Source organism: Notolepis coatsorum (assembly GCF_963971535.1).
Source record: "Notolepis coatsorum genome assembly, chromosome: 9".
Classification (NCBI taxonomy): Eukaryota; Metazoa; Chordata; class Actinopteri; order Aulopiformes; family Paralepididae; genus Notolepis; species Notolepis coatsorum.
The window spans coordinates 14997343-15069431 of NC_140173.1; positions in this window are offsets into that span (position 1 = coordinate 14997343).

Consider the following 72089-nt stretch of genomic DNA (forward strand, 5'->3'; position numbering starts at 1 on the left):
AGTGAAGATCTTGATCTTCGCTCTGCCCAAGACAGAGACTTGACTTCGGTTCATCATCTTTTTCTCCCCACCCGAGGTGAGGCTTTGCCTTCGGAATAAAGTTCATCAAAAGTCCTCAGACTCGTGAAGAAGGACGACGCCGAAGTAATCAACGCCGACTCTTGTAAAGGGGGGGGTCGTCTGGCAGGACCCTGCAGGTAGGTAGGTCTGCCATGAGTTGTTGTCCAGTTGTTCCATGTAGCCGTTTGCAGGTGACACACTTATGCAAAAATCGTCTGATGGCTCCATTTGCTCCAGGTATCCAGAACCTTTGACGCAGCTGAGCCAACATGTGATTTCTTCCTGCGTGAGCTGTGTTGTCGTGAATATGTCTCGGCACAAGCCTTGTGATGTGCGAGTCTTTGGGCAAGATTACTTGTTGCTTGGCTTCGTCAGGCATTGCCGCTCGGCTCAGTCTTCCTCCTACTTTCATGATTCCATCCTCCAGTATTGGACTCAACTTGAAGAGTGAGCTACTTTTCTTCACCCTTCCTTGTTCCACTAGCATTGCCAAATCTTCTTTGAAGGTTCGTTTCTGGGTGTGCTTGACAATTTCTTTTTCTGCCACGGCTAGATCTTTGCAGGTGAGGCCTGTTCCTTGGAAAGCCTTTTTGAACCGGCTCACTTTGCTTTTTCCATCTGGTGCCTTTCTCTCTTCTTTCAGCTCTTTAAGCAGGACCTTCAGCTTCAGAAACCAGGCAACAGCGCGTTTAAGCCTTGTCCAGGATGAGAAATGGTTCATCAACTGTCCCGTTGCGTCTTTCGGCTCTTCCGCCTGAATGACATGCACTTGAGCTACTCCTTTGATCTCCAGATCATCGACGTCCAGCATTCCAGGATCTGGGTTCTTGGGCCACTAGTCTTGTGAACAGTGCAGGAAACTTGGTCCCGACAGCCAGCTTTGTTCCTTCAGGAATGCGTCGACAGTCTGTCCTCTTGAGACGAGATCTGCGGGGTTCACAGTGGTATTGACATACCTCCACTGTGAGGTCTGAGAATGCTCCAGGATAGCTATGACTCTATTAGCCACAAATGTCTTGAATCTTGTGCTTTCGCTGTTCAAGTACTTCAGCACAGCTGTGCTGTCGGTCCAAAAGATAGAATCTTGCAGCTCGAGTTCGAGCTCTTTCTTGAGAAACTTGTCCATCTTGACGGCAGCTACGGCCGCGGTCAACTCCATCCTTGGCAGTTTGAACTATGCCAGTCGCGTTGCGCAGTAGCAGGTAGCTTGTTGTTCCATAAGCCTCTAGACTTGCGTCGGCGAAGTGGTGGAGCTGTGCGGAGACTGGAGCTCCAAACTGCTTCGTCTTGACGCATCTGTCCACTCCGAAGTTCTCAAGCCTTTGCAGTCCTGAGATCCATTTTTCCCATGTCTGGATGACGTTATCTGGTAGCTCCTCGTCCCAGCCATACTTCTGCCTGCAGATATCCTGTAGGAGTATCTTGGCGGGCAGCACCACTGGAGCGAGAAACCCCAAAGGGTCAAAGATAGAGCTGACGAGGGAAAGCAGGCCTCTCCTAGTGTGCGGGCGATCTTTGAGGTTAATCTTGAACCTGAACTGGTCTGATTCGGCGCACCACTGGATCCCCAATGCTCTCTCCACCGGCAGGTTGTCTTCGTCCAGGTCTTGAAACCCTTGGGCTCTTTCTTCTTCGGGGATCGAGTTGAGCAACATTCGGCTATTGCTCGACCATTTCATCAAGCGAAATCCACCTTTTGCCAACATCTTTCGTAAGCCAGCACGAAGAGTGATGGCTGTCTCTTCGTCGGCGGTCGACTTAAGACAGTCGTCGACGTAAAAGTTCTTCTTGACTGTTTTGGCTGCTTCAGGGCCAAACTCTTCCTCGTGATCCGTTGCACATTTCTGCAGTGCAAACGTTGCAACACTTGGCGATGATGTTGCACCAAAGATGTGGACAAACATCTTGTGTTCGACGAGTTTCTTTTCGTAGTTCCCTTCAGGCCACCAGAGGAATCTGAAGAGGTCAGTGTCTTCGTCGCTGACTCTGACCTGGTGGTACATAGCCTCCACGTCGGCCATGACCGCCACGGTCTCTTGTCTGAACCTTGTCAGGACCCCTATTAGGGAGCTTGTCAGGTCCGGTCCTTGCAGAAGCTGCTGGTTCAGTGATGTTCCTTGAAAGCTTGCTCCGCAGTCGAAGACGACACGTAGATTATTTTTAACTGGATGTCTGACTCCGTGGTGAGGCAGATACCACTTTCTTCCTTTTGCTGACTCCTGATCAGCGTTGTCGAGTCTCACGGCGTAGCCCTTCTTGAGGATATTATCCATGTACGCCACGTACTCTGTGCAAAACTTGTCGTCTTTCGAGAATCTTTTTCGTAGGTTCAGCGCACGTTGTTCGGCAACTGATCTGCTGTTGGGCAAGCACAGTGTTTTGTTCTTGACTGGCAGGCAAACACTGTAATGTCCATCCACAAGTTTTGAGGATTGTGACACCATATTCATGAACTGGTGATCGTCCTTTGACATCTCGATGTCTTCATCTTGTCCGGCGTCCGGAAAGTCTACTTTGAACTGCTGCTGCCAAAGCTCGTCTAGCCTGGCGACTGAGATCCGATTTGCGGTCACTGCTGTCCGCTTGCTCTTCTGGCTTGCGTCACTTCCGCCTTTGAGCGGTCCATTAACTGTCCAGCCTAGGATCGTTCTGACGGCATATGGTCCTTTGTGCACGCTGCTCACCACTTGGAGCGGCTCCATTGCCTTCGGGACGTTTGCTCCTATGAGCAATCCAACCTGAGCTTGGATAGTGGGAAGCTTCACCTCCTTTAGGTGAGGCCATCGGCTGACCTCCTCTTGCCGGGGAATGTTCTCCTTGGAGACGGGAATGGTTTTCCGAGAAAACACCTCTGGAAGCTCGATGAATTGTTTTCCATCCAGGCTGCTTATTTCCAGTCCATTCACAATATTTGTGTCCACAACAGATTCTGATCCCATTGTTCGCAGCAAGATGCTTGCTTTGCGTCCATCCATGTTCAGTTGTGAGATCAGCGACTCTGAGGCAAAAGTAGCTGAGCTACCCGGGTCCAGAAACGTGTACGTCGTTACTTCCTTGGTTCCCTTCTGTGCCTTGACGCGCACTGGAATAATCGAGAGAGCGCAATCCTCCTTTCCGGCCCCAGTGACACCGAAGGCCTCCATCATTTGTACAAGAGCACTTGTCACTTCTTGTTCCGTTGACTTCGCTTCCTCTTGAGAGTCTTTAGAGCGATCTTTAAAGTTGTAGTGAAGCAGTGTGGGGTGTTGTCGAGAGCATTCTTGACACTGCACTTTGTCTGTGCAGCTGTTACTCATGTGACCATGTTTCAAACACGCAAAACATAGACCTTTGCCTTTTAGAAAGTCTATCTTCTCTTTGTGTGGTTTGCTCTTGAGTTTTTTACAAACTGTAAGGGTATGCTGCTCTCCGTTGCAATAGCCACAGGGCTTGCTGTTTGCGTCCACTGCAGCGGTTGGAGTCTTTGGTGTTGCACGTTCGTCGCTCTCCTTCATGCCTCTAGTCATTTCAGCCTTGGGGGAGTCAACTGCTGTAGCGTACACCTTTTGTGACTTGTGTGTCCTTGTCTTGTATTCTTTTGTTCTCTGTTGACTTGGTTCTTTTGTGGCTGTAGCGTTGTCCTTTATGTTTCCGTAGAGCGGGTGTAGAGCGTATCTAACTTGCTTGTTGACGAAGTCTACGAAATCCTTGAACCTTGCCCTTTTGTTGGTTCTTTCTTGTAAGTCGCAGGCGTGTCTTCTCCAAGATTCTCTGAGTCTGTACGGTAGCTTATTAGCCAGCGCTCTTATGTTGGATGCGTTTTCCAAGTCCTCCATGTAGCTTATATCCGTCATTGTGTTGGAGCAGCCTGTGAGGTACAATGCAAATGACTGCAATGCTGCACCGTCTTCAGTCTTGATTGTCTGCCACTCCAGAGCCTCTTTGATGTAGGCTTCCGCTATCTTGAAGTCGTCGCCGAAGAACTGTTTCAGCATTTGTTTTGCTTTGGTATAGCCTGCAGTAGGCTCCATGTGAATGCAGCTTTTGACCAGCTCATGTGGTTGTCCACTTGTGTACTGCAACAGAAACTGTAGACGGTCACGATTGTCACTGGTGCGGTCTTCAACTCCATGTTCCATAGATCTGATGAATGTCTTGTATTCTAGAGGGTCACCAGTGAATGTTGGAATGGTGAGCTCAGGAAGTAATGAAGCTTTGTGATTCTTCACGAGGTATTCTGTGACATTCGCCTGTTGGGAGATAGCCTTGCTTAGGCTATGAAGCTCCCATCCTTCATTGAATTTCCTTTTTGTTGCTTTTAATATGCTGGTCGTTAATGGTGCTGCTGGAAGCTGCACGTCCTCTGGTGTACTGGGGGGAGGTGGTGAGGCACGCTGATATAGCGGTTGGAAGTTCCTCTCTTCTCTTTCATCTGTCTTTTCAATGTTTAAGACAGTCCTGTCATTTGATGTAGTACATTCATAATTTTCCAGAACTCCCATTTTTGCATCTGACTCAGCGAGAGCCGTCTTCATTGCATGTATTTCTAGCTTTCTTTTTTGTTCTGCTTCAAACCTCACTTCCTCAGCTTGTAGTTGAGCCTCCTTGCATCGTTTTTGTGCTAACCAGTCTGCTTCTTCCTGCTCAAGAGCTAACCTTTCATTTAAAGCGGTGGCCTTTACTTGTAGAGCCGCTCGCTCCATCTGTGCAGTCAGTCTGATTGTATTTGTTGAGCGAGAGCCTGATGAGCATCTACTTATTACTGTTCCAGACTTAGATTTGGTATCCATAGGTTTTTCCTGATTGTTACCATCTTCAGCCGGTTCAGAACGTTTTGTGACCTCTTTCATCCATTCCTCACATTTCCAGAAGAATAAATTCAGTGATTCAATTCTAGGCTCAAAATTCTTCTGATCAGCTTCATATTCTTCCTCTGACATAAAACGACCCAGTTCAGTGTTGACTTGCATTAGCTCTTGTTGCAAATTACTGAAATCAACACGCATTTTGTTATTGACAATGCTGACGTTTGCATCATCTTCCTTTAATGTCACTATTTCTTTCATCATGTTATTTAGCGTTGATAATTTGTGTTTGCGTGCCTTTTCACGTTTAGCAGCTTGCTCCTGCATGGCTTTCTCCGTCAATTTTACTATCTTTTTGCCACCGACTTCAATTCCTTCCATATTGATACAGTTATTGAATCACCGGTCGGCAGTCGCTTTCCACAATTAGTAAAATGTCAGTCACCTGGGGAGAGCGTGCAAGCCAGACGCGTGTTTAATTACTTTTACTTTCAATCCAGACCGCAAGCTGTTAGTGTTATGCTTTTTTCCATTGACCATATTCTGTAACGTTAGTTATAGCTCCAATGGGATACGCCACTTTCGGGCAAATTATACAAGATACAGCATAGTACAGCTTACTGTTTGACGTCTTCTTTCAGGCAAATCATACAAGATACATCTTACTTGTTGACGACTTCTTTTTTCTTTCGTTCCGCGAAAAGTTCCTTTTTCCAGTCAGGCCTGTCCAAATCCAAGTTCCGTTTTTAATGAGCAAGTTTTTAGACAAAATGTAGTATCCGAAACTTGTTGATGCCGTAAGCTTCAGACGCTCTCAGTCTTTGAATCCTCCCGTTCCATATCCACGCACAAGAAAAGCACCGACCACGAAGTAGTATCAACTATTTAATGTCCAACTCGGGTTTACACGTTCTTGTTTCCTAATTATATATAGAGCAGCGAGATTAACAAAGTTTATCCAGAGAGAGGTCTAAAAACTGTCTGGCTCCACTCTCTCATCACTTGGCCTGAACACCGGTAAAATCTGCGTTGTTTTCTTTCTAAACCAAAAGCTGTCACCTTGCCGCAGCTGACAGTAATCAATGACATCACCGTTATCCTGTCAAACTAAAAGTCCCTCGGCCTATCAGCCAAATATCCTGTAAGAAACAAACTAACAACAAAGAAAACATTTTAACTTCTATAATAATAATATCCATCTATTTATCCTATGAAATACAAGGCCAAAATGCTTTTCTATTAACCGCTATTAACTGAAATTACTCTTAATTACCAGACTAGGCATTTAGGCACCTACACTCGATATACTCGATCATGTCCTTTAGTGGCATGTTCTGGTTCTTCTGACCGAGCAGGTCGAGCTGTATTTCCGAATCTGCAATGCCACGGGCAATCACGTCTCGTAGGATCTCTTCCGTGAAGTCGTTGACTTGGTCGCACCCTGTCCTAGTGCATTTCATCTGGTACTTGCACGTGTCCGCCTGCCCCTTGATGCGGGCGTGGAACGACCGGATGGGCTCTTCATAACCCTGCCGCATGTTAGACAGGGCTGCCCGAGCTACCATGGTGTTCTCTGCGCGAACGGCGAGTGCCTTCATGGCAGCGAGGACGTCCTCCTCGTCGTTGCCCGCTAGGCTCCTGCCTGCCGCGCGTGTGAGGTCCTTCCTCAGATCCTCCTCGCAGCACTCCAGTAGCTGTGAAACTATGTCGGGCCCGACCAGCTTGGTGCCTGTTTTATACTCACCCCAGCGGGTTACGAAGTATGACCAGGCCTCGCCCGTTCCGGCCAGTGCTATGGAGGGACGCTTTAGCTTCTCCATTTTAGCATTTGCGCCCGGCGCCCAGGGGGCTGCGCCTGCGACATGTATAGTGGCGTGTACACTTAACATGGCCGCCACCACGGCCGCCGCTACATGCTCAGCTACATAGTCACAATCCTCAATAGGGCACTCTGCATTTATAAGCACCATTGTCAGTTATTTGGATGAATAATTAATAGCTTGCTTAATTACTTCAGACTACAGCTGTAGCTCCAAAAAAATAATCCCTTTTGGCATCTTCCGTTGGAACTAATAATAAAAGTCCACTATAATCCAATGAAAGCAAAAAAAAAAATCCATACCAATTGTCGACGTTAACAGTGTCCTGGTCCTTTAAGTCGACAAGGTGCCGTGTTGTTTGCCGACGGCTCCGTCGACTATCCGACTTTCTCTGGTCTGTTTGCGCACCTCGTCGTCCTCCTCTGATCCACAGTCCACTGATCATATCCGTTGGACTACATCCAGTTATTTGTATATAAATAAGAACGATATTCCATTTGTTCCATCCAGTTTAATAAAGAAGAAAACAATATACAAATAAGTCTCGGACGACTGCAGGTGTATTTACAAGTAGCGTCTCAACTTCCTGTTCCGGTCGCTGCGCTACTGTGCAGGACCGTCTGTTATAGAGGCGCTGTCTAGATATTCTCTATATATCTATGGGGGCACCACCCTCCATGGCTTCACCTCGTTGTCTGTGGCTATAACGAGCTAATGCTGCTAATCTCTAACGTTAACTCTCTGAACAGATCTAGATGCAGTGATCGTGTAAAGAACGGACTAACTGCAGCTGCTGGAGACACATTTGAACTAAGGAGGAGTCGAGACTGGCCGTAAACTTCAGAGTGTTGTGAACGTGAGATGAAGAAACACAAAGCAGGTTTGTTTAATCAGAAGATCCTTTGGACATTATTCTTTGATCAATAGGTATATGTTCCCGTTTGTGATTACGCTATTTCACAATTGCCTAACCTTAAATAATGTACCCAACAGTTAGACCAGCGGTGCTGCCATATATAAAACATTAGATGCGATATTATTATGATGAATTGAAAATGGGGGACCCTGATGTAAACAAGACTAAAGTCTTTCTCTGGTCTGCATCCCCTTAACAATTGTATGTATTGAGCTGTACTGTACTGTACCCATTCTGCAATCTGTTAATAAAGTGTTATCAATCAATCACATTACGCCATAAATCATGGGATAACCCTCCGCTCGGAACTCGGCAAAATCTGCATATGGCTCGCTGATAACAAACTATCATTACACATGGGCAAAACAGAGTCCATTCTCTTCGGTTCAAATAACAAACTCAGCAAGACCGACGGCTTCTCAGTTACAGTGGGTGACAATATTGTCTCAAGGAAAGATGAAATTACCTACCTGGGTTCCATCCTAGAGGCTAATCTTTCCTGTGACAAAATGGCATCCAATGTAATAAAAAGTCAACCAACGAACTAGATTCTTATACCGGATCTCCTCTCTGGTAAACAAGAATACCCTGAAGACTCTGGCAGGAGCACTCATTCAAGGGTACTACGACTATGCTTGCACCTCATGGTACCAAAGCACCTCAAAGGCGCTAAAAACAAAATTACAAACATCTCAAAACAAACTGGTCAGACTACTGCTTGACCTGACTCCTAGAACCCACCTCACCCCTGCCCACTTTGACAACCTAGGATGGCTTAGAGTAGACGACAGAGTACAGCAACTTGCAATGGGCCTGGTCTACAAGATACACTACACCACACAGGTACCCATGTACATGTCAAAATACTTCCCAAAGGTCAGTGAATACCACGATCACAACACCAGAGGGAGCTCCACAAATCATGTTAAACCCAGATTCGGCTCAAACAAGGGACTAAACACGTTTCGCAATTATGCCACGTCAATGTGGAACGCCCTACCCAAAGCTGTAAAGGAATGTGGATCACTACCCACTTTCAAAAACACTTTCAAAACCACTCTCAAAAAACATCTACGGGAGACTGCAATTAGAAACTGGCCCATGTAAATGTCCTAACCCAACCCCCTCCAATGTACAGTAAATGACCAAGTATGGTTGTCAATATTCCAATGTACAGTTTTGCTTTACCCACCCCACCCACCCAACCACCTCCAATGTACAGCCCCCACCCAACCCCACCTACCCAACCTCCCCAAATGTACAGTTTTTACGTCAAATGTATATACTCTCTTTTTGTATCACAAACCGTACTGTATTTGCAAATCTGGTATGTCATAAATGTATAGATGTACCAGTACTGTATCTGTATGTCATGTATCATGTCATATATATTATGTACTGATGAATTGAAAATGGGGGACCCTGATGTAAACAAGACGAAAGTCTTTCTCTGGTCTGCATCCCCTTAACAATTGTGTGTATTGAGCTGTACTGTATTGTACCCATTCTGCAATTTGTTAAGTTTTCAATCAATCACCGTCCGCCATCTTACCTGGATATTGTTTAGGCAGCAACTATGTTTGTCTTAGTAACACTAGTTACTGTACTAACATGATCAAAGAGACTAAGGAGGCTGGCATCACTTTATACACATGAGTATGGAGTACAGTAGATTAGATCACACAAGGGTCAACTACTCTCTTTCTAACACACACAACATGCACAAACACACTATTCTCGAAGACACTCTGACGTCACGAGACCGCCGCCATCTTAGTTTTGGGGACAACCAACCAGCAAAGTGAGCTCCGTTTTTAAAAAGTAGTAACATATAAATATGAAAAAGGCATGTAGGCTACTTGAAACCTCCAGTGCACATGTATACACTGAGAATGGACTATATGGCGAAGTAGCTAGCAGCTAACATTTATCTGCTGTTTACAGCCAATAATTAATTTACGATATAAATATTTGTTCCTTATTCTCACCTGTTATGAAATGGGTAGAGCAGATACACGTATGATTTGACTTGGGGGACCAGTGTCTGCTTTGATCGACTCTCCCGTCTGCATCTACGTGTGCCCTCTTGATAGCCACCAGCCACTTTTCCTCTGTGATGCCTCAGCTGGTAAATTATATAAAACTTGCGATTTTGATTTAGTTATTAGTACAAAACGTAACACAACAGCTCTTTGGCATTGTGATGCACTGAAGAAAATTACCCTTGATTGTGTTTACTTTGCCGCTTTTCCGATCCGTTTTCTGCACTAAATGAAGCGTTCACAATGTACTCGTGGTGCATGTTTCCCCCCAAGCCATAGTTGCCTAGCAACAACAGACAGGACGTTGACTTCGAGAATATCTCCCGGTCTCTCTTACTATCCCACATGCACACACTCTCTCCCGGTCTCTCTTACTATCCCACATGCACACACTCTCTCCTGGTCTCTCTTACTATCCCACATGCACACACTCTCTCCCGGTCTCTCTTACTATCCCACATGCACACACTCTCTCCCGGTCTCTCTTACTATCCCACATGCACACACTCTCTCCCGGTCTCTCTTACTATCCCACATGCACACACTCTCTCCCGGTCTCTCTTACTATCCCACATGCACAAACACACACACATGCATAATTGCATGCATGTACACATAGCCTTCAATCCCAGACATATCTCTCTACACACACTACCCCACCCCCCTTGCAACTTGTACACATATGCACAAAATACAGCATTCTCATGTCTATGATCTCCCTTTCTGACACACACACACCAATCATATCTAGCTACGTCATTATCTCTGTACATTATCTATAATTCATATTATGCATGTAAATGTTCCACAAGTTTAGTCTACTCTCCTGTATACGGTAAATACTTTGTTAGCTCGCCATTCTACAGATATCTGGGCTATAGGTCCATTGCTGTAAGCTAGGTCTCTGTGTTGCAACATGTCATTCTGTCAGTAAACTATCCTTAATCAAAGACTGTTGTCTGCCTCTGTGAATAATCTCGTCAAATTATTCCACAAGCTCTCAACAGCATTGATCTGTTGGCTAAACAGAGGCTTAAAGGGGAGATGAAGCATAGCGATATAAACATAGTCATAGCATCAAATTCGTATTTAGATAAACCACAGAAAAAATCAAGTTATAAAAATAAGGCGTTTCTAAGAGAATTTATGTAGCATAAATCAACATGTGCGCCGCCATTTTGTTGCTGACGTCACGGAGATGGTTTCGCCCGGAGGCGGAGCCTCCCACCTCTGTAGCAATAGTAATATTATTAGGCTCCTCAAATATCGTTATTCATAAAAAACACATGTAATATTTTACAGCATTGAGCAACCCCAACAGGGGGATGCTGCATATGTATGCTCTTGTCATCTTTGAGATGGCGAGACCTGCAGTTGGCACCTGAGATGGCGAGACCTGCAGTTGGCACCGTGAGGCCACGACTTTTTTATTTTTATTTTTTCTTTAGCATTTTTACAGCTTTCTTGGTCACGCAGGACCGACCGAAGAGAGGGCGAACGGGAGGAGAGGTGGGGAGGACATGCGACAAATAACGACGGGAGCTGGGATCGAACCCGGGTCGGCCGCGTAGGTGCGCGAGGCACTATGGTATGCGCCACGAGGACGCCCCCGAGGCCACGACTTTTGAGCCAATTAATAATACTGCATGTTCTGAAGGTCCAGATTAATAATTGGAATGAGTTCAACAGAAAGGTATAGATTAGGCTATCACCTAAAGTCTGTTGGTTGCTATGAGTTCAGCCTCAACCGAACTCAGTCTAAAAGGTCTATTCTGTCTCCGTTATCCCCTGCCCGTCGCCGTCGGCAGATCGATGCCTCACTGTAGCAATATTATTAGGCTCCTCAAATATCGTTATTTATAAAAACACATTTATGTAATAATTTACAGCATTGAGCAACCCCAACAGGGGGATGCTGCAATGTGCTCTGTCATCTTTGAGATTTCTCCGTTCAATATGTGTTGAGTGGCTCGGCTGTATACAAAACTAACGGTATAACTTTGTCTCCGTTCCAATGCGCGCTGTAAGCAGCGGCGATACAAGGAGCATATACGGGCGAACAATAAAACACTATCAGGTCAACCGTAAATATATATCTTACAAATAAAACAATATATATATATATAGAAAATACCTGTCAAACAGTAACGCCTGTGTCCTAAGGCGGGCTCGGGGAGGACAGACACCTCCCGTAGAGCAGAAGGGCAAGTAACAGGTGAACGTGATTTAAAAAAAAAACGCTGTATTAAATGAGCCTATTATGGGATCCACGCAAGCTTTCTACCGTGGGTACATCTGGGCGTTCCGCAACTTTTACTCAATCACCCGAAAATGCTTAGAAAAGGAAAGCCGACGGCGTGTAAAAAAAACTCGCCGAAGCGGTAAAGTGTGCCACGGGCGCGGTGTGATTCCGATTCACGTGAAAATATTCACGGGCATAGATGAGAGCGTGGGGCACCTTTTTGCAGTCGATTATGTGTCTCGATTTTGCTCCCACGCGCTTCAGCTGGCTGTCACGATGGAGTGCTGTCACAGCGCAGCATAAAAAACATTGCAGCCTATATTTGTATAATTGTTAGGCTATTTGAATCTACCATTTAGGGCTGGTGTATTCAAATAGCCTAACAAATAAAATGTAATATGTCTCGGAACATTGGCCCGCAGATGCACCACTGCAAACCAAAGAAATGTGAACTCAAGAAGCCAAAATGAAGTTTAGCCTGTTTTTTTTTAGAAGGCTATAGCCATACCGCTTAGCCTATATTTTACGCACAGTGTTTAGCCTATTAAATAGACTAATTGTTTTTTATTCGTTTTAACTTTCAGCCTGTTAATAAATGTGTCGTTAATTCAGTATTTAACTTCTTGAATTCATATTTATTTAGGCTATGCTAATTAAAAACACAAATGTTATGGACATCTAATTTAATTATCTGCTTATTTATTAATGCTTCAATTCATTCAGAAACGTTGCAGCAAACAATCCATATGTGCATTTGTTTACATAATGATAACGTACATAAATAACATAATATTATTGTATTATTGAGGGAGGAAAAAAAGGAAACTGATACTGATACCTGCAGATACAACTACAAGTATAATTATATAATATATATTTTTTCTGTAGGTAACGTTACATTTGGTTGACAATTTACTGACTGACTTTCACGACACTCCATATTTACGTAGCTATCTAACCAGCACTGTAAACCGGGACCCAGCCCAAACCATCACCATGACGTCACCATCCAGCTAAATCTAAAATGGCGGCGCCCATGGCAAAAACGGGGAAATTACATTTGAGTTTTCAGACAAATAAGCAGGATTTCACATTTGATTATAGGACCATGTCTTACCCAAGGTACACTTAACAAACAAACTAGGCTCATATTGTTTAACGCTTCATCTCCCCTTTAATAACCTGCAAATGTTTTAATGTTAGCTAAGCTAACTTTGCTCTCAAAGGAAACATTTAGTAACGTTTAGCCGAACTGCTAGACAGCAGCTGATTCCCGCCGGTGTGTAATGTCATCCAGTCAGGAATAGATCCACAGATTGAAGATGCTGCACAATTTAGATGTGATTTTTAGGTCTCCTGGTGTGATCTGTTTAAGTCTCCTGATGTGATCTGTTTAAGTCTCCTGGTGTGATCTGTTTAACTCTCCTGATGTGATCTGTTTAAGTCTCCTGGTGTGATCTGTTTAGGTCTCCTGATGTGATCTGTTTAGGTCTCCTGGTGTGATCTGTTTAAGTCTCCTGATGTGATCTGTTTATGTAGAGCCATATGGAATCCGCGATCACGGAATCGCGGACGGAATCGCGGAATTGAGCAATAAAAATGGAATCAACTATAATTTTCTTTTTTTTATCCTTTTTTTTTTTTTACCTTTTTCTTTTTTATGTTGTGGGACTTGTACAGCACTTTGTTCAACTTTGTCAGTGATGTAAAGTTTAAACCTTTTTAAATCTTAGACAAACAAAACACTTTGCTTTCATGAAATATTGTAAGCCGTCATTTGAGGCTTTATAAAAGCAGCACAATGAACACAAATCTGTCGGTGCCGAGTCCGACCTCATCTTAAATAACAAACAGCATTGCTTGTTGTAGTTAACAAAGAGAGGCAGAGTTGATTTTGCTAAAATATATATAATCTTTTATTTATTTTTTTATAATCGAATTTTATTTTCATATTCGATGCCCATCGAACAAAGCTTCGAAGTATTTAAGACAGCCCTATTAAATGGACTGTTATATCTTATTAAATTGTGGACATTTATTCATTCCCACTTATTAGACACTATTTCTGATGGTAAAATGAGTGTACAAAGCAAAATACAGAATTCTGAAATATTAAAACGGAATTTGGAAAAGAATAAAACGGATTTCATATGGCTCTGTTTATGTCTAATGCAATCAACGGACAAGAAATAGAAAAAAATTCCATACAAGACAAAAGTATTTTTCTGGTCTGTATCCCCTTAACAATTGTTTGTATTGAGCCGTACTGTATTGTACCCATTCTGCAATCTGTTAATACGTTTTCAATCAATCAATCAATCCGTTTTTAAAACATATAATATTGTCACGCATTTATTTTATTCCAAACCGGACGCCGTTTTCATCGGACCGGAAGTAATATTGTCGACCGTTTTGTATAGATGGTTTCACTGGATTTATGTTGCTAGGGAACAGTTTGGAACCAAATGTATTTCCTGTCGACTATTGCATTAGCAAATATTGCAACAGTAAATAAATCCCGTTCAGAATGTTACTGTTGAACCGTCTACAGTTCTGGAAGTACTTTATCTATGCTTGTTGCCTCTGGCATACGTTTACTATGCAACATAGAACCCCCGATCGTAAACGGTCCCATATACAATTATTGTGACAACTTATTATTGGTGGTAAGAATGGAAAAAGGGGGGGGGGGGGGTAAATAAATAAAAAGTCTAGTCAGTGCAGTGGTGAGACAGAGGGCCCGAGGTTGCAGAAGTAGGCGTTGTAAATGCGGAGCTAATGATGCTAATGATGGAGCATCGCCGTCTGTTGTGTGATAGTAAAGGGCTAACCTTCTGTATTGTCACAGTGAAAGGGTTAACCGGCTGTCGTGTGGCAGTGAAGGGGTTAATAATAACCTCCTAGTTCGTGCATACCCATGCCGCCTAGTTATAGTTGAAAGTGGGGGTGCAAGATATTTTTTAATATTTATATTTTCTTAATTAATTTTTTTTTTATTCTTTTTTGGACAGGCAATGGCAGATTTTTTTTAATTTAATGAACCTGTACGTGCAATTTCCTGCAATATAGAGCCTTCAATCTTGACCAATAAAGCTGTTCTTTTCACTATAAAACTCAGTTTATATTGCAGTATGATAGCCAATTACTATAATAATAATATATTAATATATACTGTATATACACTAGGGATGGGTACCTTTCACATTTGAACCGGTACTGGTACCTGTGAATCGATACCGGTACCCAACGGTACCTTTTTTCGGTACTTTAGTCTCAAGAAATTTAATTTACCTACCTCAGTCGTAAAAAAAAATCCAAACTTCAAATAACTACAATTTCGACAGTTTTCGGCTTGTCATTGCTCCGACTGCTTTGTTGTTGAATCAAGTCAAATCCTAGGTAAGCATATATTGTGCGTGTGAACGTTGACATGAAAAGAAAAAAGTAAAATAATTTTTTTTTTTTTTTTTTTTTTTTTTTTCTCACTTGATTCGATACTCGGTAGTACCGACGTGTTTCGGTTCGGTGCCTCAAAAGTACCGAATTCGGTACCCGTCCCTAATATACACTGTATATTGATTTTTCGCTCATTTATTTTTATTAAATCAATCTCCTTTCAAATAGGCCAAGTTTTTAATAAGAAAGAGAAAAAAGATATATTTCCATTACCTGTAACTCTTGTGTCTCTTTCTCTCCTTCTCTGCCTCCTCCCTGAGTCTGCAGTGCACAGTCATGACATCGATCTCCAAAAGAAATTGGAGGCCCCTCGTCACTAAAGTCCCACGGGCCGCGGCCGTCGTTAATCCGGCCCTGCTCGTCTGCCATATAGATAGCGTTAACGTTTGCAAATGAAATCGACGTCATCCAGCTGACACCACATATCTAGATAACGTTAGCTAGCGGCTAGCACTAAAGCTAACGCCAACCAGAGGGAAACGTTATTATTATTTATTAGAGGATTTACGGTATGACCAGATCGCATTTCGGGACCGTGAAACACTTTTATTGTATTGCGTGGTAGAACCGTAGAAGTACTACCACTCAATAGTAAAGACATGTCTAACATAATCCTTTTATTTGAACAACTTACTGGAAAACCCTGCCTGTCTGCCACCAATATTATGACACACTCGGTGGGCTTTGATATTTACACTCAGCCTACCTGCAGGCTGCAGCGCTGTGCGCCAATGTCTGCTGGGGATGGGAGGCACTGGATCAAACCATATGGGGCAGGGGGGGGGGGTCGCAATCTTTGGAAACTTAAAAACTTGCTATTAAGTGTCATTGCGTATTATTAATTTGATTGAAATTACGTAGTTATGGTTAGATTTATATATTGGGGGGGGGGGGTATATCATATTTTTCATATGATCAAAAAGTGGGGGTGCAAAAGCAGACGTTTGCCCCCCCAAGCTCAATAGTGGTGGGGCACCTGCTTCGACTGCTCCATTATGTAGGCGTCTAATCAAGGTGGTAGCTATCTAATGCGCCGGCTAACGGTGTGCAGCCATCATGCAGAGACCGCTATTATTACCCACCGGCTAACAGTACTAGCTATCTAACATGACATCATTAGCTGGTGCAAGTGCACACTTCACAGTTGATATGCTGGATGGCAACTTTCTGACATTTACCGTATCGCTAATTTTTACAAGATAACATAAATTACCGCCAGGGGTGGAGGGTCCCAGATGGTTTACTAGGAGGCACTACAGTGTGAAAGAGTATGGAAAGAGACATTCTGATGCAATGTTAACTAGTCTAGGGTTCAGAATCCATAAGTACAATCTAAAGATAATGGCTGAATGATCTTTTTAGGCTAATTGATTATTTATGTTGCCCATTTGTTGAGTTTGTTGGGGTTATATTCCCTGTGTAGCTCAATGAGTAGAGCATGGCACTATCACTGCCAGGGTTAGGGGTTCACTTTCATTCATTATCTATCTCTCTCTCTCATTTTCCCACCACTCTCCACTTAAAAAAAAACTTTGTACAGTAACAAGCAGAAATGCTACAAAAATAATATTAAAAATATATCACCTCTTTGCTTTTCATAGGGTCTGAGGACTTGGGAAGGAGGATATCAGTGGGATGAGCCAAACACCTTCATATCTAAGCCTATTATCCACAAAGTCACCCACCACAGCACAGCCTGATTCTGTCAGTCCCACAGGACTCCTTGTACCCATGACCACCGAGAGGAGAGAACCCTGCTAGTGCAACCCGACCAAGCCAGACACCTGCTGTCCAGGACTGCTCCCCACAGACGGAAAGTCAGTGATCACAGTACAAATTAACCTGACTGGTCCAGACCTCCAGCCTCCACCTTCAGTCAGTTACAACTGGCGATAGCTGCCCACTTCATCAAGCCATGAATGACGTAAAAAATGCTTCACTTGTTCCTCCATTTTTGACTGATGGCAGTGCCATCGATCACCAGCCACTCGCCTCTGCATCTTACGGTCCCGCCAGCCAGAGCACATTCACCATTATGAGTCGGACCGGCAGAAAATTGAACCCACAACCGCTGAGATTGACCCCCTGTTCGGGTCCTCAGACTTACGTGGGCATCACTTCGTTCCACGTGGCCACCGTCCAGATGAAACCAGCCTCCTGTCCTCTGCCTGGTACCGATCACGAGAGTCCAGCTGAAGCATCGTCAGTCACGGCTTACAAAACCCCTGCTCCTGCCCCTCTGATCACCAAGAGTCTGGCGGGAAAAGCATCAGACACTTCTACCAAGAAGTTTTGGGTTTTAACTCCAGTTTTACCTGCTTGGACTGTTTCCTCTCTTGCTATGAAGTTGGTCAGTGAAAGCTTGACCCTTCTTCCTCTAAAGACTATGGTGAAAAAGTGTCGCGCCTCACTGTCCGCCACCACACAGGCGAGGAAGAGTGTTGTCATCAAATTTAGTAAAACTGAGGTGAAACAGCCCTGGCAGCAGGTGGTCACCTCTCTGTTTTCAGCCCCTCCACCGCAGCCAATAACTCCAACACCCAAGCCAGCGGTCTCTCCACCCCAGGATCTAGACCCCAGCAGTGGACTTCCTCCTGACCTTGTGTGCCCTCTCAGCCCTCGGGTGTCAATGGAAGAAGAGGAGAGCCCTCAAAGGCTAAATGAGAAGAGTGAGTACTGGGGTTTGCATACATGTTGTACATCTCAAAATGGGTGGCCCGTATTTTATTCTCATGTAAACTTTATTATAGTGGAAATCTCTGGGCATGTTTGCGCTTTTTCAGCATTGCGCTGTCATACACTCATAAAGTTATGCACACGCTTCTAGGAGCTGATGAAAAATAAGAAATATATTGTGATATGATATTTTGGCCTTATCATCCAGCCCTACCCTTAATTCATTGTATTCAATCGCAGATATCTTGGTCACGAAGTGATTGTAATCAAATAGCAGGTGATTGTCATTAAGTGACAACTGTGGCCAGTGAGTTGTGGCTCTGTGCCATATTGTATAGCAAAAAAACTTCATGAGAATACAGAACACACAGCCTTGGTACATCAGTAATTGAGTATCTCAGACAAAGAACCATACAAATCCCTTTTCAGAGGAACAATGTTTAAAAAATAATATATATATATATATATATATATATATATATATATATATATATATAATTATAGTCTGGTCCATAAATATTTGGACATCAACACAATTTTCATAATTTTGGTTCTGTACACCACCAGAATAGATGTGAAATTAAACAATTAAGATGTGCTTTAAGTGCAGCTTTAATTTGAGGGTATTTAGATCCAAATCAGGGGAACGGTGTAGGAATTACAACAATCCCAGAACCCAAACCCTAAGATCAGGATATGGGCTGGGAGAAGATGATGGATGAGGGGGTGTTAGAGCCTGTCTGGACGGTTGGACCCATCCTCCCTCCTTCTCTTGTTGTGGTACTGGCCCAGAAAGCGGAGTCAGAAGAGCAAGAAGCTCTTAATAAGGAGTCAGATTATGCAAAACGTAATGTGGATGAGGATTTCAAATTGTATAGGAAAATGTGTTCATTTTAGTCTATGTAGGACAAATTAGTCTTTTCGCATTCGTCTTCCACTTTTGGCCATGTTTACACAATCTACAATATTTAGGGCATAACGGCATGGAGAAAATCTTTATTACAATATTAACCTAAATCGATCTCGTCCAATGCACTACATTTTAGTAAAAAGGAAAAATAGAGATGTGATATACGTTTTTTCAGTTGTTTTGCTTTTTCTGTCCTGAAATTTAACCAAGATTTGTTTGAATCTTAAAAATAACAATTGTACTGAATTCCTTGGGTCAAACTTGTTTGGGAAAATGTTTTAATTTGTCTCTATATGTTGTTAACTTCAAAGGTTATGCTGTTTTCTTTCTTCTCTTTCAGGTTTTCGTCCAAGATGGATGAGGAAGAGTGTTGTCATCAAATTTAGTAAAACTGAGGCGAAACAGCCCCGGCAGCAGGTGGTCACCTCTCTGTTTCCAGCCCCTCCACCGCAGCCAATAACTCCAACACCCAAGCCAGCGGTCTCTCCACCCCAGGATCTAGACCCCAGCAGTGGACTTCCTCCTGACCTTGTGTGCCCTCTCAGCCCTCGGGTGTCAATGGAAGAAGAGGAGAGCCCTCAAAGGCTGAATGAGAAGAGTGAGTACTGGGGTTTGCATACATGTTGTACATCTCAAAATGGGTGGCCCGTATTTTATTCTCATGTAAACTTTATTATAGTGGAAATCTCTGGGCATGTTTGCGCTTTTTCAGCATTGCGCTGTCATACACTCATAAAGTTACGCACACGCTTCTAGGAGCTGATGAAAACTAAGAAATATATTGTGATATGATATTTTGGCCTTATCATCCAGCCCTACCCTTAATTCATTGTATTCAATCGCAGATATCTTGGTCACGAAGTGATTGTAATCAAATAGCAGGTGATTGTCATTAAGTGACAACTGTGGCCAGTGAGTTGTGGCTCTGCGCCATATTGTATAGCAAAAAAACGTCATGAGAATACTATGAATACAGTTACACACACCCTTGGTACATCAGTAATTGAGTATCTCAGACAAAGAACCATACAATTCCCTTTTCAGAGGAACAATGTTTAAAAAAAATATATATATATATTATTATAGTCGGGTCCATAAATATTTGGACATCAACACAATTTTCATAATTTTGGTTCTGTACACCACCAGAATAGATGTGAAATTAAACAATTAAGATGTGCTTTAAGTGCAGCTTTAATTTGAGGGTATTTACATCCAAATCAGGTGAACGGTGTAGGAATTACAACAATCCCAGAACTCAAACCCTAAAATCAGGATATGGGCTGGGAGAAGATGATGGATGAGGGGGTGTTAGAGCCTGTCTGGACGGTTGGACCCATCCTCCCTCCTTCTCTTGTTGTGGTACTGGCCCAGAAAGCGGAGTCAGAAGAGCAAGAAGCTCTTAATAAGGAGGCAGATTATGCAAAACGTAATGTGGATGAGGATTTCAAATTGTATAGGAAAATGTGTTCATTTTAGTCTATGTAGGACAAATTAGTCTTTTCGCATTCGTCTTCCACTTTTGGCCATGTTTACACAATCTACAATATTTAGGGCATAACGGCATGGAGAAAATCTTTATTACAATATTAACTTAAATCGATCTCGTCCAATGCACTACATTTTAGTAAAAAGGGAAAATAGAGATGTGATATACGTTTTTTCAGTTGTTTTGCTTTTTCTGTCCTGAAATTTAACCAAGATTTGTTTGAATCTTAAAAATAACAATTATACTGAATTCCTTGGGTCAAAACTTGTTTGGGAAAATGTTTTAATTTGTCTCTATGTTCTTAATTTCAAAGGTTATGCTGTTTTCTTTCTTCTTTTTCGTTCAAGATGGGTGTAATAAAGGGTTAAAAATAAACCCCATGGGACATTATGTCAACCTGTCAGAATCTTAAAATAGACACGTCAAGGATTAAGAAAAAACAGGTGGCGAAAAAGAAATCCACCCTATGCAGGTGGACCTATGTTTCCATCTAGACTATATATCATTGTTCTTTGCGGTTATACTTTCTGTCATTCTGTGCAAATGTTATGCTTGGACCCATCCTCCCTCCTTCTCTTGTTGTGGTACTCGCTCAGAAAGCGGAGTCAGAAGAGCAAGAAGCTCTTAATAAGGAGGCAGATTATGCAAAACGTAATGTGGATGAGGATTTCAAATTGTATAGGAAAATGTGTTCATTTTAGTCTATGTAGGACAAATTAGTCTTTTCGCATTCGTCTTCCACTTTTGGCCATGTTTACACAATCTACAATATTTAGGGCATAACGGCATGGAGAAAATCTTTATTACAATATTAACCTAAATCGATCTCGTCCAATGCACTACATTTTAGTAAAAAGGAAAAATAGAGATGTGATATACGTTTTTTCAGTTGTTTTGCTTTTTCTGTCCTGAAATTTAACCAAGATTTGTTTGAATCTTAAAAATAACAATTATACTGAATTCCTTGGGTCAAACTTGTTTGGGAAAATGTTTTAATTTGTCTCTATATGTTGTTAACTTCAAAGGTTATGCTGTTTTCTTTCTTCTTTTTCGTTCAAGATGGGTGTAATAAAGGGTTAAAAATAAACCCCATGGGACATTATGTCAACCTGTCAGAATCTTAAAATAGACACGTCAAGGATTAAGAAAAAACAGGTGGCGAAAAAAAAATCCACCCTATGCAGGTGGACCTATGTTTCCATCTAGACTATATATCATTGTTCTTTGCGGTTATACTTTCTCTCATTCTGTGCAAATGTTATGCTAAGATTGAATTTAGAGTGATTTGTGGATCTTTAGGAGATCATCAAACGGAACCCCTCTCCCTGGTATTTTCCATGCATCCCAAAAATGTTAAATAATTGACATAAGCCATCTTGCAATAGGGAGGTGTAGTCTGACGTCACTTTGGACCGCCCGCGAGGTCCACCCGTATAGGGATTTATCATTGGGAAAATGGATTATCGGCTATTGTAACAATTCTGCCTCATGAACATTGGCAAGCTTTCAATTTGTTCACAAAATGAGTTCCCTTCTATCACTAACATTATTGTTTAAGCATTTTTGGTTGAAATCAAATTCGACGTAATTATTTTACGATTAATTGTGAATATTTTCATGTTGAGCTATAGATTGTGGATGAATACGCACAGAAAGGTAGACCATGCAAATGTTCATGCTTTATTTGTTTTAAACGAGACAATTTAATGGGCAATACGTTGCAATTTAAAACTAGGTGGACCGGCCGGAAACGTAAGGTTATGTATATAACCAAGTTCTATGAGTTATGGTGACGCTCAGCATCATACTTGCACTGTACTTCACTTCGTTCACGTGCACTGAATAAGAAATTCCACCATGTACCTTTACATCCCAACATTTGTCTGGCCACACCCCCATCCGCTTACCTTCATAAGCAGGTGTGTGGTCACCTACTCGCCTCCTTCCCAAACTTTCACCACAAGGCGAGATCAAGGGCTGCAGCGGCGTCTGATGCTGAGCGTCACCATAACTCATAGAACTTGGTTATATACATAACCTTACGTTCTATTTCGTTATGGATCTCGCTCAGCATCATACTTGCACAAGGGAGGCTGAGCGAGAGCCATAGCCCGACAAATGTACCCCGCTGAGGCCCCCCACAACCATCAGATCGTGGAGGACCGAGCCCCCCCGACCCTCCCTAATGGAGGATACCCTCCCTATTGGAGGCTTACGGGAGGGAGACGGATCCGACCGTGTGAAGAGGAACTCAAGCAACTCAACGCACAGGGTGAGCAGACCGTGGCTTGACCCCACGACTACACACACGCACAACCCGCATGCCACCAGGGAACGAACAGAAGGAACAAACCTTGTTACTGCCCCCAAAATCACGGGGTCAAGAGCAAACCCAACCCCGTGGCAAGGCCGTAGCAGCGGAGCGCGAAGGAAGACCCAGACCTACTGAAGGGACTGGATCCCCTGGAAAAAGGGGGCCCGGAGAGGTCAATGACGCCAGGCATCAAGACCCCACCAGGTGGTCACTCAGTGACACCGCCCCCCACATCGCCAGCGTATTCGGATAAGGCCCCTCCAAGAGCGGGCCCTTTCCCCCCCAATAGCACACCGCCTGGCACACTGACCCTGCAGAACAGGCAGTCAGCATGGCCGTAAGCACACAAAAAGGTTAACCAACGGAAGCAGGCAGCGCACCGGGGAAACCAGGCAGCAGGCTGTAACCTGAGCCTGGAGCACTGCGGCTGAGCCTGGAGCACTGCGGACGAGACAGGCGCCAAAGGAGTCAGCTGAAAACAGCCCCCCCCGGCGGAAGGGGCGTATGCTGGCGTTGTTGATCACCATGACAAAGCCTCCATCAAAAAAAAACCACCCAGAGGGGTCGAGGCAGAGAAGGCTGACATGATTGGCAGACGTCATGAACGTGCAGGGGCACACTCAACCGGGTAACCCGGGAGTTGACTCTGCTCCAACACACCAGGGAATCAACCACCCTCTTGGTACCATATGCGGTGGTTGTTCCTATAACCCCTCAAGAAAAAAAGGGTTATCCCAGGCCTACGGTATCAACAAAACCTAAAATCAGGATATGGGCTGGGAGAAGATGATGGATGAGGGGGTGTTAGAGCCTGTCTGGACGGTTGGACCCATCCTCCCTCCTTCTCTTGTTGTGGTACTGGCCCAGAAAGCGGAGTCAGAAGAGCAAGAAGCTCTTAATAAGGAGGCAGATTATGCAAAACGTAATGTGGATGAGGATTTCAAATTGTATAGGAAAATGTGTTCATTTTAGTCTATGTAGGACAAATTAGTCTTTTCGCATTCGTCTTCCACTTTTGGCCATGTTTACACAATCTACAATATTTAGGGCATAACGGCATGGAGAAAATCTTTATTACAATATTAACTTAAATCGATCTCGTCCAATGCACTACATTTTAGTAAAAAGGGAAAATAGAGATGTGATATACGTTTTTTCAGTTGTTTTGCTTTTTCTGTCCTGAAATTTAACCAAGATTTGTTTGAATCTTAAAAATAACAATTATACTGAATTCCTTGGGTCAAAACTTGTTTGGGAAAATGTTTTAATTTGTCTCTATATGTTCTTAATTTCAAAGGTTATGCTGTTTTCTTTCTTCTTTTTCGTTCAAGATGGGTGTAATAAAGGGTTAAAAATAAACCCCATGGGACATTATGTCAACCTGTCAGAATCTTAAAATAGACACGTCAAGGATTAAGAAAAAACAGGTGGCGAAAAAAAAATCCACCCTATGCAGGTGGACCTATGTTTCCATCTAGACTATATATCATTGTTCTTTGCGGTTATACTTTCTGTCATTCTGTGCAAATGTTATGCTTGGACCCATCCTCCCTCCTTCTCTTGTTGTGGTACTCGCTCAGAAAGCGGAGTCAGAAGAGCAAGAAGCTCTTAATAAGGAGGCAGATTATGCAAAACGTAATGTGGATGAGGATTTCAAATTGTATAGGAAAATGTGTTCATTTTAGTCTATGTAGGACAAATTAGTCTTTTCGCATTCGTTTTCCACTTTTGGCCATGTTTACACAATCTACAATATTTAGGGCATAACGGCATGGAGAAAATCTTTATTACAATATTAACCTAAATCGATCTCGTCCAATGCACTACATTTTAGTAAAAAGGAAAAATAGAGATGTGATATACGTTTTTTCAGTTGTTTTGCTTTTTCTGTCCTGAAATTTAACCAAGATTTGTTTGAATCTTAAAAATAACAATTATACTGAATTCCTTGGGTCAAACTTGTTTGGGAAAATGTTTTAATTTGTCTCTATATGTTGTTAACTTCAAAGGTTATGCTGTTTTCTTTCTTCTTTTTCGTTCAAGATGGGTGTAATAAAGGGTTAAAAATAAACCCCATGGGACATTATGTCAACCTGTCAGAATCTTAAAATAGACACGTCAAGGATTAAGAAAAAACAGGTGGCGAAAAAAAAATCCACCCTATGCAGGTGGACCTATGTTTCCATCTAGACTATATATCATTGTTCTTTGCGGTTATACTTTCTCTCATTCTGTGCAAATGTTATGCTAAGATTGAATTTAGAGTGATTTGTGGATCTTTAGGAGATCATCAAACGGAACCCCTCTCCCTGGTATTTTCCATGCATCCCAAAAATGTTAAATAATTGACATAAGCCATCTTGCAATAGGGAGGTGTAGTCTGACGTCACTTTGGACCGCCCGCGAGGTCCACCCGTATAGGGATTTATCATTGGGAAAATGGATTATCGGCTATTGTAACAATTCTGCCTCATGAACATTGGCAAGCTTTCAATTTGTTCACAAAATGAGTTCCCTTCTATCACTAACATTATTGTTTAAGCATTTTTGGTTGAAATCAAATTCGACGTAATTATTTTACGATTAATTGTGAATATTTTCATGTTGAGCTATAGATTGTGGATGAATACGCACAGAAAGGTAGACCATGCAAATGTTCATGCTTTATTTGTTTTAAACGAGACAATTTAATGGGCAATACGTTGCAATTTAAAACTAGGTGGACCGGCCGGAAACGTAAGGTTATGTATATAACCAAGTTCTATGAGTTATGGTGACGCTCAGCATCATACTTGCACTGTACTTCACTTCGTTCACGTGCACTGAATAAGAAATTCCACCATGTACCTTTACATCCCAACATTTGTCTGGCCACACCCCCATCCGCTTACCTTCATAAGCAGGTGTGTGGTCACCTACTCGCCTCCTTCCCAAACTTTCACCACAAGGCGAGATCAAGGGCTGCAGCGGCGTCTGATGCTGAGCGTCACCATAACTCATAGAACTTGGTTATATACATAACCTTACGTTCTATTTCGTTATGGATCTCGCTCAGCATCATACTTGCACAAGGGAGGCTGAGCGAGAGCCATAGCCCGACAAATGTACCCCGCTGAGGCCCCCCACAACCATCAGATCGTGGAGGGCCGAGCCCCCCCGACCCTCCCTAATGGAGGATACCCTCCCTATTGGAGGCTTACGGGAGGGAGACGGATCCAACCGTGTGAAGAGGAACTCAAGCAACTCAACGCACAGGGTGAGCAGACCGTGGCTTGACCCCACGACTACACACACGCACAACCCGCATGCCACCAGGGAACGAACAGAAGGAACAAACCTTGTTACTGCCCCCAAAATCACGGGGTCAAGAGCAAACCCAACCCCGTGGCAAGGCCGTAGCAGCGGAGCGCGAAGGAAGACCCAGACCTACTGAAGGGACTGGATCCCCTGGAAAAAGGGGGCCCGGAGAGGTCAATGACGCCAGGCATCAAGACCCCACCAGGTGGTCACTCAGTGACACCGCCCCCCACATCGCCAGCGTATTCGGATAAGGCCCCTCCAAGAGCGGGCCCTTTCCCCCCCAATAGCACACCGCCTGGCACACTGACCCTGCAGAACAGGCAGTCAGCATGGCCGTAAGCACACAAAAAGGTTAACCAACGGAAGCAGGCAGCGCACCGGGGAAACCAGGCAGCAGGCTGTAACCTGAGCCTGGAGCACTGCGGCTGAGCCTGGAGCACTGCGGACGAGACAGGCGCCAAAGGAGTCAGCTGAAAACAGCCCCCCCCGGCGGAAGGGGCGTATGCTGGCGTTGTTGATCACCATGACAAAGCCTCCATCAAAAAAAAACCACCCAGAGGGGTCGAGGCAGAGAAGGCTGACATGATTGGCAGACGTCATGAACGTGCAGGGGCACACTCAACCGGGTAACCCGGGAGTTGACTCTGCTCCAACACACCAGGGAATCAACCACCCTCTTGGTACCATATGCGGTGGTTGTTCCTATAACCCCTCAAGAAAAAAAGGGTTATCCCAGGCCTACGGTATCAACAACTTTACTTCGGACCGGGCCCGGCGGCTCGGGAAGCACACAGGGTTACCAGAGGAGGTCCAGAAGACCACCCCAACAGCCCTCTCTTCGCCATGCCCCTTATGATAGTGCCAGGTACAAAAGAGTACCCAACAAGGGTCTCCATAACGCCTAACCTTGTGACACCCCGGGCCGACCCGGCATTTTACCCCCTGAAAAAAGCCCAAGTCCCTCAGGGTACCAGAACAGAAGATCCGTATCCCCGGCGGACAACAGGTTAACTGACCTGGACCAGCGTGACCAGAACCAGTCCCGTGCCCTAACCACGCCGACATGCCTACTCCGGGAGAAGGGGCAGATATGCGTGTCGATCTAAAAACATGAAAAGAGGGCGCCACCCAGACGGGCCGGTGTGAACCGTGCTCGGTGGCCTACCCCAAGGGCGTGAGACCCCTCTACCTATGTTCTGATCTATTCCGTTAACATCCCCCAGATATGAACGAGAATCCGTCGAGAACCAGTAACAGGTTCTCGGAAGAGGACAACCTCCATCCCAGTTGCTTTATAAAAACACTGTTTTAACAACAAGCAACCAAGGCGTACTAGCTACCGCATGATTCTTATCAGAAACACCCCGAGCTAGCACCATGCATGCGTCAGGACACAACCACATCAATGAACAGGCTAATTTAGACCCCTCATTGAATCCTCAAGGCGCCTGGGAGAACGACAAGAAGGGTGTGGTGCTTCATATACTCCACACTCTTTTATTAAAAAGAAAAGAAGCACCGACTGACATGAATCCCATTTGACACAGCTGAGGATAAAAACTGTTCACATTTTTATATCCTGTCACCCCCACCACAGAGGATAGACGGAACTCCCCAGAGAGACTTCCCACGTGAGTCATAGAGTGAAAAAGCCATGGTAATCTTGAGTCATGTGACCAACCGACTCAAGTTACACATATATCGAGCGTAGTGGAACCGTAAGTCCTACGCTCTATCCCGACACTTTGACAACAACAGACCGTACATACGGGTCTAACTCACGGAAGCCATCGTCAATAGCAACGTGCGTAGTGACGTGTGCTATGACGGGGGGAAACCCAACACTCAACGCCTGTTAATAGGAGCAGAGTCAGGGAAACCCTTCCCCCCCCCCTCCCTGCCAAGTCGCTTAACGGCTTGGCCCTGACTGGACTGACAAGAGATGAATAATCCCCCTGACCAATCAGAAGAGGGAAGGAGGGGTTTATTCGGTACCCCCTCACAAGCCCTTCCCTTGCATACAACAACAACTTTAGCCACACGATACCTTTAGTAGCAATGCTAATGAATAGCGCAAGCTAATACAATGCACGCTAACCACAGACAACCGTGAACAGGGTTTACAACAAAACCAAGTTGTGTGTGTGTGTGAATCCTACACCCGCATCCATGTTGAACATAGAAAAACACTGATAGAGAGAGCGAGAACGGCTGAGCCGTGGTACGTGTTCATACGAGCATTACTGCAAAACCAACACAACAGTGTTGTAGCTCAACATTACTTGTGTAAGCAACAGAACATACAAGTAACCTCTACCTTTATGTGGAGACTCAGGCCGAGGTAGAAAAAACCCTTTCTTTCAACAGTGTAGGCTGCAGGCCTTGCTTAAGCTCTTAACATGAACGTAACCCTCCTATCAACCCATACTAGTGAAGATTCACACTTTGCAACCTCATCATATGTTTGGTGAAGAAACACAGTTTGTTAACAAAAAATACAGTCCCCCTTTAGAGGGGACTTTTTATTTCTGAACAAATCATAATATGGTAGGGCCGGGAAGGGAAAACAGAGGGGACCGCAGGGGAAAAGTCACTGGGTCTAGCGGCGCCTGCCGCCTCGAGCCGCTCGGGATTTGCCACCCCGGGGAGCACCGGAGGGACGGTAAGCAATCGGCGGCTGGTCTCGATGGTCCCTACCGTCGCCTCCGGGCGTAGATGGGCCGGCTGTAGCGGAGGCGCCCTCTCTCCTCCTGGCCTTCTTCCTCGAAGGACCAGCAGTGGCGGTGGTGGCAGCAGCAGCCACGGCGGAAGACGCTCGACGACGTGGCAGCCGTCTGACTCCACCGGCAACATCGGGAGGGGGAAAATGAGGTTGGAGCACGGAGCGCTCCTCCTGCATCTCTCTGCACGTCGAGGTCATCAACTGCAGGGCCTTCCCGAATAGTCCAGCATCGGAGAGGGGTGCCGTCAGAAGTGGAAGCCCCTTCTTCTCCGGCACACGCGCCTGCTCCAACCAAAGATGGCGCTGGACCAGAGTTGCCAGGGCGCGCACTTTCCCAGCGGCTATGGCCTGCGGCTGAGTCAGATGCAGGATAGCTCCTGCCGCCTGGGCGAGCTGGTCATGTTGTACATCACTCAGCTCCATGCCGCCCGTCAATATCCCGGACATGAATCTTGCCAGCTGCGCGATGTTAGACGCGGCAGCTAGAGATTGTGTTCCGGAGATAAATGACTGGTCACTCCAGTATGCCAACCGCCTCGCCGATTTCCCTTGAGGAACCGGCTTCTGTAGCGGCTCCCACACCACCTCCGGACAAAGCAGCGCGGCCATCGGCCTATCAAGCCGCGGCACGCCCTCCCTCATACCGTCGACCAAACCCGCCACCCGCGTGACTTGCACGTAGGCGGGGGTGAGGCCTATGATGTGGGAAACCACCTGGCCCTGACGAACATAGGCCGCCATTGAGGGGAAAAATGGGTAGACAACATCCAGCCCTCTCACCGGGCGACGCTGCCATAAATGACCTATGAGATCATCAGGGACAGGAACAGGCCGTTTGCGACTGCCGCCACCGCCATGAGCTCGGGAAATAAAGCCTGCAGTTCCCCCTGCAGACTTTCCTCCACCGAGCCCGCATCCCTCACATAGAGCAGGCTTCCACTGGTCAAGGAGCCACACTCCGATGTGGCTGATAGCAGGGCATCCCGCCGACGAGTCGGAGGTTCTTCTCCAACGTCTTCAAACGAGGCGCCCCAAGGAGACATCTCACCCCCCTCCAGTGTTACCTGGATGGGCGGGATACCTGTCTCCACCGGGCCTTCAAATAAGAACCCGTCCGCCTCTACCATGTACTCCTCTGTTTCCATCGGGCATGTAGAGACCGACGCATCCTCACTGGGCTCCAGCAACTCACCAAACCCGGGCCGTTCGCGTCTGCAAGCCACCATCTTGCGACGGGAGCGAGCAGACGCAAAAAGTTTGCGTCTCAAATCCCCTGGAACCAAGGGAACCGGCCGCCCAACAGCGGACGATTCCTCGGAAACAGAGGAACCAGAGCCAGGACCAGGCCATCGCATAGGCGACGGCACCGGTGCACCAGCTCCTTGGAGAGGCAAACTACCCATTGGGCGCCTACCGGGCGTGGCTGTCAACCACGAGAGAGGCAACAGCCCCGCTCCAGGACGTACGACGGAGGCGGAAATGGAGAACCGCTGGTGAAGAGTGGCGCTGCGAACACGACTCTCCGGAGTAGACATTATGACTTAGGTTTTTCTATCGAATATATGAGAAGAAGAAAATAAGCACAATGTAAACACGTCTCAACTTTCTTCAGCTAACAACCTCGTCAAGTGGGGATCTACCGAAGGCACTTCCTTGTGGTGAAGAAGGAGGCGAGTAGGTGACCACACACCTGCTTATGAAGGTAAGCGGATGGGGGTGTGGCCAGACGAATGTTGGGATGTAAAGGTACATGGTGGAAATTTTTATTCAGTGCACGTGCACGAAGTGAAGTACAGTGCAAGTATGATGCTGAGCGAGATCCATAACGAAATAGAACCGCAATGACGTAACCACTACACCTCCCTATACCGCTTCATAGGGTTTTATGGGGTCGGGGTTCCAGTGGTGACATTGTTTTGGGGATTTGAGGTCAGTCACATATTATTTGATGACTAAATGGATAACAATTATGATTTGTAGCAATTATGATAATTTGTAGCAATTATGATTTGTTCAGTGAAGGTGAGGATCACAGTAGCTAAATGATCAGTGCGCTGCACACTATTCTTTTTGTTTTCTTGTTAAACGATCAATTAAACGATTAACCAATTTTTTTGCTGCACACTATTCTCTTTGTTTTCTTGTTAAACGATCAGTTAAACGATTAACCAATTTTTTTTATAGAATATTTGAATATTAAAACCCATTAAACTTAACACTTTGACTGCCGGGAGCCGTCTTTAGACGTCTTTGCTGGCCATGCTAAAGTTGCCGGGACGCTGTACGTCGTCTTTATATCAATATTTCAAAAATCTGCGATCGGATTCATAATGTCCCTCCGCTGGCCTGAGATACACCAGCAGGACCCACTGAGCTCTCTGGCGGTTCAGGAGCGCCATCTGGTGGCCGATCGCGCAACCGCTTAACAGGAAGCGCAGTAGAGGTTGTGCTAGATGTCCGTATTGCTTCCGGCCACTCGGGATAGGTTCCGGCACTCTAGCTCGTCACACTACATAGCGATCGATTGCCAATAACTCGATAAACAACATGATTTGGACGTATATACCATTATACAAGCTGGAGATGGACCGGGTAATAATATATCCCATAATGATAAAATTTCTACTCGACGATGATCACCCAACGGCGCGCGGAGACTGGGGTGAGTTTCAGCGTGTAACGTTACCGTCTTCGATAATAACTGATATTATCAACATTTGACCCACATTAGATGATTGGTATAACGCTGCCCACGGAATTATAAACGCCCCCTCGCCCATCCGGTCAACATCAGATGACGTGTAGTAACTTCTAGAAGTACGTCTAGTTGGAATTTTTTATATCGCGCTGATTGCCATCAAACTGTATTTCATCATCAATATAATGCATTTGGGGCTATATATCACGTTCTGGAGAAAGCTGCAGAAAGAGATGAAAACATACTTATACATTAGACCATACTTTACTATGAATATGTGAATGAAAAAGTTTAACGTTGCTACACAATGAACAATACATATAGGACTTTGAATGGGCCCTAATAATGGCAATGTAGCAATAGAATTTAAAAAGTTATAGCCCTGCAAAGAAGGGGACTTTCTCCATAGACAAATAGCGCTGGCAATCTATGGTATATCATTAATTTAACCTTAGGCAACCAAAGTGTTAAGGGGAGTATCGACAGACAGGGAGGAGTACGCTCCCCCCGTCTGCAGCGGTCGAGCTCTGGCTATGGGCGTTTCTCAATCTGCGCAGCCTGAGGGCTCTCCACATCCCCGGCAGGGAGAATGTGGGTGCAGATGTGATGTCGCGGGCGGTCCTCACCCTGACGAGTGGGGACTACGTCCAGACATAGTCAGACAGGTCTGGGACCGATTCGGCCCCTTGTGGTTCTCGGTCAGTCGGAAGGACAACCCCTCTCTGGGGGTGGATGCCTTCTCGATGTATCCGTGGCCGCCCGGGATTCTGTACTCTGTTCTGCCTCCTGTTCTGGGCCAGCCTCTAGGCTTGGCTGCTGAAAGGGTGAATCTGATGGGAATGCGTCTTGACTTCTGTGGTTAACGCCATCCACTACCCGTCCACTACCGCGGCTTACGCTGGGAAGTGGCATATGGTCGAGAGTGGGGGGCAGAACATTGTTCAGTCACCCTCTCGTGGGACGTTCTTGCTTGGCGCACGGCATCTCAAGCCTGTGGAACCTTCTCTGTCTCCGAGTCGGGACCTCCAACTGTTCTGGAAAGGCTGTTGGGGGGGGGGCCCCGTTTGGCCTCTTGAACAGGCGCCATTGGATCGTCTGTCTTACGACCGCATTCCTTTTTTGGGCCAGTACCTCCGCTAAATGCGTGGGTGAGCCATGTGCTCTCTCGGTGCCGCCCTTTGTGCGTGTCTGTTCGGGCCGATAGAATATCCGGAGCTCTTTTCGCTCCAGGGATATTGTGCTTCAGGCGTTTCATCCTCCTCCTCACGCTAGTCGGTTGGAGTCGAGCCTTCACCTGTCGTGTCCTGTCCGTATACTGGGGGTTACCTTAGTCGCACGCAGGGTCTCAGGGCTTCCGATCAATTGTCGTTTGTTACGGTGGCCCTCACGCGGGTGAGGCGCTGTCCAAGCGCCTGTCACATTGGTTGTGCGAGGGCATTGCCCTTTGCGACACGTTGACTGGACAGGTTCCCCACGGGGGCGTCAGGGCTGCCCTGTTAGGGGGGGCCTCGGTGGAGGACATTTGTGCTGCGCTTACTGGTCCTCCCAGAGTCCTTTTGTTAGGTTTTACCTCATGGACGTGACTGGGGGTTCTGTGAAACTCCCAGGCAGTCCTGAGGTCCGGGACCTCTCCTGCGTCCCGCCATCAGGTGGGATAGCGGGAGTGTGTGGGTGTGGACCGCGCGGTGCTGTGTCACAAAATTGTTTGATTGCCAGTAACGGCATTCGTCCACGACATAACCCACCACAACATATGGATCGGGGGCATTTGACGCGCTTCAATGCAACCGGGAGAACCGCTCGACATGCCCGACCCAGAAAACTGTGCCCGGTGACATTTGAGTGTAACGCAGGGCAAGATATAAGGTTTCAAAGGGTGCTCGATACCGCCGTCTAGCTGGATGCGGCCGGTATTGCACTTTGGCGATCTCAGACTCATTCCCTATGGTAACACCAAGGTCCCTGGATGAATAATGAATACAAATATCGACGAGTTAACCCGACTTATCTCGGGTTTGGCAATTAGAGTTAACGTGATCTAGATGGAAAGACAATGTAACGTTACTGGTGAAAAGGTGATTTACCTTGGAATACTCCTGTGCCAACTTGCTGTACTTTGCTTGCAGGTCTGCAGCCATTATTGCTGGATTATGAATAGCAATAGTGGCCTGTCCCTTTGTTACTTTCAAAAGCAATGGTTACAACAAATTACATTTAAATTATTGTGTGCCCTTCTTTCTAGACTCCATTGCCTTACAGTTGTGTATCTGTGAAGAGGAGGTTCCCCCTGAGCAGCAGGAGAGGAGCCCCAGTCTGGTCCAGGAGGAGCCAGAGCGCCTACAGATTAAAGAGGAACAGGAGGAACTCTGGATCAGTCAGGAGGGAGAGGAGCTTCCTGTCTCTGTGAAGAGTGAACATGATGAAGAGAAATCTCAGTCCTCACAGCTCAGCCAAACCCAGGACACAGAGCCCCTCCAGATTAAAGAGGAACAGGAGGAACTCTGGATCAGTCAGGAGGGAGAGGAGCTTCCTGTCTCTGTGAAGAGTGAACATGATGAAGAGAAACCTCAGTCCTCACAGCTCAGCCAAACCCAGGACCCAGAGCTCCTACAGATCAAAGAGGAACAGGAGGAACTGTGTCGAGATCTAGAGGAGGCTGATGGCTCCGAGATGACCTTACAACCTATGAAATGTGAAGATGAAGGTGAGAACACTCTGTCCTCACAACTCAGCCAAAACCGGTACCCAGAGCAGATTAAAGATGAACTAGATCAAGGGCTGGAAGAAGCTGATCGCTCCAAGATCACAGTAGACCCAGTGAAATGTGAAGATGGTCAAGAGAACCCTCTGCCCTTCCAGCCTCTTCAAACCCAAAGGGAGAAAAACAGAGAAGCATACTCTTTACCCAGCACCTCAACTGAAAACATGAAAACAGAACCTGAAGGAGAGGACTGTGGAGTAGCGGAACTAGCCAGTAACTTAGATCCAGCTGGTGATTTAGAACCAACTAGAGATAGCCAGCCTCTCTCTTCAGACTGTTCTCTAACTGAGACTGATGACAGTGATGATGACAGTTCTGGAACTGAGACTGATGACTGTGATGAATGGAAGGAGAGTGGAGGTCCAGGTTTGATGGCACTAAAACAAAAGAAGACACAGAAAATACAAACGTTGTCTAACAGGCCTGGATTCAGCAAGAAGAGACATGTGAAGATACACGTAAAAAATCATACCGGAGTGAAACCATTTGGTTGTTCTATTTGTGGGAAAGGGTTCAGTACGAAGACACATCTGAAGACACACATGAGAATTCATACTGGAGAGAAACCATTTAGTTGTTCAGTCTGTGGGAAAGGGTTCAGTAGGAAGGAACATCTGAAGACACACATGATAACTCATACTGGAGAGAAACCATTTAGTTGTTCCGTTTGTGGGAAAGGGTGCAGTAGGAAGGGAAATCTGAAGAGACACATGATAATTCATACTGGAGAGAAACCATTTAGTTGTTCCGTTTGTGGGAAAGGGTTCAATGTCCAAACAAGTCTGAAGAGACACATGATAATTCACACAGGAGAGAAGCCATTTAGCTGTTCCGTTTGTGGGAAAGGGTTCAGTATGAAGGGAGTTCTGAAGAGACACATGATAACTCATAATGCAGAGAAACCATTTAGCTGTTCAGTTTGTGGGAGAGGGTTCAATTATAAAGAACATATGAAGAGACACATGAGAACTCATAATGCAGAGAAACCATTTAGCTGTTCAGTTTGTGGGAAAGGGTTCAATCGGCAAACGAGCCTGAAGACACACATGATCATTCATACTGGAGAGAAACCATTTAGTAGTTCAGTTTCTGGGAAAGGGTTCAATCAGCAAACAAGTCTGAAGACACACATGATAATTCACACAGGAGAGAAGCCATTTAGCTGTTCAGTTTGTGGGAAAGGGTTCAGTGATAAACGACATATGAAGTACCACACTAGAACTCATACTGGAGAGAAACCATTTAGCTGTTCCGTTTGTGGGAAAGGGTTCATTACGAAGGGAGTTCTGAAGACACACATGATAACTCATAATGCAGAGAAACCATTTAGCTGTTCAGTTTGTGGGAGAGGGTTCAATTATAAAGGACATATGAAGACACACATGAGAATTCACACAGGAGAGAAGCCATTTAGTTGTTCCGTTTAAGCTGAGAGTAGACTTGAAAAGAATAAAGAGAGCAGGTCCCCAAACAGTTTGCAGTATATTAAATAGAAACCCCATGTACTTCTTTAGAAGAAGAACACACACATGAGAGATGGGCGACACAGGAACACACACACACGCATGCACTGATGAAATGTCTCTCTGCACTTTTCCCATCTCGTCATCCTTCCCCCCCCCCCCAAGGGCAGCCGGGAGCAGACATGGGCCGCGCCCGGGGACCAATCCAAGTGCTCCTGTCCCTCTTTGTCAGGGACGCGACAGCGTTAGCGATCTGTTCTACATGTTTTTCCTTTGGGTTTATTTCATCTTGAGGGGGATCCCTTGCGAGCACGGGGAGAACATGCAAACTCCACACAGAAAGGCCCGGGAGATACCCCACCTGGCAACGCGGCAACCTGGTCCCCAAGCGGAAAAAATCGAACACAGGACCTTCTAGCTATGAGGCGACAGTGTTAACCCCTACATCACTGTGCCGCCCAAAAATTCTGTTCCCATACTAAGCAGTATACACAATAGGAACCCCATGTACTTATACTCAGCAGTCAGGCAGCCATGTCCCGCCTCAAAATGGTCCAGCACTCTGCAGCTAGGTTCCTTACCGGCACCAAAAAGAGAGAGCACATCACACCAGTCCTAGCCTCCCTACACTGGCTCCCAGTCCCACTTAGAATAGATTTCACTCTGCCGAGTGGTTCAACGCACACGTTTGAAGACCCGGCCGCCGCCTCGACTTTCATAAACACTAAACTCAGAAAAGCGGTTCCCCAGACTGTAACCATCAGCTGAACGGCAAGTTCATAATTCATGTCCATATGATTGAGCATATACAGACTATTTCATTTTGGGACTACGATATTTCACAATATTAACATTTGTCACTTAACCACGGAAGGGGTGGTGGTTATCTCCCTTTCTCGTTTCTCTTAGGGGGTGTTAGAGTTAGTAATAGTGGGTTATGCGCGCGTCCAATTTGAGGAGACGCATCAGCATGGGAGGGAGGGAAGGGTTTGTTTACATTTACAGTTCTTTTTGTGCAATGTTTATACTGTTGTTGTTTTTTCTATGACTCGGCCACTGCACATAAAAAATACTATTAGGACATACTTTTCGATGTTACTCATTGTACACTCGACACTAGTCTATGACTCAACCTAAAACCTCACAGCAGATTGGAGGAGTGGTCAAATTTACTAGTTGGAATTGTAAGGGCTTAAATCAGCCAATCAAACGTAGTAAAGTACTGGGGCATCTTCAGAATTTGGGGGTTCATATAGCTTTCCTTCAGGAAACTCATTTCAAGCTATCTGATTATACTAGACTACGTAAACGATGGGTTGGACAAGTGTACCACTCATCATTTCAGAGCAGAGCTAGAGGTGTGGCAATTTTAATCCACAAATCAATAAATTTTATTTGCTCAGATGTTCTCTCTGACCCAAATGGTAGATTTGTGCTGGTAACTGGAAAGCTCTGTGGCACCCCAGTGATTATGCTTAATATCTACGGCCCTAACTGGGACAATAGCTAATTTTTTAGATCTGTGTTCTCTTCGATACCTGACCTCTCCACACATTATCTAATATTAGGAGGGGACTTCAATTGTTGGCTTAATCCATCATTGGATCGCTCATCTACCAGAAATGCAGTACTTTCAAGCTCTGCTAAAACCATTCAATCTTTTATGGAAGAGTTTTCACTTTCAGACCCTTGGCGTTTTCACAACCCATCTAGCAGAGCATACTCATTCTTCTCTCATGTTCATCACACCTTCACTCGTATTGATTATTTCTTGATCGACAATCGGCTCATCTCATCAGTATTATCTTGCTCATATGATACTATTGTCATATCGGACCACTCTCCAGTTCTAATGGAACTGCAAATTAGGGGATGTGATAACCAGGGACGTGCAAAGGACTTTAGAGGGGCAGGTGCTCAAAGGCTGAAAAGGGCACTACACTTGTGTGTATATATTAACCGAGCGCGCGTAGCGCGCAAGCACGATTTTTAAGGGCCCTTTTCGGGCGGGGGGCCCCCTTTTTATGCTTTTTGGGTTTTGGTGATCAAATATTGAATATTGAACTATAATAATCAGTGCAGGAGCTCACTTATCCTTGAAAGACACTTTTATCACTGACTTAAAAGGCCCATACATCTCCATAAATGTTCAGGGGGGAGGGAATAAGTGCTTACCCTACAGACCCCAAGAAGTGCTGTATATTCTGTATTGTTTAATATAAATGCATTTTTTATTCCAATCCCGATTTGTATTCGAGATTCCCAAATCCCATCGGACTTGACTTCTTCGTGTCCCTCAATGAGTGTAATACCAGCATTCAACAGCGGTTTCTATCATCATCATCATCACCACCCACGCTATGTATAAAATGTATAGGTCCGCGGAGAGGCACGTGAGGAGGCCGTGCAAACTGCAATGGAATATGGGGAATCTCTCTCTTTACCTAATATTTGGATTCTATCCTGACATTTTTCAGTTGGAAGGGCAGTCTATATGCGTAATGGTAAATTTTCTTTATTTTTTATTTTTTTTTCAAAAAGGGCACTTTTTTGATGATGCTCAAAAAGGCAGGTGCTCAGGCACCCCTTGGCCTCTATGTGTGCACATGCCTGGTGATAACACCCGACCACCCTGGCGACTGAATACTAGTTTGTTATCGAACGAAGATTGTTACTTTTATTTCCAAGCAGGTCGATTTTTTTTTTTGGATATCAATAAGACGCCTGGGATCTCAGCTTCCTTACTATGGGAGACACTGAAGGCATACTTAAGGGGGGAAATTATTTCTTACTGCACTTATGAGACTAGAGCCAGAAGGAAGAAATTAGATAATTTAACACTTTGGCTGCCATGGGTTAAATTCATTTTATACAACGGCATGCAAATTTCTCGATTCTGATTGGCCATTTACACGTCTTTATTGGCAACAATCCACGGTCCTGGGCTCAGGACCCGCCCACAACCGAATCACATATCACTCCCCGGCTCACTCCGGGAGAAAACAAGATCGCGGACAACAAATGGATATGTTGATAGCACCATAACGACTAAATATGAAGCGATTCTGTCAAGGGGAATGTGTTAGTCCTTTAAACAATGTTGGATGATGTAATTGATGGGTCTTGAGTCAATCTAGAACAAAAGAAAAATCGCGGATTGATTGATTGATTAATTGATTGATTTAAATTTCTACTTCCTTCCCACTGACTGCAGCGTTCACTCTCACACTGTCCGACGCTGGCGTACCCACAAACATACACACACACACACATACACATACACACACACACTGTGACACACACACACACACACACACTGTGACACACACACACATACACACACACACACACACACACACTGACACACACACACACATGAATGAATGAATGAAAACTTTATTTAACAGATTGCAGAATGGGTACAATACAGTACGGCTCAATACATACAATTGTTAAGGGGATGCAGACCTGAGAAAGACGTTTGTCTTGTTTCCATCAGGGTCCCCCATTTTCAATTCATATAGACATATATGACATACATGACATACAGATAGTCAGTACTGCTACATCTATACATTTATGACATACCAGATTTGCAAATACAGTACTGTTTGTGATACAGAAGGAGTCAAGAAAAGGGAGTATATACATTTGACGTAGAAACTGTACATTGGAGGAGGTTGGGTGGGGGGGGTTGGGTACATTGGGATATTGACAACCATACTGGGTAATTTACATTGGAGGTGGTTGGGGGGGGGGGGGGGCCGGGGGGCACACTGTATAAACAAGTAACACTGTACATTGAGGGGGGGGGGGAGGAGACACTGTACAAACAAACACAATTGTACATTGAACTATTGACAAAACCATACTAGGTAAATGACTGTACATTGGAGGGGGTTGGGTTAGGATATTTACAGGGGCCAGTGTTGAATTGCAGTCTCCCGTAGGTGTCCCTTGAGAGAGGTTTTGAAAGTGGGTAGTGATCCACATTCCTTTACAGCTTTGGGTAGGGCGTTCCACATTGATGTGGCATAATTGCGAAACGTGTTTAGTCCCTTATTTGAGCCGAATCTGGGTTTAACATGATTTGTGGAGCTCCCTCTGGTGTTGTGATCGTGGTATTCACTGACCTTTGGGAAGTATTTTGACATGTACATGGGTACCTTGGTCGTGTAGTGTATCTTGTAGACCAGGCCCATTGCAAGTTGTTGTACTCTGTCGTCTACTCTAAGCCATCCTAGGTTGTCAAAGTGGGCAGGGGTGAGGTGGGTTCTAGGAGTAAGGTCAAGCAGTAGTCTGACCAGTTTGTTTTGAGATGTTTGTAATTTTGTTTTTAGCGCCTTTGAGGTGCTTTGGTACCATGAGGTGCAAGCATAGTCGTAGTACCCCTGAATGAGTGCTCCTGCCAGAGTCTTCAGGGTGTTCTTGTTTACCAGAGAGGAGATCCGGTACAAGAATCGAGTTCGTTGGTTGACTTTTTTTATTACATTGGATGCCATTTTGTCACAGGAGAGATTAGCCTCTAGGATGGAACCCAGGTAGGTAATTTCATCTTTCCTTGTGACAATATTGTCACCCACTGTAACTGAGAAGCCGTCGGTCTTGCTGAGTTTGTTATTTGAACCGAAGAGAATGGACTCTGTTTTGCCCATGTGTAATGATAGTAGGTTATCAGCGAGCCATATGCAGATTCTGCCTAGTTCCGAGCTGAGGGTTTTTTCAACCTGTAACTTGTTCTTGTAAGAGACCAGCAGGGCTGAGTCGTCCGCAAACAGGAACAAGTTGCAGTCACAAGCTGACGACATGTCATTTGCATAAATTAGGAACAGTAGCGGTCCTAGTATGCTTCCTTGTGGAACACCACAGCTCACTGTGAGGGGGGGGGATAGGGTACCGTTTACCTCCACCATCTGTTCCCTCCCCTCAAGGTAGGATTGCATCCAGCTCACTGATAGACTATCAAAACCAATTGCTTTTAGCTTGTCAATCAGAATGGAGTGATTGACCGTGTCAAAGGCCTTTTGTAGGTCCAGCATGACCATGCCGCAGTATTTGCCTGCGTCCACCTCTTGTTTGATGTGGTCATTCAAATAGAGAAGGCATGTGTCAGTGGAGTGGGATGTTCTGAAGCCAGATTGGAATTCGTAGATTAGATTTTTTTCCGCTAGGTACTTTTCGACCTGTTCGTAGACTATTTTTTCCATGACTTTCGAGATGGAGGTGAGAATAGAAACAGGGCGGTAGTTGCCTGGGTCTAATTTGCTGCCCTTTTTGTGCAGAGGGGTCACCCTCGCAATTTTGAAGTCCTTGGGGACGTGTCCCTGTTTTATGGAGAGGTTTATTATGTGTGTGATGATTGGTGTGATGGCGGCTGCTGAGTCTCTGAGGAATTTAGAGGGGATGTTGTCATGGCCAGTGGCCTTGTTAGGTTGGAGGGCGCTCAGTTTATTGAGTACCTCATCTGTTGTTACCATTTCCAGCTTGAAGTCGTCCTTGCGGACCCCTAGGTTTTTGTAGTAAGCTACTATGTGTTCTACCCCATAAAGCCCTGAGTGGGAGGGTAGTTTGTTTACCAGTGTTGTGGCTATGTTTGTGAAGAAAATGTTTAAGTAATTGGCTACATCCAGCTTGTCTGTGATGAGCGTGTTGTCCGTTTTTATGTTTATGTTTGAGAATCTGGTTTTAAGTTTTTTACTGCATCCTAGTTGATTATTGAGTAATTTCCAAAGTTCACGTGGTTTGTTTTTGTTTTCCTCAGTTTTGTCATTGATGAAATTCTTTTTTGCAGTTTTGATCATGGAGTTTACGTCGTTTCTTAGTCTGTTTCTTTCTAGTTTGAGTTCAGTCACGTGGGCTTGGAGTTCACTGCTCGTGCTTTTAGTAAGCTTTGACTGACTTTTACGAAACTCAGAGCATTTTTTGTCTCTGGTTTTCATAGCGGCCAGTATTTCGGAGTGCATCCACGGCTCAGCGCGATTTTTTACCCTGGTGGTTCTTAGGGGGGCCATGTCGTTTAGTATTGCTGAGAATTTGGTTTTGAAACCAAGCCATGTTTCGTCAACCAGTGTACCATTGAGTTCATCTGACCAGTCCAGACTCTCCAGTTCAAGGTTGAAGGCCTCGCTAGAGTAGGTTTTGAGGTCTCTAGATGTGACTGTTTTGTGGCAGCCAGCCTTTTGTTTGTTTTTTTCGGGTACAGAATATCATATAATGATCACTTAACCCACATGCTATAACCCCTTTATTTGAGATCTTGGACTTGTCGGAGGTCAGAATGAGGTCAATGGTAGTCTGAGTTGATTCACATACACGTGTGGGTTGGGTGATTAGCTGGCTGAGGCCATGCAGATCACAAAACCTACTGAAGGCCTTGAAGACGGGTGCATCTTTTCGTTGCATATCCGTGTTCCAGTCTCCAATAAGAATTTTGTCTACATCCTCAACTCCAGCTAAACACCCATCCAGTGTATCATAAAAGCCACTATGATCTGGCGGCCTGTAGACTGTGCCAACCAGTAGGGATTTCGCCCTTTCGAATAGGATTTCCACCCATACAGTTTCAATTGATTTATGATTCAGGTCACACACACGCACACTCCTGTCTGCAACAGCGGGGGAGTCAGACTGAGAGAGAAGCAGCGCTGTTTTAAGTGAGCATGGTCTATTGAATTGATTGATTGGTTGATTGCTAATTTTATTACTGTACCCCTGGTTTCCAACTGGTTAAGTTTAGGCTAAAAGAAATAAATAAAAAAATAGGGCGAAGAAAACGTTTTTTTCCTATAGGGCAAAGAAAACGTTTTAATTTGTTTTACCTACTTTATATAGAAGCATCTAAGAATGTAGTTCTATGGAAAGTAGGTCTGCATTCCCTTAACAATTGTGTGTATTGAGCCGTACTGTATTGTACCCATTCTGCATCTGGTAATACAATTTTCAATCAATCATTCCAATAATACACAGTTGGATGTGTTAGTTGGTTGGATGCACTTCAAGCTGCTTCCACATGAGGCAACTTCTCTCAATCATTCCAATAATACACAGTTGGATGTGTTAGTTTGGTTGGATGCACTTCAAGCTGCTTCCACATGGAGGCAACTTGTCTTTTTTGTAGTTGTGGGAACTACTTTTTCTGGCGGATGGTTTTTTCAATAAATCTTCGATTAATGTGTTATTGTATAGAAATAAGGTTGGATGAATCTGGCAGTTGTATAAAAGCTTTACACCACTTGTAGTCGTGATTTGTGACCAATAAACCATGCCTAGGGGGGTCTAACGACCCTCGGCTGCGCCTCGGGCCTAACGACCACCCCTAGGCATGGTTTATTGGTCACAAACCACTCCTGCGCGTGATGTAATGCTTAAATCAACCGTAGGTTGCCGGCTCTATTTGTCTATAGAGAAAGTCCCCTTCTTTGCATGGCTATAACTTTTTAAATTCTATTGCTACATTGCCATTATTAGGGCCCATTCAGGCCGCCCGAGAAACACCTGGCGCAGAGACCTGGAGGCAGACACCAAGACCATGAAGATGACCTGGAACCAACTGGAGAGAACAGCTCAAGACAGAGATGCTTGGAGATCACTTGTTGACGGCCTATGCCCCAGAAGGGGTAGCAGGCGTAAGTAAAGTAAAAAAGTCCTATATGTATTGTTCATTGTGTAGCAACGTTAAACTTTTTCATTCACATATTCATAGTAAAGTATGGTCTAATGTATAAGTATGTTTTCATCTCTTTCTGCAGCTTTCTCCAGCACGTGATATATAGCCCCAAATGCATTATATTGATGATGAAATACAGTTTGATGGCAATCAGCGCGATATAAAAAATTCCAACTAGACGTACTTCTAGAAGTTACTACACGTCATCTGATGTTGACCGGATGGGCGAGGGGGCGTTTATAATTCCGTGGGCAGCGTTATACCAATCATCTAATGTGGGTCAAATGTTGATAAAAGCAGTTAGTATCGAAGATGGTAACGTTACACGCTGAAACTCACCCCAGTCTCCGCGCGCCGTTGGGCGATCATCGTCGAGTAGAAATTTTATCATTATGGGATATATTATTACCCGGTCCATCTCCAGCTTGTATAATGGTATATACGTCCAAATCATGTTGTTTATCGAGTTATTGGCAATCGATCGCTATGTAGTGTGACGAGCTAGAGTGCCGGAACCTATACCGAGTGCCCGGAAGTAATACGGCCGACCAGCAAAACCTCTACTGCGCTTCCTGTTAAGCGGTTGCGCCGATCGGCCACCAGATGGTGCTCCTGAACCGCCAGAGAGCTCAGTGGGTCCTCCTGGTGGATCTCAGGCCAGCGGAGGGGAAATATGAATCCGATTCCAGATTTTTGAAATATTGATATTAAAGACGCTGTAAAGCGTCCTCGGCAACTTGAGCATGGCCGGGAATGACGCTGTAAAGCGTTTTTAGGCAGTCAAAGTGTTAACCAAACGGATCACTCAGATTGACAACGTTTACTCTATCGCTCCATCACCTGATTTATATAAGGAACGCCTATTGTTACAAGCAGAATTCGATACTCTGACTACCACCCATACAGAAAAATTACTATTCAAATCCAGATACAATTACTATGAACACGGAGATAAGGCGAATAAACTATTAGCTCATCAATTAAGACGGGCATCAGCTTTGCATCAAATACCACAAATCCAAACTCCAACAGGCAGAACTACAGATCCCAAAGAAATTAACGAACAATTTAAAAACTTCTACTCATCTCTCTATGCTGCAGAACAACCCACTCTCTTGATATTCCTAAAGTTGACTCTGACTCAGCGGTGAAACTGGAGGAGCCTATCACAATAGAGGAGATTGAAGAGGCTGCTCACAACATGCAGGCAGGTAAATGCCCAGGCCCCGATGGTTATCCAATCGAATTCTATAGGATGTTTTTTGGCAAATTGCCGCCACTTCTTATTGATATGTACAATGAATCCTTCTGCTGTTTTAAATTGCCCCATACACTTACTCAGGCCACAATTTCCTTAATCTTGAAGAAGAACAGAGACCCTCTCCTATGTGGGAGCTACCGTCCTATAAGTTTGCTATCCGTGGATTTAAAGCTTCTTTCCAAACTACTATCTATGCGTTTAGAATCGGTACTACCCTCTATTATTTCCCCAGATCAGACTGGATTCATAAAAAAACGGTACTCTTCTTTTAACACTAGACTGCTTCTTAATATCATGTATAATCCCTCTTCTTCCTCAATATCAGAAGCTGTGATCTCACTAGATGCCGAGAAGGCTTTTGACCGGGTGGAGTGGAGCTACCTATTCTACACCATGGAGAGATTTGGCTTGGGTAAAACATTTATCACCTGGGTGAAACTGCTTTATACCTCCCCTATAGCCTCAGTCAGAAGAACCAACAACACACACTCTGAATATTTCCCTCTCTTTCGCTCTACTCGGCAAGGCTGCAATTTGAGTCCCTTATTATTTAATATCGCAATAGAACCATTGGCCATTGCTCTCAGATCAAATCCTAACATAACTGGTATTCATAGGTTTGGCATCGAACAGAAGACTTCACTTTATGCGGATGACTTGCTTTTATATGTATCGAATCTCTCTGTCTCTATTCCAGCTGCCCTTGACGTTTTCAGTTCATTCTGTGAAATATCAGGATATAAACTAAACTTAGATAAAAGTGAGCTATTCCCTCTGAATGCTGAAGGTCGAAATTACCCCTTACATACTTTGCCCTTTAAAATGTCCCCACTTGGCTTCACATATCTTGGCATTCGTTTCACAGACAAATTTAAGGATTTATTTAAATTTAACTTCTCCCCTTTGTTAAGCAAACTGCATAAAGACTTTTGAACGATGGTCGCTATTACCCCTGTCCTTAACGGCACGAGTCAACTCAGTTAAAATGAACTCCCTGCCAAAATTCTCATACCTTTTTCAATGTTTACCCATCTTTCTCACACAAGCATTCTTCCAGAAAATTGACAGTTTGGTGTCGCAGTTCATCTGGAATAGGAGAGTCCCTAGGCTCGGTAAAGCCCTCCTACAAAGACCAAAGCCTCTGGGAGGGATGGCTCTGCCCAATTTTAAATTCTATTATTGGGCAGCCAACTTTAGAGCACTACAACATTGGGCAAGGTTTGAAGACACCTTCATCCCCTGTATGGTTGCTTTTGGAATCCTCTTCTTCCAGCCCTGCCTCACTGGCTGCTCTGGCTCACACACCTCTACCTTTTCCCACCTCTCCCTACTCTAAAAATATCATTGTCAAATCAACACTCAGGATATGGAATCAGTTCAGATGACATTTTGGTTTACAATCTTTCTTTACTAGCTCCAATTACAGCTAACCCTGTTTCCCCCCCCCCCCCTCTGTGATGGATAGAGCTTTTCTCTCCTGGTCCCCTCTTGGTATTAGAACGTTCAGTGATTTATATATAGAAAATATTTTTGCATCATTTGAACAACTGTCTGACAAGTTTTCTCTTTCGAGGTCACATTTCTTCAGATACCGCAGTTTTGTACGTAATATCAACCCACAGTTCCCCAAACTCCCAGAAGCCACTCCTATTGACACTTTACTAAAGCCTACACTGGTCACAAAGGGTATTATATCTGTCCTGTATGGCTTGATTTCCTCACTGTGTCCTACCTCATTAGAAAAGATCAGGAGGAGATGGGAGGAGGACCTGGGTGAGGACATCACAGAAGAAGTGTGGGAGGATATTCTACACCGGGTCCACTCCTCTTCAATTTGTGCCAGGCACGGACTGATCCAATGTAAAATTGTTCACCGTTCACACTTTACTAAAGTCAGGCTAGCCAAGATCTATGGCAACATTGATCCCACCTGTGACAGATGCCACCGTGCCCCTGCTACACATAGTCACATGTTTTGGTCCTGCCCTACCCTGCATAACTTTTGGTCTGAAATATTTGAAACTATCTCAAATAGTATTGAGATCCCAATCAGCCCGACGGCCATAACTGCTTGCTTTGGTGTCTCTATCTCCCCTACTACTCTGTCTCTGCCACGATATAAAGCTGACCTGGTGGCATTTGTTACTCTCCTGGCTAGACGTCTCATTTGACTGCATTGGAAATCACCCACTCCTCCATCTCACTCTATGTGGCTCAGGGATATTTTGCACTTCCTTAAGATGGAGAAAATAAGGTGTGTCATAAGGGGTTCTACAGCTAGATTTTATAAAACATGGGGTCGTTTCTTTACCTATGTTGGGGAACAAGGTTCAATCGACCCCCCCCCCCCATAAATAATGCTCACTCCTAGCCTAGCACAGTCCAATCGACTGACCTATCTACATGTGCAAATGTAACAGATGTCTACCTTCTCACTTAAAAAAAATAATAATAATGTGTTCCATTCCTCTATTCCTGCTGTACAGTGCTTGTCCTGAGTGTACATATCTGTTTAATTGACTGTATGTCCGAAACAATATCTATATTTATTTTGTGGTGTACTCTCTTTAGTCTATATATTCAACAGACCTATACTTTGACTACTTATACGTAGCCATGTGCAATATGTACATTATTTACATTCAACAGACCTATATTTTGTTTATTTATACATAGCTTTGTGCAATAGGTATATTGTTTATCCAACAGACCTATATTTTGACTAACTATATGTAGCTTTGTGCAATATGTATATTGTCTACATTCACAGACCTATATTTTGACTACTTATATGTAGATATGTGCAATACGTCTGGCATATATGTGTACAATTTGACCTTGTGCTCATCTCATATTGCAACGAAAAAACTTCAATAAACTAAGTTTTGAAAAATAAAATAAAAATAGATTTCAAAATCCTCCTCACCTTCAAGGCACTATCGGGTGCAGCACCCCTATACATCACAGAGCTCATCACCCCCTACGCAGCACCCAGGTCACTAAGATCCTCCAACCAGGCTCGGCTGGTCCCCCCCGCACCAGACTAAAAAAGAGGCGATCGCTCCTTCAAGGCTGTAGCCCCCAAACTATGGAACCAGCTTCCCTCAGACTCCTTCACCGTCCTACGAGCGGATCGCACGGCAGCCTCCGGCAAGAGCATCGGCGGTGGGGTCTGTCTCGTCACGAACAATGTCTGGGTGAACCCCAAAGAGGTGCATGTTCTCTCAAGCTCATGCTCCCCAGACATGGAACATCTTTCAATTCTGTGCCGCCCGTTCCACCTCCCCCGTGAGTTCTGAACTCTCGCACCACTGCTTACAACCGGGGCAGAGAGTCAGGAAACATGGAGGAGTATAAGGCTTCAGTCTATACTCTGCGCAAGGCTGTAAAACTTGCAAAACGGACATATGCTGATAAACTGGAGACACAAATGGCACAAAACGACACAAGGGGCTTATGGCGGGGACTGAGGACAATAACTGACTACAAAGTCAGCACCCCCTCAATGGGGAGCGACGACGCCTCTCTCGCGGACAAACTCAACTCTTTCTACGCTCGGTTTGGTGTAGACGGTGGCGCCGCTGGCTCAACGGCTAGTGACGTCACTGGCGCGCCGGCTGTTGTGGAGGGGGGGGGGGGAACCGCGGGGGGGCGGGGACGCTCTCTCGTTGTCGGAACACAGTGTGAGAAGAGCATTTATGCAGGTAAACACCAGGAAAGCGGCTGGCCCAGATGGTATAACAGGACGCATACTTAAGTCCTGTGCCAACCAGCTAGCCCTGGTGTTCACCGCCATATTTAATCAATCCCTGGCGGAGTCAGTGGTCCCTGCCTGCTTCAAGATGTCTACCATCATCCCTGTACCGAAGAAACCCTCCCCAACAGGTCTCAATGACTACAGACCGGTGGCACTCACCTCTGTGGTCATGAAATGTTTCGAGAGGCTGGTCAAGGACCACATTTGTGCCTCCCTCCCCAGTGATATGGACCCTATGCAATTTGCATACAGGACAAACAGGTCCACTGACGACGCGGTCTCCCAGGTACTGCACAGCACCCTCTCTCACCTTGACCGCCAGAAGGGGGGCTATGTGAGACTGTTGTTCATTGACTACAGCTCAGCGTTCAACACCATAGTCCCCACCAGACTGGTGGACAAGCTGATCGAGCTGGGTCTGAGCTCCGCCCTGAGCGCCTGGGTACTGGACTTTCTGAGTGAAAGACCCCAGGCGGTCAGGGTGGGGGGTCAGACCTCCAACACCATCACCCTGAGCATCGGGTCCCCCCAGGGCTGTGTTCTGAGCCCCCTGCTGTACTCACTCTACACACACGATTGTGTGGCCAAGTTCAGCTCCAACTCCATAGTGAAGTTTGCAGACGACACAGTGGTGGTGGGGCTGATCTCGGACAATGACGAGAAGGCTTTGAGGTACTGGAACGCTGGTGCCAGGACAACAGCCTGCTCCTGAACATTGGTAAAACCAAGGAGCTGATCGTGGATTATAGGAGAGGACAGCAGGAGACACACACACCACTGATGATAAACGGGGCTACCGTGGACAGGGTGAGCAGCTTTAAGTACCTGGGGGTCGACATCTCAGAGGATCTGACATGGTCAACACACATAGACACAGTCGTAAAAAAGGCGAAGCAGCGCCTCTACCACCTGAGACAGTTAAGGAAGTTCAGAGTATCGGGGAAGATACTCCAGTCCTTCTACTCTGGAGCTGTAGAGAGCATCTTGACTGGAAACATCACTGCCTGGTATGGAAACAGCACGGCACAGGACAAGAAGGCCCTACAGAGAGTGGTGCGCTCAGCCGAGCGTACCACGGGTATTGCACTACCTCCCCTGCAGGTTCTATACAACAAGAGGTGCAAATCCAGAGCCTGCAGAATAATGAAAGACCCCCACCACCCCAATAACAGCCTGTTCCAGCTGCTGAGGTCAGGCAGACGCCTGCGAACCCCAGCTACTAGGACAGAGAGGCTTCGGCTCAGCTTCTTCCCCCAGGCCATCAGAGCCTTGAACAATGAACACTGAGTACCACAGAACACTGAACTTTCCACACACAAGCACACATGAGCACACACACGACACGCACGCTCGCACACTAGCAGCCACTTTAACATGAGCAGGCACACACTCATGTCAGGTGGACGCAGGCAAATACTGCGGCATGGTCATGCTGGACCTACAAAAGGCCTTTGACACGGTCAATCACTCCATTCTGATTGACAAGCTAAAAGCAATTGGTTTTGATAGTCTATCAGTGAGCTGGATGCAATCCTACCTTGAGGGGAGGGAACAGATGGTGGAGGTAAACGGTACCCTATCCCCCCCCCTCACAGTGAGCTGTGGTGTTCCACAAGGAAGCATACTAGGACCGCTACTGTTCCTAATTTATGCAAATGACATGTCGTCAGCTTGTGACTGCAACTTGTTCCTGTTTGCGGACGACTCAGCCCTGCTGGTCTCTGACAAGAACAAGTTACAGGTTGAAAAAACCCTCAGCTCGGAACTAGGCAGAATCTGCATATGGCTCGCTGATAACAAACTATCATTACACATGGGCAAAACAGAGTCCATTCTCTTCGGTTCAAATAACAAACTCAGCAAGACCGACGGCTTCTCAGTTACAGTGGGTGACAATATTGTCACAAGGAAAGATGAAATTACCTACCTGGGGTCCATCCTAGAGGCTAATCTCTCCTGTGACAAAATGGCATCCAATGTAATAAAAAAAGTCAACCAACGAACTCGATTCTTGTACCGGATCTCCTCTCTGGTAAACAAGAACACCCTGAAGACTCTGGCAGGAGCACTCATTCAGGGGTACTACGACTATGCTTGCACCTCATGGTACCAAAGCACCTCAAAGGCGCTAAAAACAAAATTACAAACATCTCAAAACAAACTGGTCAGACTACTGCTTGACCTTACTCCTAGAACCCACCTCACCCCTGCCCACTTCGACAACCTAGGATGGCTTAGAGTAGACGACAGAGTACAACAACTTGCAATGGGCCTGGTCTACAAGATACACTACACGACCAAGGTACCCATGTACATGTCAAAATACTTCCCAAAGGTCAGTGAATACCACGATCACAACACCAGAGGGAGCTCCACAAATCATGTCAAACCCAGATTCGGCTCAAATAAGGGACTAAACACGTTTCGCAATTATGCCACATCAATGTGGAACGCCCTACCCAAAGCTGTAAAGGAATGTGGATCACTACCCACTTTCAAAACCTCTCTCAAGGGACACCTACGGGAGACTGCAATTCAACACTGGCCCCTGTAAATATCCTAACCCAATCATTCCAACCCCCTCCAATGTACAGTCATTTACCTAGTATGGTTTTGTCAATAGTTCAATGTACAATTGTGTTTGTTTGTACAGTGTCTCCTCCCCCCCCCCCCTCAATGTACATGTTACTTGTTTATACAGTGTGCCCCCCGCCCCCCCCCCCCCCCCCCCCCACCTCCAATGTAAATTACCCAGTATGGTTGTCAATATCCCAATGTACCCAACCCCCCCCACCCAACCTCCAATGTACAGTTTCTACGTCAAATGTATATACTCCCTTTTCTTGACTCCTTCTGTATCACAAACAGTACTGTATTTGCAAATCTGGTATGTCATAAATGTATAGATGTAGCAGTACTGACTATCTGTATGTCATGTATGTCATATATGTCTATATGAATTGAAAATGGGGGACCCTGATGGAAACAAGACAAACGTCTTTCTCAGGTCTGCATCCCCTTAACAATTGTATGTATTGAGCCGTACTGTATTGTACCCATTCTGCAATCTGTTAAATAAAGTTTTCATTCATTCATTCATTCATGCTGGACACGCCCACACTTATGGCCACAAAGGAAAGGTCACTTTAAAAATAGTATAGCTACAGTAACAGTGTATTGCACTACCAAAGCATGTCCTACATGCTCTGTAAATAACTATGTACAGATACCGAGATGTCCCACCATGTTACCTGTTTATTGCACAATGTTGTTTTTTATTGGATTCTATTATATGTTGTACTACTGTATTGCACATTGTTGCGGGCAAGACCACCCGCATTTCATTGTATACTTGTATGCTGTGACAAATAAAACTCTTGACTTGACTTGAGATTCGATCTGCCCCTACACTGGAGACATTTAAGGCCCGTTTAAAAACCCACTTTTATTCCCTAGCCTTCGATTAATCCCGATTCTCCCACCCCCTAACCCACACACTCCCATGCAATTTTATCCTGCCCCCTCCCTCTTGTATCTCTTCTTGTGCTCCTCTGTCCCCGGTGTGCTATACTGTACTTTGTGCTCCCCTATCCGCTTGTCCTATTTTTTTAATGTACTGTCCTGTCCTGCCTTTTTGTATTTTATAGGACATTGATTTTATGCTTTGACTGCGAGAGTAACACCCCTGCACAAAAAGGGCAGCAAATTAGACCCGGGTAACTACCGCCCTGTTTCTATCCTTACATCCATCTCGAAAGTCATGGAAAAAATAGTATACGAACAGATCGAAAAGTACCTCGCGGAAAAAAATCTAATCTACGAATTCCAATCTGGCTTCAGAACATCCCACTCCACTGACACATGCCTTCTCTACTTGAACGACCATATCAAACAAGAGGTGGACGCGGGCAAATACTGCGGCATGGTCATGCTGGACCTACAAAAGGCCTTCGACACTGTCAATCACACCATTCTGATTGACAAGCTAAAAGCAATTGGTTTTGATAGTTTATCAGTGAGCTGGATACAATCCTACCTGGAGGGGAGGGAACAGATGGTGGAAGTAAACGGTACCCTATCCCCCCCCCTCACAGTGAGCTGTGGTGTTCCACAAGGAAGCATACTAGGACCGCTACTATTCCTAATTTATGCAAATGACATGTCGTCAGCTTGTGACTGCAACTTGTTCCTGTTCGCGGACGACTCAGCCCTGCTGGTCTCTGACAAGAACAAGTTACAGGTTGAAAAAGCCCTCAGCTCGGAACTAGGCAAAATCTGCATATGGCTCGCCGACAACAAACTATCATTACACATGGGCAAAACAGAGTCCATTCTCTTCGGTTCAAATAACAAACTCAGCAAGACCGACGGCTTCTCGGTTACAGTGGGTGACAATATTATCACAAGGAAAGATGAAATTACCTACCTGGGTTCCATCCTAGAGGCTAATCTTTCCTGTGACAAAATGGCATCCAATGTAATAAAAAAAGTCAACCAACGAACGCGATTCTTGTACCGGATCTCCTCTCTGGTAAACAAGAATACCCTGAAGACTCTAGCAGGAGCACTCATTCAAGGGTACTACGACTATGCTTGCACCTCATGGTACCAAAGCACCTCAAAGGCACTAAAAAACAAATTACAAACATCTCAAAACAAGCTAGTCAGACTACTACTTGACCTGACTCCTAGAACCCACCTCACCCCTGCCCACTTTGACAACCTAGGATGGCTTAGAGTAGACGACAGAGTACAGCAACTTGCAATGGGCCTGGTCTACAAGATACACTACGCGACCAAGGTACCCATGTACATGTCAAAATACTTCCCAAAGGTCAGTGAATACCACGATCACAACACCAGAGGGAGCTCCACAAATCATGTAAAACCCAGATTCGGCTCAAACAAGGGACTAAACACGTTTCGCAATTATGCCACATCAATGTGGAACGCCCTACCTAAAGCTGTAAAGGAATGTGAATCACTACCCACCTTCAAAAACACTCTCAAAAAACACCTACGTGAGACTGCAATTCGAAACTGGCCCCTACAAATGTCCTAACCTAGTTGTACAGTAAATGACCAAGTAAGGCTTTGTCAATATTCCAATGTACAGTGTAAAATGTGTGTGTGTCCCCTTCCCAACCCCCCCCCCCCCCAATGTACAGCCCTCACCCAACCCACCCAACCCCACCCCACCCAACCAACCTCCTCCAATGTACAGTTTCTATGCCAAATGTATATACACTCCTTTTCTGGACACTTTTGTATCACAAACAGTACTGTATTTGCAAATCTGATATGTCATAAATGTATAGATGTAGCAGTACTGTCTATCTGTATGTCATGTATGTCATATATGTTATGATGAATTGAAAATGGGGGACCCTGATGTAAACAAGACGAAAGTCTTTCTCTGGTCTGCATCCCCTTAACAATTGTATGTATTGAGCTGTACTGTACTGTACCCATTCTGCAATCTGTTAATAAACTTTTCAATCAATCAATCAATCAGCACTTTGGTTGGCTCTCGGGCTTTTAAATGTGCTCTATAAATAAATTACTTGACTTGACTTGACTATACTCAATAGGAATCCCATGTACTTATACTATTGAAGATATAATGTTTGTTTGCAATGTTTGCTGCAGCCACTTCATCCAGACGGCACACCCCGGTCAGAGAGCGGACACAGACACAGAGAACAGTCCTTTGTAGCTTATTTAGGATTCTGTTGTTGAATGACATGGTGTTTCAGAGTGGTTTCTGTAACACATACGCAGAAACAAGGAATTATAATACATAATACATATTTAGCAGAGGTAAAGGTCATATGCATCATGCACTATCCACTGCCTGCATTAGGCCGCTAGGTGACCCATATGCATGACCACAGCTAGTCGCTACCCCGTGCCATGCCCGGCCCATGCGGCCAACCGAGCCAGCGCCAGTGCTGACATGCCAATGGAAATATGCCATATAGCATAGCCAGCTGGCTAGCACTAACTCAATTAGCGGCACGGACCAAACACAACACAAAGCAGCAAACCCCAAGCCATAATCATACACACAAATCACAGCACCCCAACAACACACAATGCAGGCTACATATGACATTTACCTAGCATAAACCACAGGCATTACATTGGAGGCTGGTGATAACTTACTTCCTCAAGGACGCACTCTCAGTCTGCAAATGGAAACACAGGTGCCGGCAATTCACCACCTGTATTTAATTACCAGACTAAGGACCCTTGGGCTGTCTGGAGAGATGCCTGACTAGGAACAAGAATACCCCCTGGGCTGTCCAAAGTAATGCCCGGATAGAAATAATAATACACAGTATGGCAAAATAGTGGGGAATTTACAACATATACTAAGCAGTATACCCAATAGGAACCCCATGTACTTATACTAAGTAGTATACCCAATAGGAACCCCATGTACTTAGACTAAGTAGTATACCCAATAGGAACCCTTAGGACTTCTTTTCCTTTTGTGACTGATTTCTGTTTATCTTCATTCATATCAAACACAAAGATTCTGTACCTCCTTTCTTGATTTAGTCAATAAAATATATTTTATATGCTTGTTTTGACTCATTCATTGTGAGTGTTATAATAAAAAATTCTGCGTAGCCATTAGGACATGATATTTTACTTAAGTTAAAAGTAGAAATACTCTACAGAAAATAGTTGCTAAATTAAACAAAAAGGTCTAAAGACATTAATGTTGAGTTTTTCAAATGTATTATTTTGGTACAAACCCGGTGCCATTTAGCTCCATTGTATTCGAGTGACAGCGGACATGTCTACTGCAGATATGTCGTGCTCTAGTGGGCTTCACTCATAAGTAGTTCAAGGTATCAGTCAGAAGACTGAGGTGTGACAGCAACAGTGTATTCCTTCAATAACTGGTGGCGCCAGAGAGCATCTGACAACCTCCGAGCCTGTTTCACCACAGAACTGGTGGGTCACAGCTCTGATCCCTAGCAAGACTTCAGTGGTCAATGTTTAGAGACTTTACATTTACATTATTTAATTAAAATATTTATACTAATTTAATACAAAGATTTTGTTTTTATTCATATTACTGATGGTATGTGTTCTGAAGGATCAGATTAAACCGAATATATATATTTATTTATATATATATATATATTTAATTGTATTTGTATATCCCCTGATATCCCTTGTATATTCCTTGTACAATATGCATTGAATATCCCTTCTAGTCTACTGAACATCCCATAATAGTCTCCATTCTACCATTGGACGAGACCTTGGTGCCAGGTCGCCATACCCCTCAGACCAGGTTCAATCGTACCGCTCAACATGTATGGACAAGTCCTAGTTCCGCGTAGGAATATGTCTACCGCACTACTAATGGTACTATTTGTTCATAGTGCGTATATATACTGCGCTATTAAAGTAGAGCTTTCTTTTAGTCCAGTTCCTTACCCTCCAACAGAGTGACAGACGCAAAAGCCTCCCCGCGAACCACGTGTGGGCAGTAAGGCCAATTCGGCCCAGTATCGGCATTGAGACATCGTGTATATTAATATTTGAATAGTCATATTTGGCACTATATCGTCGAGTTGGACGTATTCTATTAAGCTAATAATAGTCTATTCATATGTAGTGCCTCGTGCGGTAAGAGTTCTATAGTAATCAGCACCCCCATCGTTTCGGGCATCAGCTGGACGCTTAACCAGGGTGGTTGACCCCACGTGAAGCTGCACCCGAGGAGCTCCAGGCCAAAGAGCGAGTGGACCTGTATATTGGATTATTCTACCGACAACGGCTAGCCTTCCCCGGCTTGGATTATGCTTTGAGTACTTTGATTATTCTATGGATAAAGGCCAACACTGCGGTGTGTTGGAAATACCCCCCCCGGAGAGGACGACAGGTGAGAAGACGCTCTACACGACGAGGTCGCCTCACGTCTCTCCATCGTGGACCGGAGGACGCCGGCCACAGAGAGTCCAACTGCTTTCATCTGTGGATCGAGGATCGCTGGGCACCGGGTCGCACGACTGTGGGCTCTCCCAGGATACCCTCGGCCAGACGGGATACAGCCAGACTCTACCCCCCCCCTCCAGCTGTCCTACAAGCAGTCGGAACCTTCCCCTAGTGTATCCAGCTATATAATCATTCAAGTATCATTGCTATTGTTCCCTAAATATTCCAGGTTGTATATTTGCTTCCTGCGCAATCAGAGATTGGACATTCGATATTGATCTACCTACGAATACTCATTTGCCATAAAAGTGCATACTATTTCAAATCATAAATGTAATTAAGTGATCGTTGTACATACCTTTTGCTATGTATTATTATTAAACGCAGACTTTCGACTTGGTACATTTGTGTTGGATCCGTTTCATCAGGTGGGAGTGTTTATCATAATTATTTATACCTAGTACTGGGTGGCCAGAGTCTAAAGTACAAGAGGTAGTGGTAGTAAGTATCATATCTAACCATACAGTCAGGGAATTGTACCCCTCAGTTACAGTATGGCTATTATTAATTTGTGAGAAATCTCTTAATGTCATCACATGGGTCTAACCTATTAGCCCCTCTCCCCGTAATATAAGGAACAGGGAGTGATGTGAACTTTAAAACATGTCTTTATGTCAGTAAGAGTTTAGAGACGTAACCTAGGCAGAAAAATCAAATAATGGTTTAATTTAAAAACTAGTGTCTCATTCTCCGTTGCTACTTTACTGTTTATTGGATATCATTCCCCCACATAGAGAGGAATGTTGGTTTAGTGCTTCTACACTATATATAATATAATAATTATCTCCTATCAGGTCGGTTCTGTCCACCTGTCTATCTCTGTCGGTAGCTAACCTCAAACTACAGGGCCGTTTTTGACAAGTATATAAGTCAATTAATTTCCATCATTGTCCATTGAAATGCATATTCAGTATGAAGTTACAGCTTTTGATTCAGGGCTGACCAGACATGTGCACCAATCAAGGGGGGGTCACCTCATCGCCCAGCCGAAGGGCATTGTCTCTGATTAGTACAACGTTGGGGAGAAGAGGGGAGAATGCAAGGGAACAAACAACACACACAGTAAACAAAAACAACAGCTCACCAACAACATATTCCATACATAAAATAAACTCCACATAAACGGATGAAAGTCACTACTGAGATGCATTGTTTTTCCATTTTAGTGAAATGTGGTGATTTCTATGGGTTTATGTGTTTAAGACACATTTTAAGATACACTGGAAGCCAATTAGCACCACATTTTTAGTAATGGTTAAAGATTATGAAAACAATGGCAAAGTGAGTGTTGTATCAAGAATGACTTGGAACCCACATGTCAAAAATTACTTTGTTGATATCCAGGGGGATAGAGAGCAAAGGGATTTAGTCATAATTGTCTCAACGACAACAACAGTTCTAACATTTTGGGTAATTTTATGTCAACATACATTCTGTTAAAAAAAGTAAACGTGGCACAATAATTGATCAACGTTTCACACATACTGTTACGAAGGATCAGATTAAACCGAATATATATATTTATTGATTGATATATATTGCATAATATTTGTATATCGTTTGATATCCCTTGTATATTCCTTGTACATATACACGGAATATCCCTTTAGCCTAGTACAGACCATAATATTTCATTCTCCTATTGGACAGCGGTCCACAGGCGCCATAGCCATACCTCCAAGGTCTGGTTCAAAGTCACCGCCGGGGACTTGCCTGGACATGAACGGCTCTGTGCAAGGATACGAGACAGGAATAGGGATGGTACTAGTTTGTTCACCTAAACGTATAAATACGGCGCAGGTGAATACAGAAGCACTTAGTCTAGAAAAGTTACCCAATAAGTTGAAGCCTCACCCACGATACAACGTGCGGTGAAGTATGGCCTGTTTGGCCCCAAATAGAGCATTGAGACCGCGTGCAAATTAATAACTGAAGTGTCAGAGTTTAACGCTGTACCGTCGAGTTCGACCTATTCTATTAATTCAGTAATAGTCTATTTATGTATAGTGTATCGTGCGGCTACCGTTCTACAGTGACCAGCATCACCAACGTTTCCTCGTACCAGCTAGTGTGCTTATCCAGGCTGGGCTGCTTACCCTGGCGCTTTCACCCGAGGAGCCCTAGACGAGGACCGTGTGGATTATGTACACTGGATAACCTACCGACGACTGCATAGCCCCTTTCGGCTGGATTATATTTGCTTTGGTCCTGTAATTGATGGAGCGGAGAATCGCCTACACCCACAATTGTGTGGGATTTACCCTGTGAGGAGCAACGTCGAGCCCGCCTCTCAGAAGCCTGAGGCTGGCTAGCTTTCTTCCATGCGGAGCTGCATGCTACGGAGAACAGCTGTATTCGTCTGTGGATCAAGAGACTATTGCACCGTCTCCTGTACTTGGAGTCTCTCTAGTCATCGTTGACCAGACTCTACTACCGACAAATTCCTCTCCCCTTGCTGGCTTACAACCGGAGGGACCCTACCAGTATCCCGCTACCTTACTAGAGTACCATAGATATAATTCCTAAGATCCAGGTTGTATTATTATTATCTCCTGCGTAATATGAGAATGGACATACGTTATTGATTTGCCTACGCACATTCCTTTGCCTTATAAGCGCATCCAAAGTAAAGTATATTATGTACTATCATTGCTGCTAATAAATACTTAAATCCAGTTTTGTGTGGAACCGAGTCATTGTGGGAAGTGTTCATCTAAAGATACCTGTGTACTGTATGGCCAGTAGTAATGTACATAAAACAGTAGTGGTTTAATGATACCATACTTATGTAATACAGTCAGGGAATTGTACCCCTCAGTTACACATACCATACTTAAGTATTGATAAACGAGGCTCTCAGATTTATTTTTTATTTTTTATTATTGATCTTTTTCACCCTCCTTTTTCCTCCGTTTTTATCCCATCCCATGTTAGTCGTTATGCCAATTCCCAATCCCCTTCCTGGTTGCTGTGCACCTACCCCCCACAGTCGGTCTGGGAGAGTGGAGGCTACCACGTGCTTCCTCCGACACACGTCTAGCCAATCAACCGCTTCTTTTCACCTGGCAGCGCGGACTCTCACTGAGAGGGTGTAACGTGTGGAAGGATCACACTACCCCCCTTAGATCCTATCCTCGCTGAGCAGGCGCCCCGACCGAACTGTAGGAGTCGCTGTTTACAACGACCAGGACCCACCCATCAGCTTTCCCACCCTCTAACACTGCCAATTGTGTTAGTATGAACGACCAGCCAAGCTGATAGCAATGTGGAGAGCTGGGCTCGAACCCAGCGTCTCCCGCATTGGTGGCGAGCGCCTTGCCCACTACACCACCTAGCCGCCCGGAGGCTCTCAGATTTCGAATAAACCTTTAAGTTCAAAGTTCTACATGTGTCTTATCAATAAATGATCATTAAATAAAAGCCAGACCCAAGTTTATTTTGTTGTAAGTATGTTTTTTATTTAAATCCACGAACCACGTTCATTACAGTATTAAATAAAGTATACCATTGTTACGTTGTCATTGACATTCTTTAAGCTCGATGTCGAGTCAATGCAACACAACAAAGGAGACGGCAGTCAAAGTGGTTTTATAATAAATATTTAATGAAATAATTACCGTGAATGAAATGAAGAATAAACTAAAGTAACGACAGACAAGAACACATACTACACAGACAGGCTCAGCACCAGACAAAGGGGAAGACAGAATACTTATACATGAGGGGATGACGAGACAAGACACACCTGGGTTCATTGTAAGTGGGTACAGCTGGGGAAAGAACGATAGGGACTACAACACCAGGACAGAGAACTACAACTAGACATGACGAATCACATTAGGAGCGCCTGATCAGGGCACACACATAGACCCACACATAACAACCATAAATAGATGGTATATTGCACTCTATATTTACCTTGATCTTGATCCTATATGTTAGGCATATTTTGGGTTTTAATCTGACATGTATGTAACCGAGGTACCGCAGTTAGTAAGCGGTACTGCAAGTTAAACTCACTCCCCAGAGGCATACAAACTGAGCGCTTAGGAGGGATATCCTTTCTTGGCGCAGCGGTTTGTGATGTCGGCCCCGGTGCAGAGAGACCGGGGTTTAACTCCCACTCAGGGCGATCCCTTAACAGGGGTCGAATCGAAATACACAACGCAGTAAGATCACACCGGCTATATGTATATAGAATGAATAAATGTGCAGATGTACAGATGTTTCTGTTTCTGAGTGACTAAAGCTAAGAAAGGGATTAAAAGGAGATGTATTTCTATTGTTGGGGTTAACTTGTGGAAAAATGCTGATATACATTTAAGAATAAGTCATTCGCTTTTGGTTTTCAAGAAAATTGTTTGTATAGCTATTTTTGAGGGTTACAAATGTGAATAATCCTTATTTTCTTTGATTTGATTAGACTTTTATTTGGAAATTACTAATACATCATAAAATCAAATGATCATGACCAAGTTGTATTCCTGAGGATATCACCTAAAAGCATGAATTAAAACACTTATTTCCAAGGTGGTCCTCGGTGGAAGACATAAAAACACAGCACATATAGCCGACTAGGAAGAACTAGAGTTTCAGTCCCCTGTCTACTCTAGCCCTGGAATCTGATGTCCTGCCCTATGGCTGCTGAGACATTTGCTCTTCCCATAGTTGAGCCTTTACCTTTGTTTTAAAAATGCTTTTAGTTTTACTTTGCTTGGTAGGCAGAGGTAGTTAATTCCAAAGTACAACACCTGTCACTGCAATTTCTTCTCCGGAGACAGACTGGTCAAGAGTGATTTCTAGATATTTCACACTTGTTTTGGACTCTATGATGTTCCCTTCACACTGTACTGTGATGGTTTCCCTTTTCCTGAGCTTCCTTTTAGTTCCAAATAAAATAGACTCTTTCCTAAATGCAATGAGAGTTTGTTATCTATCAGCCAGTCCTTAATAACGCCAGCTAGCTATATAACAATATATCATATTTAGTTATTGCCACACTAGTCTGTCGCCTGCTTGCTCTGCTGTTAACATTAGCTAGCTACCTACTACTAGGTTAGTAAAGCTCTAAAGCTAAACAAACTACAAACGTTGGACGCCACAAAACATGACCCAAGCAACTTACCATTTAGTGTTTCTTTGACAGCCCATGGTTTAGCGCTAACATTTCAAAGTTGAGGAGCCAGAAGGAGTAAAAAATTATTTAATAGCAAACACTTCAGGTAAACCACGCCCACATCTCAGGTAAACTACACCCATGTTTTTATTTATTCCTCCTTTTCCAAAACGAAAGATTATGGTTATCCTATAACCCTAGTTATATGATTACTGGCGCTTACTGCACCTATCACTCACCTAGCCACGCCCACCTCCCTAGTATATAACCAGGTGAAGTGGCCATGCTCACCTCCCTAGTATATAACCAGGTGAAGTGGCCACGCCCACCTCCCTAGTATATAACCAGGTAAAGTGGCCATGCTCACCTCCCTAGTATATAACCAGGTGAAGTGGCCACGCCCACCTCCCTAGTATATAACCAGGTGAAGTGGCCATGCTCACCTCCCTAGTATATAACCAGGTGAAGTGGCCACGCCCACCTCCCTAGTATATAACCAGGTGAAGTGGCCATGCTCACCTCCCTAGTATATAACCAGGTGAAGTGGCCACGCCCACCTCCCTAGTATATAACCAGGTGAAGTGGCCATGCTCACCCTTCCGAGCCCGAATTTCACGTGAAAAAAGGACTGGGTCCTCAGGGCTAAAAAAGCAAGACGCTTTGCTAGTAATCATATAACTAGGGTTATAGGATAACCTCTGTTATATTTTTGCATCTTGCTTTGCCTAGTGGACTAATGGGTGGAAAGCAAGCATGTAGCCCTGCTAAATGTACCCCCTGAGGTCCCTTCTACACCATCGAAAGCAGGGAGGGTCCCTAGCCTCACACTCATCCTAACGAGGAGCATAAGGATAGAACACAGACACCGTGCGTAACAGGGCACAGCTCCCTAAAGCGCACGAAATGTGAGTAAACCGTGCGTAAAACCACAGTCTACATCACACATCCCAGCTATTTACTCTAACAGTAAAACCACAGTCTACATCACACATCCCAACTATTACACTAACAGCGGGATGATGATGAGGTCACAGCACTAAGGACCACATGAGAGACAGAACTCTTAGCCGTGTCCATCAGATAGAACCTGATGAAAGGCCCCGGGGAGAACCAAGAGGCCTCCACCAAGACCCTCTGAGCAGGGCAGGAGAAGACCCTCTGAGCAGGGCAGGAGAAGACCCTCTGAGCAGGGCAGGAGAAGACCCTCTGAGCAGGGCAGGAGAAGACGCTCTGAGCAGGGCAGGAGAAGACCCTCTGAGCAGAGCAGAAGAAGACCCTCTGAGCAGGGCAGAAGAAGACCCTCTGAGCAGGGCAGTAGAAGACCCTCTGAGCAGGAGAAGGCCCTCTGAGCAGGGCAGAAGACCCTCTGAGCAGGGCAGAAGAAGACCCACTGAGCAGGGCAGTAGAAACCCCTCTGAGCAGGGCAGGAGAAGACCCACTGAGCAGAGCAGGAGAAGACCCTCTGATTAGGGCAGAAGAAGCCCCTCTGAGCAGGGCAGGAGAAGACCCTCTGAGCAGGGCAGAAGAAGACCCTCTGAGCAGGGCAGAAGAAGACCCTCTGAGCAGGGCAGAAGAAGACCCTCTGAGCAGAAAAAGCCCCTCTGAGCAGAAGAAGACCCTCTGCGCAGGGCAGAAGAAGACTCTCTGAGCAGAAGAAGACCCTCTGAGCAGGAGAAGACCCTCTGAGCAGGGCAGAAGAAGACCCTCTGAGTAGGGCAGAAGAAGCCACCACTCCACCATGAGTAGAGTGCGCTCTGATCCCTGAGGGGGAACCTGTCCAGCCATAGCCACATAGGAAAGGGCGATGCCCTCGCACAACCAATGTGACAGATGTTTGTGTTGACAGCGCTTTACCCTTGTTAGGACCGGCGTGAGAATTTAAAGTTAAGTATTGTGTGATTTTGTGTGAAGGGCGGACTAGCAAAGTATGATTTTCATTGTATGGCAAACTGTCTGTTTAACTGTGCATATGACAATAAACAATCTTGAATCTTGACTAAATAAAAGCTCAAAGCCTATGACAGGAAGATATAGCAGCAGCATATACTTCCACCGTCGAAGCCGAGAGCCTATCCAGGATAGACTGAAGGAAGAATGAAACCGAATAAAGAAATTGGGTCCAAATCCTTAGACAAATCCTCTTACAAATAAAATACACCACTCCCCATAAACAACAGTAGTAGGTGCAGCGCCGCGCTCCGGATGGTATTAATCACTTCAGCGTCAATACCTGTCCTTTTCAGATTCAACCTCTCAGCAGCCAAGCCATCACACGCCAGTGTTGTAGTCGAGTCACTAAATCTCGAGTCCGAGTCCAGTCTCAAGTCCCCAGTGTTCGAGTCCAAGTCACCAAAGAAGAGTCCGAGTCGAGTCCCCATTACCCGAGTCCGAGTCCGAGTCCAAGTCATCAAGGTTGAGTCCACTCCTCTCGGGCAGTCAAAGAGCTGACATACAAATAAAAAAGGTCTACATTAAACATAAATGACACAGTGGTCACCATTTCAAAGAGAGTTTACTTACTTTGTGACCCAATAGCCAAACAAATGCACTAGCCATCAATATCTTATGCCAAATGATTAGGGCCTAATACACAAAATATCTATATTGTACCCAGGTGGCCAAAAAGTTCCGGCCCATTAATGGCCTGTATCCGGCAGGCCGGAAGAAATTAGTCGGCCCAAGTCCGGCTGCCAGAGTCGGCCAAGTAGGCGGCAATGACTGACTGGCCGATTCCGGCCCGAGTACACTGGGCCAGGTCCGGGGTTGCCGGAAGCGGTGAACGTCCGGAATTGGCGGAATCGGCCCAGTAGGCGGCAATGACTGACTGGCCGATTCCGGCCCGAGTACACTGGGCCATGTCCGGGGTTGCCGGAAGCGGTGAACGTCCGGTTGCCTAAAGCAGCCCAGATGCGGCCCAAACACACTGGGCCAGGTCTGGTTGCCCGAAGCCTAGCCGACACTGCCAATGCAATGGTACTACACAGTAAATTCCGCAGAGTACATTTGACTCAAACTGAGTACATTTGATTCAAACTGAGTAAAGAAATTTTACTCAGTTTGAGTGAAATGTACTCAGTTTGAGTCAAATTTACTTTGCGGAATTTACTGTGTACCCAGTATTCTGCCAGAGCTACTCCACTATCTGCCTATGACCATACATTACCGGAAATACAGTAGGAAATGGTTGATTAGTAATACAATGCCACATATTTAAGGACCCTTCCCTTTACCAATGGAGTATTGGCATGTCCCTCATTGAACAATTCAGAAGTTTACATGCTGTCTCCTACCTCACTGAAATATATTCTCAGTGTATGTGCACATTGTACACAATATACACCATTCTGCAGTGAAGCTCAAATATCAAGTAAAGTAACAATTACCCCCATACATGCTACTTTTTCCAGTTAAAAATGACAACTTGAATAGATATTTAAACATTTATTAACAAAAAAATATCACATCCTCCTCTCTGAACCCAACGACAAAGCCTCCAATGAAATGAACCCATTGTTCCCCTGCAACAGCTTCTCTCACAGAGGATCTTTGATTAAACACCTGCTATCAGAAGAATATAGACAGTCAGAAAAAAAGTTCACTGTTTACTACTTAAGTACATTTAAAAGTAGAAACTTTGACTTTTACTCAAGTGTGTACTTTCACTTAAACTTTCATGTTAGTCTAGCTTAGCAAAATCTTTTAGGAGAATTAATACAAAAACCGAGTGATATGGCCGTTCAGTTGTAAATGAAAGCCTGCATTTAGTAAGACGTTGTTTATAAATGTCTTTTGGTTTGGTTATGAATGAATGACAGCATCTCTATAGCACAGCTCTATTACTAGGACATAAAGTGCTTTGGAATGACTGTATACATCATTCACAACGGGTGGCCCCAGCAGGAATCAAACCCCTAACCGTGACAGTGTTAGTGCCATGCTCGGAGTGCCAAGCACAAGACCCCAATGTTATGCGGGGCTCTGCTCATAGGCGGGCGGCTCGTGGCGTGGCTCGTAGTCCTGGTTGTAGAAGCAACCGTCGCCCTCCATGGAGACCCCCCTCCTCCCGCGTCACCCCAGCGAGGTGGCGGGTGGCGACCCTGACGAGGTGAGCCATGGTGGGGTGGCGGGGGGCCGGCAGGGGGAGGCCCCTGGCCCTGGGGGGGGGCTCCGGAGAAAAGCGCCAGGGGGCCGGGCCGGGAGGCGCCCCTGGGGCACCCCGGGAGGCGTGGGCATAGCCTTACGGACCACGGGGGAATAGGTGACGTGGGGGCGTAGCGTGGCGGGGGTCTGGGGGAGCTGTCGCCGCCCCCGGCGAGGCGTGCTGGTCCCCGACGTGGAGGGGACGGGACTTCCACTCACTGCCCTACACGAAAAGTGAAAAAGGCAAATAAAAAGAACGAACCACAAATTCAACGACAGAAGAGAAGAGGATGAGATAGAGAGAGAGAAGAGAGAGAAGGAAAGCAAGATAACAAAATACAACAAGAGCCACAGTATGGAAGCAAATGAGTGACAGAAGTATTTGAATTTGATCAGACACCGAATTTATAGCATTGAAAATAATTACTTTGAAAACATGTATCTGAATTGAATTTATAGCATTGAAAATAATTACTTTGAAAACATGTATCTGAATTTTTTTCAGACACCGAATTTATAGCATTGAAAATAATTACTTTGAAAAATGTATCTGAATTTTTTCAGACACCGAATTTATAGCATTGAAAATAATTACTTTGAAAATCATGTATCTGAATTTTTTTGCTCCGAATTTACCTATGTGAAATAAAAATTCAATGTAAAAAATTCGAATGTATAATAAAATTCAATGTAAAAAATTCGATGCATAATTGCGGTGTATAAAATTCGATGTAAAAAACCATCATCCGGGCTACCCAGACAGGATAAGCAATCGAGCCTGGATGCAATCGAATTTACTTCTGGCCTATCACTGCACGGCTTTGTCAGTCATGTGATCACACCAACCCGGGAGAAAGATGGCGGTATATATACATACGTTGGGGAGAGAATATACATACGGTGGGGAGGAGACTGTACATTAGGAGGGGGTGGGTGGGAGAGAAATATACATACGGTGGGGAGAGAATATATACATACGGTGGGGAGGAGACTGTACATTAGGAGGGGGTGGGAGAAAATATACACATACGGTGGGGAGGAGACTGTACATTAGGAGGGGGTGGGTGGGAGAGAAATATACATACGGTGGGGAGAGAATATATACATACGTGGGGAGGAGACTGTATATTAGGAGGGGGTGGGAGAGAAATATACATATGGTGGGGAGAGAATATATACATACGGTGGGGAGGAGACTGTACATTAGGAGGGGGTGGGAGAGAATATATACATACAGTGGGGAGGAGACTGTACATTATGAGGGGGTGGGAGAGAAATATACATATGGTGGGGAGAGAATATATACATATGGTGGGGAGAGAATATATACATACGGTGGGGAGGAGACTGTACATTAGGAGGGGGTGGGTGGGTGGGAGAGAAAATACATATGGTGGGGAGAGAATATATACATACGGTGGGGAGAAGACTGTACATTAGGAGGGGGTGGGAGAGAAATATACATATGGTGGGGAGAGAATATATACATACGGTGGGGAGGAGACTGTACATTAGGAGGGGGTGGGAGAGAAATATACATATGGTGGGGAGAGAATATATACATACGGTGGGGAGGAGACTGTCTATTATATGTATATTTCTCTCCCACCCACCCCCTCCTAATGTACAGTCTCCTCCCCACTGTATGTATATATTCTCTCCCCATCATATGTATATATTCTCTCCCCACCGTTCTCTTGGTGTAAAAAGGGGGTGGGAGAAAATATACACATACGGTGGGGAGGAGACTGTACATTAGGAGGGGGTGGGTGGGAGAGAAATATACATACGGTGGGGAGAGAATATATACATACGTGGGGAGGAGACTGTATATTAGGAGGGGGTGGGAGAGAAATATACATATGGTGGGGAGAGAATATATACATACGGTGGGGAGGAGACTGTACATTAGGAGGGGGTGGGAGAGAATATATACATACAGTGGGGAGGAGACTGTACATTACGAGGGGGTGGGAGAGAAATATACATATGGTGGGGAGAGAATATATACATACGGTGGGGAGGAGACTGTACATTAGGAGGGGGTGGGTGGGTGGGAGAGAAAATACATATGGTGGGGAGAGAATATATACATACGGTGGGGAGAAGACTGTACATTAGGAGGGGGTGGGAGAGAAATATACATATGGTGGGGAGAGAATATATACATATGGTGGGGAGAGAATATATACATACGGTGGGGAGGAGACTGTACATTAGGAGGGGGTGGGAGAGAAATATACATATGGTGGGGAGAGAATATATACATACGGTGGGGAGGAGACTGTCTATTATATGTATATTTCTCTCCCACCCACCCCCTCCTAATGTACAGTCTCCTCCCCACTGTATGTATATATTCTCTCCCCATCATATGTATATATTCTCTCCCCACCGTTCTCTTGGTGTAAAAAGTTTAAGACCAGGGTGAGGCCAGGCTATGGATGGCTTTGAAGGTGAGGAGTAGTGTTTTGAAGTTAATGCGTTCCTTGATCGGGAGCCAGTGGAGGGAGTGGAGGACAGGAGTGATGTGTTCGCGGGACCGGGTGTTAGTGAGGAGGCGGGCAACTGAGTTTTGGACCATCTGCAGTTTATGGAGGGAGCGGGAGGTGATGCCAGTGAGGAGGGTGTTACAGTAGTCCAGGAGGGAAAAGATGAAGGCGTGTATGAGGGATTCAGCAGCAGGGGGTAGAGGCAGTGACGGATTTTGGCAATGTTGCGGAGGTGAAAATATGAAGTTTTGACAATGGAGCGGACATGGGGTCAAATGAGAGGGTGGGGTCGAGGATGACACCGAGGTTGCGAACTAGGGGGGAGGGGGTGATGGTGGAGTCATTGATGGTGAGTGTGATGTAATACAATAATTTATACTGTAGCATTACAAACCATTTGACAGCCAGGTCCTGCACCTCCGTTCTTGTCCTCTAGGAGCCATCGCAGCATGGCCAAGACATTCCTCATCCAGCATACTGTCCGCGTGTAACTTATTGCCAGCGGAAGAGTGCAAGAATGCTTCCGCATTCGTCACCGCACGCCAGTACGGTAATGCGCCTTTCCTTTCGCCCCGCTCAGACAAATGCATGTAGTACATTGCAACACAACGCAGCATTTCCGCGGCTGTCTTTAACTAGCAGGACGCTAGTGGGCTAGTCGCTAAAATATATAATTGTACCAACACAGATATTAGGCAGTACACACATTGTCCTGCAATACATGTACAGTGAATGCACAGCTACATTCGCCATATATTTCTATCGCTGCTGCGGTCTACAGTGAAATGCAATATTATTATTATTATTATTGTAAAGATTATCATTACAATCGCAGCCTGGAGGCAATGTTACAAGTGTACGAGGGTTGTGTGCAAAGAGCACAGCCTCTCAATTTGCACAACGTGCACAAAATAATAATTGTAATGATCTTTACAATAATAATAATATTGCATTTCACTGTAGACCGCAGCAGCGATAGAAATATATGGCGAATGTAGCTGTGCATTCACTGTACATGTATTGCAGGACAATGTGTGTACTGCCTAATATCTGTGTTGGTACAATTATATATAAAACGATATATATATTTGAGCGACTAGCCCACTAGCGAGGCAACCTCCTGCACCATCGCAGCAGCGCCGAGCGTGGTGATACAAGCGGGCTGCTCTGAGGAAAGGAGCCCCTTCACGCTAGTGGGCTAGTCGCTCAAATATATATCGTTTTATATATAATTGTACCAACACAGATATTAGGCAGTACACACATTGTCCTGCAATACATGTACAGTGAATGCACAGCTACATTCGCCATATATTTCTATCGCTGCTGCGGTCTACAGTGAAATGCAATATTATTATTATTGTAAAGATCATTACAATTATTATTTTGTGCACGTTGTGCAAATTGAGAGGCTGTGCTCTTTGCACACAACCCTCGTACACTTGTAACATTGCCTCCAGGCTGCGATTGTAATGAAAATCTTTACAATAATAATAATAATATTGCATTTCACTGTAGACCGCAGCAGCGATAGAAATATATGGCGAATGTAGCTGTGCATTCACTGTATGTATTGCAGGACAATGTGTGTACTGCCTAATATCTGTGTTGGTACAATTATATACAAAACGATATATATTTTAGCGACTAGCCCACTAGCGTCCTGCTAGTTAAAGACAGCCGAGGTTGAGTAGTTTCTTCTGATATCACTTTCAAACTCCAAGTGATTCGTTGCAATGTACGCGGAAATGCTGCGTTGTGTTGCAATGTACTACATGCATTTGTCTGAGCGGGGCGAAAGGAAAGGCGCATTACCGTACTGGCGTGCTGTGACGAATGCGGAAGCATTCTTGCACTCTTCCGCTGGCAATAAGCTACATGCATACTGTCCTTCTGAAGCTCTGAAGTCATTAGTGGCCATGAACCTAAAGAGAGAGAGCGAGAATACGTTAGTAGATAGTCTAAGGCCAGTGATTCTCAATATTATTTTGCATATCTAGGACCTCTAATTTAGTCCATGTCATGCACATCTACATACAATATACTGTAGCATTACAAACCATTTGACAGCCAGGTCCTGCACCTCCGTTCTTGTCTTCTAGGAGCCATCGCAGCATGGCCAAGACCTTCCTCATCCAGCATACTGTCCTTCTGAAGGTCTGAAGTCATTAGTGGCCATGAACCTAGAGAGAGAGCGAGAATACGTTAGTAGATAGTCTAAGGCCAGTGATTCTCAATATTATTTTGCATATCTAGGACCTCTAATTTAGTCCATGTCATGCACATCTACATACAATATACTGTAGCATCCATCAACACAGGATGACTCTTTCCAGCTGTTGAAATGAAAGTCCCAGATTGAAAAGTATATATATACACAGTCACACACACAATAAAACATTTTATACATCACTTACAAGCATGACCACTTGAAGTTCTTGAAGACTTGGTAGATCTTGACCGTCTTGGGAGAGAGAGAGATAGAGAAGGCATTACAGGATGACTCTTTGAAAATGATGTCCCAGATTAAAAAGTATATATTATATATACACAGTCACACACACAATAAAAAAAATGTATACATCACTTACGACCACTTGAAGTAGTTGTTCTTGAGCCGTCTTCTGCGTTCATCTCATTGATGAGATCCAGCACTGTAACAGTATATTTGCAACAATGAAATTATATATTTTATTACAACTCTATCAGCTGAGTAACAATATTCATCAAAGTGTTGCGTGTTACAGCGTAGGTTAGTTTATTAGTGCATGACAGTAGGGTTTTACATACTGTAAAAAAACAAACACTTAACAAGTTAATATCTGAGATTTGGAAACACAGTAACATCACTACAATAAACTCAAACCGGTCTACATATAAATCAGAAAATCTGACAGGTTTGTCCAGATTATCTTAATTTGGAGGCCAAAAGTAAGCATATCTGACTAGGGGCAGGTTGGTGTAGACCGACTAGGGGCATGGTGGTGTAGACTGACTAGGGGCATGGTGGTGTAGACTGACTAGGGGCATGGTGGTGGTGTAGACTGACTAGGGGCATGGTGGTGTAGACTGACTAGGGGCATGGTGGTGGTGTAGACTGACTAGGGGCAGATTGGTGTAGACTGACTAGGGGCATGGTGGTGGTGTAGACTGACTAGGGGCAGGTTGGTGTAGACTGACTAGGGGCATGGTGGTGTAGACTGACTAGGGGCATGGTGGTGTAGACTGACTAGGGGCATGGTGGTCTATACTGACTAGGCGCAGGTTGGTGTAGACTGACTAGGGGCATGGTGGTGGTGTAGACTGACTAGGGGCATGGTGGTGGTGTAGACTGACTAGGGGCATGGTGGTGTAGACTGACTAGGGGCATGGTGGTGGTGTAGACTGACTAGGGGCATAGTGGTGGTGTAGACTGACTAGGGGCATGGTGGTGTAGACTGACTAGGGGCATGGTGGTGGTGTAGACTGACTAGGGGCATGGTGGTGGTGTAGACTGACTAGGGGCATGGTGGTGTAGACTGACTAGGGGCATGGTGGTGAATAACAAAACAACGATTGTGTGCAGACAATTGAAAATGTTGGGTTCCTTTCCACTTTCTTGAATATAGAAAAAATTAAAATACTTGTTCTAGAACTGTATTTTTTGCACTTGTTTTTAAGTTACTGGGAATACCCTTTCCTTGTTTTTGCTCATTTTAACAGACAAAACACAACACATTCTAGTAATTCTGGTTTACACCCAACCCTTATTATTGTTGTTATGATTTCCAAAAATAAAATCTCACCAATCTTTAGTAAAATAGGAGATTTAAGTGTTTATCTGGAATTGTGAGGATAGGTATTCGCGGTAATCTGGGATCAATATGTGAAACGTAATTATCTCCTCAAATAATTGGCCACAAAAGACGAAACTCATTTTGGTTGTTCATTGGGGTGCCAAGATCATGCCCAAAACATATCATGCATCTGCCATGAAAATTAAGCC